Source organism: Carex rostrata, chromosome 13 (assembly GCF_964058835.1).
Source record: "Carex rostrata chromosome 13, lpCarRost1.2, whole genome shotgun sequence".
Taxonomy (NCBI): Eukaryota; Viridiplantae; Streptophyta; class Magnoliopsida; order Poales; family Cyperaceae; genus Carex; species Carex rostrata.
The window spans coordinates 7,295,592-7,365,595 of record NC_135930.1 but is presented as its reverse complement, the minus strand read 5'-3'; the positions used below and the strand labels follow the sequence as shown (position 1 = coordinate 7,365,595).

The 70,004-nt window shown below is 35.1% G+C and overlaps 8 protein-coding genes and 3 long non-coding RNA genes across 14 annotated transcripts in view; 6 read left to right on the top strand and 5 right to left on the bottom strand.

The window, feature by feature from the left end:
* The window catches only part of LOC144564814 (large ribosomal subunit protein bL19c-like), a 4,147-nt gene extending 1,830 nt beyond the window's left edge, over nt 1–2,317 (top strand). For both annotated transcript variants that reach the window (XM_078314415.1, XM_078314416.1), the window contains exons 5-6: nt 164–297; nt 1,881–2,317. In XM_078314415.1, the coding sequence (XP_078170541.1) occupies nt 164–297; nt 1,881–1,983 (237 nt within the window). In that variant the 3' untranslated portion in view covers nt 1,984–2,317. The remainder of the gene's footprint in view (nt 1–163; nt 298–1,880) is intronic.
* A 19,044-nt stretch (nt 2,318–21,361) lies between these two features.
* On the bottom strand, nt 21,362–29,940 carry LOC144564805 (coatomer gamma-2 subunit, putative / gamma-2 coat protein, putative / gamma-2 COP). Its single transcript, XM_078314402.1, has 18 exons — nt 29,771–29,940; nt 29,061–29,158; nt 28,666–28,716; nt 28,443–28,556; nt 28,032–28,232; nt 27,344–27,445; nt 26,715–26,822; nt 26,079–26,309; nt 25,683–25,933; nt 24,894–25,065; nt 24,600–24,755; nt 24,470–24,520; nt 24,215–24,355; nt 23,673–23,873; nt 23,153–23,284; nt 22,632–22,805; nt 22,285–22,524; nt 21,362–21,827 (listed from the first exon to the last, which is right to left on the bottom strand). The coding sequence occupies exons 1-18, from the start codon at nt 29,814–29,816 to the stop codon at nt 21,633–21,635; spliced, it is 2,664 nt and encodes an 887-aa protein (XP_078170528.1). The 5' UTR covers nt 29,817–29,940; the 3' UTR covers nt 21,362–21,632.
* A 2,252-nt stretch (nt 29,941–32,192) lies between these two features.
* Nucleotides 32,193–35,379, top strand: LOC144563896 (uncharacterized). The gene is made up of 3 exons (XM_078313362.1): nt 32,193–33,429; nt 33,767–34,450; nt 34,660–35,379. The coding sequence occupies exons 1-3, from the start codon at nt 33,280–33,282 to the stop codon at nt 35,377–35,379; spliced, it is 1,554 nt and encodes a 517-aa protein (XP_078169488.1). The 5' UTR covers nt 32,193–33,279.
* An 828-nt stretch (nt 35,380–36,207) lies between these two features.
* On the bottom strand, nt 36,208–37,595 carry LOC144564222 (uncharacterized). Its single transcript, XM_078313796.1, has 2 exons — nt 37,166–37,595; nt 36,208–36,396 (listed from the first exon to the last, which is right to left on the bottom strand). The coding sequence occupies exons 1-2, from the start codon at nt 37,485–37,487 to the stop codon at nt 36,353–36,355; spliced, it is 366 nt and encodes a 121-aa protein (XP_078169922.1). The 5' UTR covers nt 37,488–37,595; the 3' UTR covers nt 36,208–36,352.
* Nucleotides 37,596–39,487: 1,892 nt separating this feature from the next.
* On the top strand, nt 39,488–41,247 carry LOC144564868 (uncharacterized). The gene is made up of 2 exons (XR_013514765.1): nt 39,488–39,659; nt 40,923–41,247. It is a non-coding gene; the product is annotated as an uncharacterized LOC144564868 (long non-coding RNA).
* Nucleotides 39,578–40,914, bottom strand: LOC144564869 (uncharacterized). Its single transcript, XR_013514766.1, has 2 exons — nt 39,715–40,914; nt 39,578–39,684 (listed from the first exon to the last, which is right to left on the bottom strand). It is a non-coding gene; the product is annotated as an uncharacterized LOC144564869 (long non-coding RNA).
* Nucleotides 41,248–48,494: 7,247 nt separating the features above from the next.
* On the top strand, nt 48,495–51,910 carry LOC144564240 (acyl-CoA synthetase family protein). The gene is made up of 6 exons (XM_078313821.1): nt 48,495–48,725; nt 49,050–49,245; nt 49,413–49,596; nt 49,829–50,032; nt 50,335–50,601; nt 51,044–51,910. The coding sequence occupies exons 1-6, from the start codon at nt 48,552–48,554 to the stop codon at nt 51,882–51,884; spliced, it is 1,866 nt and encodes a 621-aa protein (XP_078169947.1). The 5' UTR covers nt 48,495–48,551; the 3' UTR covers nt 51,885–51,910.
* A 1,018-nt stretch (nt 51,911–52,928) lies between these two features.
* On the top strand, nt 52,929–54,089 carry LOC144564647 (uncharacterized). Its single transcript, XM_078314249.1, has 2 exons — nt 52,929–53,066; nt 53,216–54,089. The coding sequence occupies exon 2, from the start codon at nt 53,230–53,232 to the stop codon at nt 53,926–53,928; it is 699 nt and encodes a 232-aa protein (XP_078170375.1). The 5' UTR covers nt 52,929–53,066; nt 53,216–53,229; the 3' UTR covers nt 53,929–54,089.
* A 3,428-nt stretch (nt 54,090–57,517) lies between these two features.
* On the bottom strand, nt 57,518–59,785 carry LOC144564709 (uncharacterized). The gene is made up of 3 exons (XM_078314306.1): nt 59,126–59,785; nt 58,515–58,700; nt 57,518–58,330 (listed from the first exon to the last, which is right to left on the bottom strand). Exons 1-2 carry the CDS (start codon nt 59,728–59,730, stop codon nt 58,523–58,525), a joined length of 783 nt encoding a protein of 260 aa, XP_078170432.1. The 5' UTR covers nt 59,731–59,785; the 3' UTR covers nt 57,518–58,330; nt 58,515–58,522.
* A 3,116-nt stretch (nt 59,786–62,901) lies between these two features.
* Nucleotides 62,902–65,080, top strand: LOC144564534 (uncharacterized). Its single transcript, XR_013514641.1, has 2 exons — nt 62,902–63,086; nt 63,567–65,080. It is a non-coding gene; the product is annotated as an uncharacterized LOC144564534 (long non-coding RNA).
* Nucleotides 65,081–65,704: 624 nt separating this feature from the next.
* On the bottom strand, nt 65,705–69,164 carry LOC144564547 (mitotic spindle checkpoint protein MAD2-like). Of its 3 annotated transcripts, none has more exons than XM_078314143.1 (7): nt 68,976–69,162; nt 68,043–68,058; nt 67,797–67,927; nt 67,070–67,190; nt 66,863–66,966; nt 66,279–66,400; nt 65,705–66,066 (listed from the first exon to the last, which is right to left on the bottom strand). In XM_078314143.1, the coding sequence occupies exons 1-7, from the start codon at nt 69,046–69,048 to the stop codon at nt 66,007–66,009; spliced, it is 627 nt and encodes a 208-aa protein (XP_078170269.1). In that variant the 5' UTR covers nt 69,049–69,162; the 3' UTR covers nt 65,705–66,006. The 3 variants fall into 3 exon arrangements, with proteins under 3 accessions (XP_078170269.1, XP_078170271.1, XP_078170270.1); XM_078314145.1 differs by having other exon boundaries at nt 68,988–69,162; XM_078314144.1 differs by lacking the exon at nt 68,043–68,058 and having other exon boundaries at nt 67,797–67,943; nt 68,976–69,164.
* Between the last annotated feature and the right edge of the window lie 840 nt (nt 69,165–70,004).

Sequence of the window (70,004 nt, the reverse complement as noted above, 5' to 3'; positions counted from 1 at the left end):
ATTACTAGTACTGGATCCGTAGTAATTTTGTTCACCTAGAATGACTGCTAAGGTGTCAATACCTTACTAGATAAATACTGCACACTGGCACAACCAGTGCACTTCTTTAGTAACCCAATTTGCTATTTCCTCTGATGCCTTGTTTCTCTAATTTTTCAAACAGGAAGTGCCCGAGAACAAGAGGCGTGTTTCAACCCTTAAAGGAATCGTGATAGCTCGGAGAAATGCTGGGTTGAATACGACTTTCAGGTTGCGTAGGCTGGTTGCTGGTGTTGGTGTTGAGTCTGTGTTTCCTCTGTAAGTTTCACCTTTTGCATGTATACCCTGCAAAAATATCAATATTATTGTGCATCTTTGCAAAACAACAAATATCTCATGTCTTCTCTGAAATATGAAGAAAATTATGGACTTTGTTCCACTAATAAACTCTTTGGTAATAAGAAAATTGCCAAACTCTTTGTTTCCTTGCTTGCGTAGAGATGGATAGTAATTAACGAGTGGTTTGCACATTTTTGGAAGAAAAATGGGAAAGGGAACGGCTGGGAAAGATATTCTTATCATATTTCTGGGTGTATTTTTCTCTCTCTCTGTTTTTTTTTTCCTGGGAAAAGCAGTTTCTTTTGTCAGAGACCTAAGGAAAGCCCTAACGAACAGCCCACCCCCCACCCACACACCACCACCATACCTAACCCTACTACAATTGTAAACCACATCACAAGCAATCAGTACAGTAAGAAAAGAGTGTACAGACCATAGCCACATTTATTTTTATAAATTTAAAATTCAATCAGGCAACACTAGCCACAATTGCTCTTTGTTCCAGCTTCCCTCTCTGGTATCTTGCTGGTACCAGTCCCGCTGCCACCTGATGTTTGTCCAGCTAATATTTTAATTAGTGAAGATATCATGGCTGATAAGGATCTCCCATATTTTGGACTTGTTTGATTGTAATACATTTTATTATATTTCAACCAAATATAGCCGAGCAAAACTTCCTGTGTTTTCCTCTCATGTGCATAATGACATGCCAAATATTGTACTGATGTGTGAAAAACAAACAAATGGTCAACTGTTTCCTCCTTGTCAGATTCCCCACCTCCTGTACAAGTCAATCTCTCTCACACAGGGACTTGACTGTAAATTTACCTTTAGAGTTCCATCTCCAAATTGCAATATCCAGATCAGTGGAAAGTGTATGGAAGCTTTAGGTCTTTATTTCTTTATCAGTGAAAGCTAGAAGATGAACTGTTTGATATAAAGGGACCTTATATTACACTGGAAACTTCAGGGACCCAATGTATTTTAAGGATGGATCTAAATACCAAATGCCAGTTCACAACAGGTACTTACTATGGTCTGTGCGAAATTGAGATATTTTCTAGGTGAAGGGGGGATAGTATACATCACTAGCAACTGAGGACCTTGTGTTGTTTTTTGGTTGCCTCTATTTATTAAAGGACCAGCTCCATACACCATTCAAAATAAGATCTTATATTCTCCAGTAAAACATTGACATACCTCATATTTCCTCCATCTATATTTTTCAGATAAATTTCCAAATTACCCTCTGGTATCACTTGGTGGTATGGTAAGAAATTATGGAATATTTGTTCTTCCAAAGAAAATGGTTAGTGAAAACTAGAAGTGCTGGATCTGTATTAACTTTGATGCTTGAAGGATAAAATGCAATTTTTTAATAATGGTTCTAGTATTCTTTGTTGGGGAACAAATCTTCTAAACTGACCTTTTTTTTATTTTATTTTCTGTCACGTGTATGGAAAATGTTTTCCATCTTTTATAGAGACCCATATGATTTTTCAAACATTCTGGTGGCATAAAGAATATTTTGACCTTGTACTGTCTAATTTGAAACATGTCAGGTATTCACCAAACATTAAGGAAATGAAGATACTTGACAGAAAGAAGGTCAGGAGAGCTAAGCTTTATTACCTCAGAGACAGGATGAATGCTCTCAAGAAATAAGAATAATCCAAAAACATTTCATATCCTTTTGTTTTGTTTCCGGGTTTTGGTCACTTGGATATTTGGCGCCTATATTTTTAGGAGTTGGCCTTCATTTTGAAATGAGCATCTTATGTATTTTTTTTTTACCTTCTAGGTAACAGAATAATTGAGGTAGATCTTCTATATAAAATTGGAGCAAAAAATTAAGAGAAAGACTAACTTTTACTATTTTGTAAGATGTAGCCAAATAGTTTTTTTATATGCTTGTTTATAACAGCCCATTTTATGTGTTATAACTTGTGAAGATGATCATTGCAGCTGAGTTCCATATAATGATTTGTTTAAATTTACACTCATGACTCATGACTCATGACTATATATATAGCCTATTCATTGACACTTTAAGCCTATGATCGAAATCATATTCAAAGTTAGATGTAGGTGACATTGTAATCACGCAAAAAGTCACAGTCCGATTAATGAATTACTAAATCACAACTACTGAACTGAACGACCTAAACCGATTCTCTGTGAATCTAATGGCAAACTAGTACACTATTTGAATAAATGCCCCGAGGCGATTTGAAGTTGATGGCGCATGATGTATCCCTATCTACACTCTACAGAGATCGTTGTACCAGAGTTGGTATATGAGATTACGAGAGTAAATAGACTGTTGCCAAATTCCCCATTGATTGCATTTGTACCCGATTAAAATCGAACCGTCTTAATCATTACAACAGAATACTTTTACAAATCAAAACTTTAAGTCGGATCAAAATTTAAATGAAGTGGACACAATAGAGCAAGACCAGTTGGTGATGTTAGTTACCTTTTGCCTTTGCCTATTCTTGATATGATAGTAAAACAAAGTTCTATTTGGAATAAGAAGGGTGCATATGAGTAGCAACTAGCTCTATTGCTCACATTTTAGATTAATTAACATGTCACGGATTAATAATATAAGAACAAAATATAAATGTGATGAATCTGCCTATCATTAAGGTCACGCTTGAAAATTATGAAGGCCACGATGAAAAAAAACAATTTAAAATGTTTTCTACGAAATTACAGAGTTAATTATACTGACATTACTCATTCATCGAAACCGTTGTAATCAACGAGAAATAATAATAATAACAAAAATAAAACTAACTTCTCTTTACTTTTGTGCAATTGGTACATTATTGTGAGAAACAAAATACTTAAAAAAAAATAAAATAAACAAAATAAACAAACAAAAAAAAGAAAAAAAAAGAAGGCACTAAAAATTACCGAGCTTGTGTTTGCTCGTAAGAAATAGACAAAACATTCTTAAAGAATATTAATCCAATCAAAATTAAATGTATTTTGATAGATAAATTATTATCAAATTAAAAAAAAAAAAATTTCGGCCCACAAGGCCTTATAAACAATTTTTACTCAACTTTAATTAACTCTTCTCTAAATTAAACTTATCGGCATAAAGGCTTAGTCCTATACTCCAACTAAGTTCCTGAATAAGCTCTCTTTAAAAGAAAATGATCAATATTTACAGAAGCAACAATTTTTTTTTTTATAAATATAATTCTAAGGTAACTTTTCTTTAATAATTATGTAATTGAATTTTTTTAATGTCTCCCTAACATTATCTGAAAAGTAGATACAAAAACTTAGAGCCATTCTTTAACGCGGAAAAAGTTTATCTTTAGTCAAGTTTTTTTTTTAATATAATAAGAAGTTTTTTTTTTTTTTTTTCGAAAAAGTGGTTACCCACCACCGATTTCATTAGAAACCATAAAATGTCAGCTGCTTACTCCAAATGACTGGAGTAAAAATCAATTACATACTTTGAATTTGTAGAAACCAGAAAATACTGGACAATACCAGTATGACAAAACAACGAAAACCACAAGGTTCCTACTACACATGGCACACATAACTAATATAAAAGCAAACCAACAGAAAGGCATAAAAAACAGCTAGAAACAAAATAGGATCTAGAATGAGACAGTATCATGGGATTCTGACCCAAGCGTAAGGGTTGAACCTCCTTGATCTAGGATTACTGGAATTTCCCCTTCCCCTTCCTCTAAACCAATTGCGGGACTGCTCATTGGGGTACCTATTAAAGTAATTACCTGACAAGGCATATCATTAGTGTCCATAGGCATAATTAAAGACAAATTAAGTAGAGAGCCAAAATGTAAAGTTTTACACCAGAAGGTTGCTAACGCAATGATCCTAGAGCCCAAAGCCTGCAATGTAGGAACAGTAGTATTTTGAAAGCAAATTTTATTCCTTTCGAGCCAAATACACCACAAAATTGCCCCTCGTACAAGTTCAACTAGAGGCTTATCTTTAAGAGGGATGGCTGCATTTATAATCCAAATATCATTCATTGTAAGACTCTCAAAAATAAAGTTATTATGAGTGGCTATCTAAATCCATATTTGTCGGGTAAATGGGCACTATACAAATAGATGGTCAGTAGACTCAAAATCACCACAGAAAGGACATGAAGTGTCCCCTACCCATCCTTTACCAAGGAGATTTTCTTTGGTAATGATTCTATTCCGTTTCAACAAATATAAAAATATTTTAATTTTGAGTGGAATTTTGGATGACCAAATAGATGTAAATTCGTGATTTGGCACCCCACCATACTCAAGCCAAACATAATAAGAATGAACTGAAAATTTACCCACAGTGGACCATCTCCACAAAAGTGTGTCATGAATATTAGGGTTTGGCTTATAATCAAGTAAATGAATTTGCAAATTATGCCATTCATTCCTTAATACCCCAGTTAATTGCCTTGTAAAAGGTATATGCAAGTAATATGTCTATAAGCCTCAATAACTAAGATATCAGGATCAACTGATATTGCAAAGAGAGTGGGATATAAAAATGATAAAGTGTGTTCTGAACACCACCTGTCATTCCAAAATTGAATTGTGAAACCATTTCCTAATTTTTTTAGTGAAACCAACATCAACAACAGAATGGCCATATTTGGCCAACACAATTGATTTCCATCGACTAGTAACATTGGGATCTTGAAACCTAACCCACCATTTAGCTAATAAAGATTGATTTAATCGTTTGAGATTAATTAAACCCAAACCTCCTTGAGATTTGCTTTTGCAGATAGTTGGCCAAGATACTAAACAATATTTTTTCCTAACAGAGTTTCCACCAAACCACAAAAATCTTCTTCTAAGTTGGTCAATTCTTTTTCTGATTTGAGCTGGCATTACAAAAACAGATAACCAGTAAATAGGGATGGCAGATATGATTGAATTGAGAAGGGTAACCCTTCCTCCATAAGAAATAAGTTTGCCCTTCCAACCTTGAATCCTTAATTCAATCTTACTAATTATAGATTGCCAATCAGTCATACTTAGTTTTTTAAAATGCAAAGGTAAACCAAGATAAGTTATTGGTAAACTCTCAATTTTACATCCAAATAAGTTAGAAAAAAGCAAACCCTCTTCATCAGACATATTGAAAGGAACCATTGCTGATTTGGAATAATTAATTTTCATACCAGAAAGATTTTCAAAAGCGATTAAATGTAATTTGAGGGATGCAACCATCTTAATATCAGCTTTAACAAACAAAAGTGTGTCATCTGCAAATTGAAGATTTAAAACAAGAGGGATATTTGAAAAATGTCCTATTCCAGAAATTATACCTGCAGATTGAATTTGCTGTAAAGATTTATTCAGAACATTAGCCACCAAATTAAATAGTAAAGGTGACAAGGGGTCTCCTTGTCTCAAGCCCCTTTTACATTTGAAATATGGGCCAAGTTCGCCATTAAAGTTAATACATGTTTGGCCACTTTGAAGGATAGATTTTATCCAACTTATGAATAAATTTCCAAAACCCCTTGCTTTAAGAATTTCAATCAGAAAATCCCAGTTAACCCTGTCAAAAGCTTTTTCAAAATCAAGTTTAAAAATATCTCTTTGATTTTCTTTTGATGAATATGACGTAATATCTCATGTGCACACGCAATATGATCTGTCACAAGCCTTCCTTTAATAAAAGCTGTTTGGGAGTCATCAATCAAAGAATATAGTACTCGACCAAGTCTATCAGTTAGGACCTTTGTTATCAAATGGAAGCCAAATTCAATTTGGACAGTTCAAGGGTATTGGAAAAAAAAGACTGAAAAAGGAGAAACAAATCCCCCTTTACAGTGTCCCAAAATGTTTGGTAAAATAAAAAAGAAAGGCCATCAGGCCCCGGTGCTTTATGGGGATTGCATGAAAATAATGCATGCCTAATCTCATCCAATGAAAAAGGAGATTCTAAACTAATGCAATGGGAAACAGTGAGCTTCTCATTAGAAGACCATAGATCAGGATTTAATGAGACATCCCGTACAGTGGTAGTTCCCAACAGCTCCTTATAAAAGGAAGTAACATGTGACTTCAAAAATAGCATAATCAAAACACATTTGGCCATTTATTTCTAAAGAAAAAATTATATTTTTTCTCTTGTTGGAAGAGGCTGACACATGAAAAAACTTAGTATTAGAGTCTCCCTCTAACAACCAATTAATTCTGGCCCGTTGTTGCCAATCATAAGTTTTTTTTTATAAACAAAAAATCTCAAGGCATGTCTTAGCAATAAAATAGTAAATTAAAATGTACTATAATGTTTTTTAACCTCACCTCGAGACATGTTTAGTGTTTACAGTGTGTCAATTTGCATTTAGCAGTTTGAACTGACTGTTAAAACTTTGAAAACAAAGTTAAGAATATAAAATTTGATTGAAACACAAAAAATAGAATATTTTAACCCTATTCTCGTTAAAATTGCATTAAAAAAAAAAACCATCTTTCTTTCAGTACCTCTCTTTTCGTGAGAACAAGGCAAATGCCCACCTTTATATATCCATATTAACCTTAGACTTTAGGAGATGAGTGTAGGGCCGATGGACTTTGAATGTACTATTGGATCGGATGGGTACCGCATCTATCCGATGTGCTTTAAAGTTCGTGCAGGTTTCATCTATGAAATTTATGAGCACATCCGACGGCTTCGATGTTCATCGGACTCAAAAGTAAGTTCCACGTCCATCGAACCTACTCTGTGCACATACTTTAGACTGTATATTTAATCTTGCAGCAAATCAAACAAAATTAATTATCAAGATTTAAAATTGAAAGATCATGTGACATTCTAATTAGACATATTTTTGGTTTTTCTTTAAAAAAAAAAAAAACGACGGAGTAGCTTCCTACTTTTGTGACCTGTGATCGATATTTCATTTGTAAAAGTACAAATAGAAGTTAATTCTCACAAAAAGAAAAAAAAGAAAAAGAAGTTAATTCTCGCAAGAAGAAAAAAGAAAAGAAAAAGAAAAATAGAAGTTAAAAGAACCCACGATTTAACCAATCTACCCTGGACCCGGTCTAGCGCGTGGAGGCCCCTCATTCCTCAATTTCATTTCCCTCCAAGTCCTCTTTCTCTCATAGAACCACGAACCCTAGGTACTCCCCTCTTTCTCTATCTTTATTCCTCAATCAATCAAAGCCTTCCGACCGATTGCAGCTCTTCTCCAATCCCCGCTCCTACTCGATCGATCGGCCAAGAAGAGTGGTACTGGCGAGAGTACAGCGCGAATAGGCAAATTCGCATTTCACCCCTTCTTCGTCTCTTATTTCGACGGTACTGCCATTCTTTGATATTTGCTCCGTTGTCTTATTTGGTTTTTGTTAAATATTTACTAGATTGTTGTATTGGCATCTACACACTACAGGATTAGTTTAGTCAAGAATTGTTTCGTAATTACGACTGATTAGGGTTTCAGACTTAGGTCTGGGGGAATTTACGTCTTTAATCGTGTTTATTTTTCTTGAATTTGCTTAGTTTACATTAAGTTGCCCACGTTGACCGGTTTGGATATCCTCCAGGGCTTTGAGTATTGAGTTACTCAATTGTCTTGTACTGAATGGAGACAGAGCCAATTTCTTCAATAGAAGTATAGAATAGTGTACTCCACGGTCTGTCGATTCCTGTAACGATTTCATTTGCAAAAGATAGGATTATCTGTAGATTCTTTCTCGTACTTTGATAATATTATTATTTGTTAAGTCGGCTGTGATATGTTGTTAGGTATCATATTTTTATAGCACCTAATTAGTATCCATATGTTGGATATATGATTTTGCATTATTTTTGTCTTGGGTTCATTCTTCTTCTTTTTTTTTTTTCTTTTGTCATAGCATGTATACACAGGATAAAGGCACCATCAACTTTATAAACAAAATTCATCCTTTATTTTCTGTGTAATTTCAATGGCATGCACCAGCTGCCAGTCCTTGTTTTTTACAAATAGGTCATTTTGATTGAACTTGTACTAAAGAAAACATATCTAAATATATACTAGAGATTGCTGTGAAATGTGTTTACATTTTCTTACAACATGAACCATCCAATTTGATTTTACATAACCCTTTTGCATATCCAGTTGCAGTTTTTTTTTTTTTTTTAAGTTTTGAACAAGAAGGTTGTCCATTAGTGTCTTTCTTTCGAACACAGTAGGACATTAATTTCCCAAATGCATTTTTTTATGAATAAGAAAAATAATGGCAGTATTACAGGCTTCTTTCAAAACACAGGCCTAGTATGTGTATACATGCCCAATCTTGCATCAGGCTTGGTAGGGGAGGGTTGCAAACCGTGTACTGTGTGGTACAGAATTTCCATAAATAGGAAACATTAACCGCAAAATTCAATGAAATAGTTTTTTTTTTTCTTGTTAAGGAAATAAGATAGTAATTAAATTGGAATTACAAAGCTCGAAGTTAATTGGGTCCTAAATAGAGCATTTTTGAGTGGTTGGATCACATCAAAGTTTTAGAACTTAGCAGAATGAAGTGATCCCCTCTCTATGCACATAATCGGCAAAACAATTCCCTGATGTGGAATACCAACCAGATAAAACTTAGGCGGCTCATTATTTGTGTGTACTACTCTGTGAACAGCTAGGTTGTTTAATTTGCCTTTTGGGGACGAACATGGGAAGCCACAATCCTAATTTCGGAGCAGCCAGGCTGTTCTTTCATTCACTTGCAAATGCAGAGAGTTCTAGAATCGGTGCCGGCACATTATCTAGTACCTTAAGGGGGGGATTAGAGTACTATGAACGTCATAGTCATACTTACCATGGCGGAACAAAATTCCATGAAGGTCAGGTTCACTGCCATGCCCTACGAATTAAACCTTTTGTTTTAAATAATTTAACTCAGGAAGTAGCTAGGTCTTATTGGTAATCTTCAATTCAAATCGGTTTGCTGGGATAAAATAAAACCCCACCCCACTCCACTCCACTCCACTTCATATCATATCATAACCAACCCTAGTATTAGTATTCTATCTATCTCTCCGATTGAATTGGGAAACCAACCCCAAGCTCCAAACTCCAGGAGAGAAATCATCCAACTCTAACTTAGCTCGGTCCAATCTTACAGCTTGGACCAAAAATAAAATATGAGCCTGAACCAAAACCCAAACCCAAATCCTTAATTAGCCTAGCTAGCGTCTATTTAAATGTAGAGTCGTGCCACGGACCAAACCCACAGAGAGCAGCTTGGGAATGGGAGACTGACCCCACAATCAACCATCTGACGAACCACCGTATTATTGGGCAATCAAGCCAATGTCACACCAGCGTAGTTGTTCGAGATCTGGTGCCGACCGTCCCTATCAAATTCCATGCGCTGGATGGTGCAGACATTGGACCAGACCCAATGGAGGTGGACCCCGCTACGTTGTCCGTACTACATACGACGTCTTTGAGCCGTTCTAATGAAGGTGGACTACCATTCTGGGATTATAAAAGGAGAAGAGGGACAGACAAATCGAGCACTGAAGTAGTGGGTGGAGATCAAACTAAGAAGAAGAGAAGGTTGATTAGGCCATCTCTTGAGCTTGACGACCAAGTGCCAGTGCTTTTCAAGGGTTCTATTCCTATTGGCAAATCCATAAGAGCTCGTGACCACCGAGTATCAGATTCAGTTGTAAAGGAGATGAAGGGGGAAGTACCGAGGGTGAACGCAATCTTTTCTGATTGCCAGATAGATCAGGTTAAGAAGAAGAGAAGGTTGATTAGGCCTTCTCTTGAGCTTGAGGACCAAGCATCAATGGTTTTAAAGGGGTCTATTCCTAATGGCAAATCCATTAGAGATCATGACAACCAAGTCTCAGACTTGGGAATCTTTTCTGATTATCAGACTGATCAGTTAGCTGAAGACGAGAGACCTGGACCTGTACTAAACCCGGATGAAATCATTGATCAAATAATCGCTGAAATGATAGATGAGTTCACTGATGAAAAAATGGATGAGATCTTCAATAACAGTACGTTCGAGGCAGAGAAGGGCCCGCTTCTTATGAGCCAAAATCCAATCTGTCGGTACCACCCATCCTATCCTCTCGATTCTGTCTTCCCTAGGCGCACTATGGAGCTATGGCACGATATTAAGTTTTAGTAATATATGATGCGCCTCTATTTATAGTTTTGTGATTTTACGAATCTGGTCCAGAATTTTCTTGTTGACGACTTAGCATTATTATTATTATTATTTTTTTTAAAAATCACATGCATTCGTTGGTTTACTTGTTGTTGTGCTATTTTCTGTAATTTCTTTGGTTAAATTGTAAATTTGGTTATTAGTACACCATATGTTCTTTTGGTGAAAGTGTGGGATCTGTATTAACTTTGATGGCTTGAAGGCATAAAATGTGATGTTTTTATAATGGTTTTGGATCTGTGCACAATATTCTTTGTCGGGGAAGACATATTATTTGAAGACATGCAGGGGCATGTGTCGAACTGTATCAGCAAGAAAATATATCCATCCTTGTCTTCCAAACTGACCTCTTTATTTATTTCTTAATCAAGAGTATGAGATCTGTTTCTAATCTTTTATAGAGGCCCGTATGATTTTCAAATATTCTGGTGGCATAAAGAATATTCTGACCTTATGCTGTCTAATTTGAAACATGTCAGGTATTTCACCGAACATCAAGGAAATGAAGATACCTGACAGGAAGAAAGTCCGGAGAGCTGAGCTTTACTACCTTAGAGACAGGATGAATGCTCTCAAGAAATAAGAATAATCCAAAAACATTTCATATCTTTTTGTTTTGTTTCCGGGTTTTGGTCACTTGGATATTTGGCGCCTATATTTGGAGGAGTTGGCCTTCATTTTGAAATGAGTATCGTATGTAATTTTTTATTTTTGTTTTCCTTCTAGGTAACAGAATAATTGAGGTAGATCTTCTATATAAAATTGGCGCAAAAAATTAAGAGAGACTAACTTTTACTATTTTGTAAGATGTAGCCAGAGTTTTTTATATGCTTGTTTATAACAGCCCATTTTATGTGTTATGACTTTGTGAAGATGATCATTGCAGCTGAGTTCCATATAATGATTTGTTTAAATTTACACTCATGAGTCATGACTATATATATAGCCTATTCATTGACACTTTAAGCCAATGATCGAAATCATATTCAAAATTAAATGCTGGTGACATTGCAATCACGCAAAAAGTCATAGTCTGATTAATGGATTGCTAAATCACAACTACTGAATTGAACGACCTAAACCGATTCTCTGTGAATGTAATGGCAAACTAGTACACTATTTACATAAATGCCTTTGGTGATTTGAAGTTGATGGCGCATGAATGCTAACGGGTTACCCGTTAGGGGTAATGGGTAGGACGGGTAAAGGGGTAGGTCGGGTACGGGTAAAACCCGTAACGGGTAGACGGGTAATTTTCCCAAAACCTCTATGCGGTCCGTTTATTACCCGTACCCGTTGCGGGTTGACGGGTACGGATCCGGTCCGCCTGTTTTTTTTTTTTTTTTTCCTGTTTTTTTCTTTGTTTTTTTTCTGTTTTTTTCTGTTTTTTTCAAAAAATTCAAATTTTTTTGAACTGAAACGGGTCGGGTATGGGTAACGGGTACGGGTACGGGTATGCGGGTAAATGGGTACGGGTAGGCGGGTACGGGTTGGCGGGTAGACGGGTACGGGTACAACGGGTTTTTAAAAAAAATATGTTGTCCGGTCCGTTTGTTACCCGTACCCGTCTATCCGTCTACCCGTTTGTACCCGGGTACAGGTACCACGGGTAACGGGTACGGGCCGGGCAAAACGGGTTCAACCCCTAACGGGTTTAGCAAACCTCTACGCATGATGTACCAGAATTCGTATATAAATAGACTGTTGCCAAATTCCCTATTGATTGCATTTGTACCCGATTAAAATCGAACCCTCTTAATCATTACAACAGAATACTTTTACAAATCAAAACATTATGTCGGATCAAAATTTAAATGAAGTGAACCCAATAGAGCAAGACCAGTTGGTGATGTTTGTTACCTTTTGCCTTTGCCTATTCTTGATATGATAGTAAAATAAAGTTCTATTTAGAATAAGAAGGGTGCATATGAGTAGCAACTAGCTCTATTGCTCACATTTTAGATTAACTAACATGTCATGGATTAATATTTAATAATATAAGAACAAAATATAAATGTGATGAATCTGCCTATCATCAAGGTCACGCCTGAAAAGTATGAAGGCCACGATGAAAAAAAACAATTTAAAATGTTTTCTATGAAATTACAGAGTTAATTATACTGACATTACTCATTTATCGAAACAGTTGTAATCAACGAGAAATAATAATAATAACAAAAATAAAACTAACTTCTCTTTGCTTTTGTGCAATTGGTACATTATTGTGAGAAACAGAATACTTAAAAAAAAAATAAACAAAATAAACAAACAAAAAAAATGAAAAAAAGAAGGCACTAAAAATTACCGAGCTTGTGTTTGCTCGTAAGAAATAGACAAAACATTCTTAAAGAATATTAATCAAATCAAAATTAAATGTATTTTGATAGATAAATTATTATCAAATAAAAAAATAATTTTTTTTTCAGCCCACAGCCTTATAAACAATTTTTACTCAACTTTAATTAACTCTTCTCTAAATTAAACTTATCGGCATAAAGGCTTAGTCCTAGACTCTAACTAAGTTCCTGAATAAGCCCTCTTTAAAAGAAAATGATCAATATTTACAGAAGCAACAATTTTTTTTTTTATAAATATAATTCTAAGGTAACTTTTCTTTAATAATTATGTAATTGAATTTTTTTAATGTCTCCCTAACATTATCTGAAAAGTAGATACAAAAACTTAGAGCCATTCTTTAATGCGGAAAAAATTTATATTTAGTCAAGTTTCTTTTTTTAATATAATAAGAAGTTTTTTTTTATAAAAAAAAAATATCAAGGCATGTCTTAGTAATAAAATAGTAAATTAAAATGTACTATAATGTTTTTTAACCTCACCTCGAGACATGTTTAGTGTTTACAGTGTGTCAATTTGCATTTAGCAGTTTGAACTGACTGTTAGAACTTTGAAAACAAAGTTAAGAATATAAAATTTGATTGAAACACAAAAAAAATAGAATATTTTAACCCTATTCTCGTTAAAAATGCACTAAAAAAAAAAAAACATCTTTCTTTCGGTACCTCTCTTTTCGTGAGAATAAGGCAAATGCCCACCTTTATATATCCATATTAACCTTAGACTTTAGGAGATGAGTGTAGGGCCGATGGACTTTGAATGTACTATTGGATCGGATGGGTACCGGAGCTATCCGATGTGCTTTAAAGTTCGTGCAGTTTTCCTCTATGAAATTTATGCGCACATCCGACGACTTCGGTGTCCATCGGACTCAAAAGTAAGTTCCACGTCCATCGAACCTACTCTGTGCACATACTTTAGACTGTATATTTAATCTTGCAGCAAATCAAACAAAATTAATTATCAAGATTTAAAATTGACAGAGCATGTGACATTCTAATTAGACATATTTTTGGTTTTTCTTTAAAAAAAGAAAAGAAAAAGAACGGAGTAGCTTCTACTTTTGTGACCTGTGATATTTCATTTGTAAAAGTACAAATAGAAGTTAATTCTCGCAAGAAGAAAAAAGAAAAGAAAAAGAAAAATAGAAGTTAAAAGAACCCACGATTTAACCAATCTACCCTGGACCCGGTCTAGCGCGTGGAGGCCCCTCATTCCTCAATTTCATTTCCCTCCAAGTCCTCTTTCTCTCATAGAACCACGAACCCTAGGTACTCCCCTCTTTCTCTATCTTTATTCCTCAATCAATCAAAGCCTTCCGACCGATTGCAGCTCTTCTCCAATCCCCGCTCCTACTCGATCGATCGGCCAAGAAGAGTGGTACTGGCGAGAGTACAGCGCGAATAGGCAAATTCGCATTTCACCCCTTCTTCGTCTCTTATTTCGACGGTACTGCCATTCTTTGATATTTGCTCCGTTGTCTTATTTGGTTTTTGTTAAATATTTACTAGATTGTTGTATTGGCATCTACACACTACAGGATTAGTTTAGTCAAGAATTGTTTCGTAATTACGACTGATTAGGGTTTCAGACTTAGGTCTGGGGGAATTTACGTCTTTAATCGTGTTTATTTTTCTTGAATTTGCTTAGTTTACATTAAGTTGCCCACGTTGACCGGTTTGGATATCCTCCAGTGCTTTGAGTATTGAGTTACTCAATTGTCTTGTACTGAATGGAGATAGAGCCAATTTCTTCAATAGAAGTATAGAATAGTGTACTCCACGGTCTGTCGATTCCTGTAACGATTTCATTTGCAAAAGATAGGATTATCTGTAGATTCTTTCTCGTACTTTGATAATATTATTATTTGTTAAGTCGGCTTTGATATGTTGTTAGGTATCATATTTTTATAGCACCTAATTAGTATCCATATGTTGGATATATGATTTTGCATTATTTTTGTCTTGGGTTCATTCTTCTTTCTTTCTTTTTTTTCTTTTGTCATAGCATGTATACACAGGATAAAGGCACCATCAACTTTATAAACAAGATTCATCCTTTATTTTCTGTGTAATTTCAATGGCATGCACCAGATGCCAGTCCTTGTTTTTTACAAATAGGTCATTTTGATTGAACTTGTACTAAAGAAAACATATCTAAATATATACTAGAGATTGCTGTGAAATGTGTTTACATTTTCTTACAACATGAACCATCCAATTTGATTTTACATAACCCTTTTGCATATCCAGTTGCAGTTTTTTTTTTTTTTTTTTAAAGTTTTGAACAATAAGGTTGTCCATTAGTGTCTTTCTTTCGAACACAGTAGGTCATTAATTTCCCAAATGCATTTTTTTATGAATAATAAAAATAATGGCAGTATTATAGGTTTCTTTCAAAACATAGGCCTAGTATGTGTATACATGCCCAATCTTGCATCAGGCTTGGTAGGGGAGGGTTGCAAACCGTGTACTGTGTGGTACAGAATTTCCATAAATAGGAAACATTAACCGCAAAATTCAATGAAATAGTTTTTTTTTTCTTGTTAAGGAAATAAGATAGTAATTAAATTGGAATTACAAAGCTAGAAGTTAATTGGGTCCTAAATAGAGCATTTTTGAGTGGTTGGATCACATCAAAGTGTTAGAACTTAGCAGAATGAAGTGATCCCCTCTCTATGCACATAATCGGCAAAACAATTCCCTGATGTGGAATACCAACCAGATAAAACTTAGGCGGCTCATTATTTGTGTGTGCTACTCTGTGAACAGCTAGGTTGTTTAATTTTCCTTTTGGGGAGGAACATGGGAAGCCACAATCCTAATTTCGGAGCAGCCAGGCTGTTCTTGCATTCACTTGCAAATGCAGAGAGTTCTAGAATCGGTGCCGGCACATTATCTAGTACCTTAAGGGGGGGATTAGAGTACTATGAACGTCATAGTCATACTTACCATGGCGGAACAAAATTCCATGAAGGTCAGGTTCACTGCCATGCCCTACGAATTAAACCTTTTGTTTTAAATAATTTAACTCAGGAAGTAGCTAGGTCTTATTGGTAATCTTCAATTCAAATCGGTTTGCTGGGATAAAATAAAACCCCACCGCACCCCACTCCACTCCACATCATATCATATCATATCATAACCAACCCTAGTATTAGTATTCTATCTATCTCTCCGATTGAATTGGGAAACCAACCCCAAGCTCCAAACTCCAGGAGAGAAATCATCCAACTCTAATAACCTAGCTCGGTCCAATCTTACAGCTTGGACCAAAAATAAAATATGAGCCTGAACCAAAACCCAAACCCAAATCCTTAATTAGCCTAGCTAGCGTCTATTTAAATGTAGAGTCGTGCCGCGGACCAAACCCACAGAGAGCAGCTTGGGAATGGGAGACTGACCCCACAATCAACCATCTGACGAACCACCGTATTATTGGGCAATCAAGCCAATGTCACACCAGCGTAGTTGTTCGAGATCTGGTGCCGACCGTCCCTATCAAATTCCATGCGCTGGATGGTGCAGACATTGGACCAGACCCAATGGAGGTGGACCCCGCTACGTTGTCGGTACTACATACGACGACAGTGAGCCGTTCTAATGAAGGTGGACTACCATTCTGGGATTATAAAAGGAGAAGAGGGACAGACAAATCGAGCACTGAAGTAGTGGGTGGAGATCAGACTAAGAAGAAGAGAAGGTTGATTAGGCCTTCTCTTGAGCTTGAGGACCAAGTGGCAGTGGTTTTCAAGGGGTCTATTCCTATTGGCAAATCCATAAGAGCTCGTGACCACCGAGTATCAGATTCAGTTGTAAAGGAGATGAAGGGGGAAGTACCGAGGGTGAACACAATCTTTTCTGATTGCCAGATAGATCAGGTTAAGAAGAAGAGAAGGTTGATTAGGCCTTCTCTTGAGCTTGAGGACCAAGCATCAATGGTTTTAAAGGGGTCTATTCCTAATGGCAAATCCATTAGAGATCATGACAACCAAGTCTCAGACTCGGGAATCTTTTCTGATTATGAGACAGATCAGTTAGCTGAAGACGAGAGACCTGGACCTGTACTAAACCCAGATGAAATCATTGATCAAATAATCGCTGAAATGATAGATGAGTTCACCGATGAAAAAATGGATGAGATATTCAATAACAGTACGTTCGAAGCAGAGAAGGGCCCGCTTCTTATGAGCCAAAATCCGATCTGTCGGTACCACCCATCCTATCCTCTCGATTCTGTCTTTCCTAGGCGCACTATGGAGCTATGGCACGATATTAAGTTTTAGTAATATATGATGCGCCTCTATTTATAGTTTTGTGATTTTACGAATCTGGTCCAGAATTTTCTTGTTAAGGACTTGGCATTATTATTATTATTTTTTTTAAAAATCATATGCATTCATTGGTTTACTTGTTGTTGTGCTATTTTCTGTAATTTCTTTGGTTAAATTGTAAATTTGGTTATTAGTACACCATATGTTCTTTTGGTGAAAGTGTGGGATCTGTATTAACTTTGATGGCTTGAAGGCATAAAATGTGATGTTTTTATAATGGTTTTGGATCTGTGCACAATATTCTTTGTCGGGGAAGACATATTATTTGAAGACATGCAGGGGCATGTGTCGAACTGTATCAGCAAGAAAATATATCCATCCTTGTCTTCCAAACTGACCTCTTTATTTATTTCTTAATCAAGAGTATGAGATCTGTTTCTAATCTTTTATAGAGGCCCGTATGATTTTCAAATATTCTGGTGGCATAAAGAATATTCTGACCTTATGCTGTCTAATTTGAAACATGTCAGGTATTTCACCGAACATCAAGGAAATGAAGATACCTGACAGGAAGAAAGTCGGGAGAGCTAAGCTTTACTACCTTAGAGACAGGATGAATGCTCTCAAGAAATAAGAATAATCCAAAAACATTTCATATCTTTTTGTTTTGTTTCCGGATTTTGGTCACTTGGATATTTGGCGCCTATATTTGGAGGAGTTGGCCTTCATTTTGAAATGAGTATCGTATGTAATTTTTTATTTTTGTTTTCCTTCTCGGTAACAGAATAATTGAGGTAGATCTTCTATATAAAGTTGGAGCAAAAAATTAAGAGAAAGACTAACTTTTACTATTTTGTAAGATGTAGCCAAATAGTTTTTTTATTGCTTGTTTATAACAGCCCATTTTATGTGTTATGACTTTGTGAAGATGATCATTGCAGCTGAGTTCCATATAATGATTTGTTTAAATTTGCACTCATGACTCATGACTATATATATAGCCTATTCATTGACACTTTAATCCTATGATCGAAATCATATTCAAAGTTAAATGTAGGTGACATTGCAATCACGCAAAAAGTCATAGTCTGATTAATGGATTGCTAAATCACAACTACTGAATTGAACGACCTAAACTGATTCTCTGTGAATATAATGGAAAACTAGTACACTATTTACATAAAAGCCCCGAGGCGATTTGAAGTTGATGGCGCATGATGTGCCAGAGAATGTTGTACCAGAGTTCGTATATAAATAGACTGTTGCCAAATTCCCCATTGATTGCATTTTTACCCGATTCAAAATCGAACCCTCTTAATCATTACAACAGAATACTTTTACAAATCAAAACATTATGTCGGATCAAAATTTAAATGAAGTGAACACAATTGAGCAAGACCAGTTGGTGATGTTTGTTACATTTTGCCTTTGCCTATTCTTGATATGATAGTAAAAGAAAGTTCTATTTGGAATAAGAAGGGTGCATATGAGTAGCAACTAGCTCTATTGTTCACATTTTAGGTTAATTAACATGTCACGGATTAATAATATAAGAACAAAATATAAATGTGATGAATCTGCTTATCATCAAGGTCACGCCTGAAAGTATGAAGGTCACGATGAAAAAAAAACAATTTAAAATGTTATCTACGAAATTACAGAGTTAATTATACTGACATTACTCATTTATCAAAACCGTTGTAATCAGTGAGAAATAATAATAATAACAAAAAAAAAACTAACTTCTTTTACTTTTGTGCAATTGGTACATATTTGTGAGAAATAGAATACTTGTGCACAGATCGTAATGCTCATCAATTATAAAATAATTTCCTAATTTTGTGATCCAAAATAAACAAAAAGAAAAGAAAAAAAGAAAGCACTAAAAATTACCGAGCTTGTGTTTGCTCGTAAGAAATAGACAAACATTCTTAAAAAATATTAATCAAATCAAAATTATATGTATTTTGATATTTAAATTATTATCAAATAAAAAAATAAACAATTGTTATTTGCCCACCTCTATAAACAACTTCTACTCAACTTTAATTAACTCCTCTATAAATCATACTTCTCGGCATAAAGGCTTAGTCCTAGACTCCTCTTAGTTTGAAAATTTGATGAGTAGTACACCATATGACGACCTCTTTGGTAAGATAAAATGAGTTTGCCCTTACATGGACTAACAATAGCCTGTATTTTATATATTATTTTGCTTATCTCTTAATTTTATTTTGGACATATCCGAGATTAAATGTCTAATATGACAATTTAACATAATGCATTCACTGCAAAAAGTCATATTTGTTAAAGAACTCGGCTAAAAAAAAATGAATAAGGCTCGGCTAAAATTATTGGAAACCAAATGGGTTTAATCGATCAAACAGCGTAGTGTTGGTAGCCACAAGATCGTTGTTTAATTTATAACCAATTGAGGAAGTTTTTTACTCTTCCCTAAACAGCTTTTCTTTTGTTTTGCCTGGGAGCAATGGGAACTTGGGAAATCGTAATCATAATATTAGAGCGGTCAGGTTTTTCATGCATTTACTGGCAAATGTAGAGACTCCTAAAAATATGAACCCGTCTCCACCAGCTAATAAGGGTCAGACCCAAATTTTTAATTCCCTCAATGCTGGTTTACGAGATACCGGTATCCTGTTGCACACAACCATTCAAAAGCATAATTGGCATATGTATCATTCTAACCCTGAAAATCAGCGAATTGCTCCGACTACTTGTAATTCTCTGAGATTTTATTTCCATTCTCCAAACCCTCATTATCCCATAAATGAAAATAATGAGAGAATTTTATTCATGATTATCCTCCAATATCATAAAATGATATTATTAATTAATCTAAACATTTTTAGTTGTTTCGATTAAATCTCACAAACTATAAAAAAATAGAAACTCCACATCTAATTTTAATTTAACAATGGTTGTTGTGTATACTTTATTTGTTTTTTTTTAGTAAAAGTTGGAGGTCAAGCCACCCAACTATTTAATACCTTTGTTATTATAACAAAGGATTTTCCCCATGTGTATACTTTATTTGTATGATATTAGTCATGAACTCTTAGCTCTGAGCATAAAAAAGAGTATGAGCAGCTGCCTAATTTGTGTGAAATTTTGGCACTTAATATCCTTTTAGTTTTAGATTTTTGTTAGTTTTCACCCATGAGAATTGGCCCTGTATGAATTCCATATTATTTTTTTCTTCGATCAAGTAAAGATGATTTAACGCATCACATATGCATGACGAATCTGGTAAGTGCATATATAATTTTTAACGAAAAAAAAAGTGCAATGAGCATCATGAGCTGTTTAGCAAGTGCATGCTATTTATAATTGCGAAATCATGAAATTGAAAAGACATATCGAATAGATAATCAATCATTTTTAATTTGAGGTCTTTTGCACATTAACCTGGCACAAAGAATTCGCATGTGTTTCAAACGCACTCAAATTATTTGAAGACTGTAAGATTAATAAATTACTAAATTTTGGGTGTACGTCGAACTGACAAGAGCTTTATATATGACTTGGACAACTCTTTAACTCACTGAGTTCTGGGTTGAAAAAAACGAAGGCATTTGAATTATCTTCTGCGAATTTTCATTATTTTTGTCTTCATTATGTTTTCATTATGTTGTATTTTTAATTTTTTTAACAAAAATTTAAAATTTTATATATCAAAACAAAACGGTTAGATATGATAATATATCATTTTCTAGATTCACATAAAACATTATTAATTTTTAGTTTTGTTTTCATACAAATCAATAAGTTGAAAATTTGATATGTAGAATATCTAAATCAGTTTACTTTTGCAAATTCTTGACAACACTTAATAAAGTTAAAATGTCATATTTTTTATATGTTCATATAAAAAATGATATAATTATATCTAACGAATTTATTTTGCTATTTAAATTTTAAATTATTAAATTTTTAAAAATAAAAACATAATGAAAGTAAAAAATAATAATAATAATAATAATAATAATAATAAAGGGATTTTCACCCACCTATTTCCATTGCACTCAAGGCACAATACATATTTTCTTCTGGAAGAGTTCTATTGAATTTGAAGCGAAACGAGTCTCTATCGTGGTTTCCCTTTTCAGCAAGAAAAATATACAAATTAAGGTCGAACAAGGACTTTAATCTTGTAAAATTTATTTATCGGGCTCGGGCATAATGAGCAAGACCACGAATCAATTACTGAAGATAATACTTTCAAAAGTAATAATGTAAAAATAGTCTGTTAATAGTAAATGACACTAAAGACATCACAAAATGCCCAAGACAAAGAACAGTCTATAATCCAGGAAACCTAAAACTTAACAGCACAAAAGCACCTCATCTATATCACTTAAAAGTGAAAAAGAAAAAAAAAATGGCACAAAGAAAACAAAATATATGGATTATTCTTTCATTAATACAATTTCTCATTATATCTACTACTCCAATTCTCAATTTAATATAGGCGGCCAATGTGTTTGAGACTAACCACTAGCGACAATTACGTGGATGTTATCACTCACATCAGGATCATCGGATCTGACAGCTAGTTTCATGGCAACCTCCTTGGGCCCGCTAATACCGAAAGAGAGCCTTACAAGTACCTTTACATTTCCTATAAATACGCCTGAGAGGAGACATGTATGAGATCTAGAATTGTTGGGGACAACCTCAGTTCCCTGCATACATGGAAGTCATGCAGTTGATTATATACAAGTTCAGATAAAGATCCAGAAGTAACATCAAATCAGAGAAATTTTCTAATGAAAATGATATCCAAATCCTGATAGAAACCCTTGGTACAGCTCCCTGTGAAAGTCACTGAAGTTCCTCTATTGGCAGATACCAGTGAACCCTTGGTATGAAATTTAAACCCAAAATGTTGATACGCAAAACACAACTGTAATATATTGAGTTGTCTTTCTATTGAACACCTCACCTCCATGTGTTGGTCCCGCCAGCATTTAATGCAGACCCCCAAAACAATATAATCGCATGTATGACTAACTTAAAACTCGGCATAGACCCAAATATTCATGCACGCGTGCACAGAGAGAGAGAGAGAGAGAGAGAGAGAGAGAGAGAGAGAGAGAGCACGCGTGCATACACAGAGAGAGAGAGTGAGAGAGAGAGAACCTCGCAGGGGTGCATGCCAAGGATGGCAATGACAGCATTAACAGCCTCAGCCAGGCTCTCCCTAGCACCAAGCCCATACTCATCAACACGTTCACTTTCTGGGTCCATGCTTTCCCATGCGTTCCTGAAGTTGGACACAGGAACCTTCAGCATGTAATCTGCATAAGTAAATTCAAGGTCCTCCAGCTGGTACTCATCCTCCACTCCATCATCCTCCACATCACCAGTGGTCGGGTCCACCTGATTAGTCAGTGTAATATGGTTGTTACAAGAACGCAATCACACTTTTAAATATTTAAACAGTAGAAAAGGCATCAACATGAAAGCTTGAAAGCATTTTTATTTACCTCCTTCACGATGAATTTTAAAACGTTGGAGAATTTGCCGACTGCAGGTACACCCTCAGGCTTCTCGAAGGCCACAAAGGTCTGCCCAGGTGTGTCGTAGGGCAAGCTTCTTAGAGGCTTGGTGTATACTTCTGTAAAATCGTCAGCCTCAGAAGCATCAATGAGTACAGTCACCTGAAAATTTAACAGAGGTTTAACCCCATTATGAATGCAATGGAAGCCACAACAGCAAAGAAATCATAACAGGTAAGAAACAAGCACATGAGTTGATCATCTCTTGATCCCATGTATATTATGTTTTTAAAGGTTTTGCTATGCTTGTTTGTTTATGACCAAATGGTATCAACATTTTATTGGTTCCGCAAAACGGGTTGATGATTGTGTACAAATACACCCACACTAATTCAAGTGATATTGGTAACATGACCACCATAGAGAGGTGAGTGTTCTTGTTCATTTCTTTTAAGATGTATAAGTGTGTGTGTGTTGGGAGGTGGGAGGAAGGGAGGGGGGATGTTTACATTCTCAAGCAACTGCTCCGGGATGGTGTTAGAGCAGTTGAACTGGAGAACCACGTGCCCATCAAATATGTGCTTCACAACACTGACAGCATACTCAGTCTCTGCCTCTGTCAACTCAACTGGCGCAGATGACTGTACAATATTATTGAAAAAAAATCTCAAAACAATTATAATAAGATTATGAAGAAAACTAGATGCTAGTATATCTGAATTAAACATATACAGTAAACACAACAACTAAAGTTACATTTGGTATGTAAACAGAATTTTTTTTTTTTTCCAAAAAACAAAAATTAAAGTCTGTCCATACTGCTCCGGAAAATTCTCTCTAAAACAGGAAAACAATAAAGACGTATCCTCCTAATTTCATCAAAGATACCATCACTACTTATTCTCCCTAATAGTGTTGGCATCAGTTTAGGAAAAAAGTGGAATGAGAGATACAACCACCATCTTGATTTATATACGCATCAACGGGACCTTTTTTTTCATTTGAAGTTTAAAGAACTAGTATATATACCTTGAAAAGCTTGCCAAAGGCAGCAAACTCAGGTATAGAAGAAAGCAACTTCTCATATGCATCAATAGCTGACACAACTGGTCCACTTGTGGGGCCCACAGGTCCAGTTGGCTTCTTCCCTGTTGCCTTCTTGTCTGCAAGAGGTTGAGACCTCACCTCTCTTGGCACTGATGAAATGTCAAATGGTGCTTCAGATGGCTCCTGTTGTGTACATCAAAATTAAGTTGCCAATGTAAGTATTAAGACTTATGTGGAAACGATTAGGTAGTAAATGACGTACACAAACTTAGGACCAAATTAAGGCCAAAGAAGCTATGTATTTCAATCAAATTCAGTATAAAGGATGACCAGCTAGAATTTTTTATCACCAAGCCTTCAACAATACGATGCAAACATATACATCCAACATGGATCGGCTTGTACAGTAGGTTGGTAACAGCTAGGCCAGACAAACTACTCTCCAACCAATTTTTTTTTTTTTTAATTAAGATCTTGAATTACTTTAAGACACCAACAACAAAATTTAAGGTCAAGTAATGTACATAGTTCTTCAAGCTTGCTTCCAAATTAACAAGAGGGATGTCAAAGGAACCAAAGAGAAATTCAATATTTTCTTTCTCGGTCTCGGCAACTGCTGCTTCACCACCCAAAACCTTCAGATAGAGTGTTGCACGGTCACGGACCTAGGCAAAAACAAAGAGTAAGCCAATGTGCCAACTAGAAAAAGTAAGATATGCAAAGAAATATGACACCTATAACAAGGATAATCAAGTAAGCCCTATTTGTAATAAGATTACCTCATCATCACTGTCAAACAGGCAGCGGCGCAAAAGAACAAATATGCGGGGCTGCAGGAGAAATAGAGAATAGGTGTCAGCAAAGGCCAGATTATAGGGCATGCCTTGTAAATCCTTTGGAAATGAATACCTTTAGTGAATCAACCAAGGCCCCGAATTTAGCCAAGGTACTAACGGCAGCAGCACGTACAGTAGCATTTTCAAGTATCACACGATTGTAGATATAACGGATATATTTGCTAGGATCAGATGTCCTGGGGCCTTCATTTCCCAAGAAGTGAAGAATCTGGAAGTGAGAGAAACAAATGCAAATACCAAATTTAATCAACCAGTACAAGGATGTACAAGACCAAAATATAACCAAACTGTTCTAAAAATCAAAGTTGTATAAATGAATAAACTGATTTTAACCTGCAACTAGTACCTGGGTTGAGAGATAAGTGAACTCGCAATCTTCGATAAACTCACATAGGTGGAACAGGCCATTTTCCTTGGCATCAGGTATGTCTCTTATAAGAGTGACTATGGAATCTACAATTGCCTTCTTATACTCAAAACCGCCCTCTTCTCTTAGTATGTTGCTCAAGAAATTCATCCTACAAGGGCAAAAGAGCAGAAAGGTTTCAGCAATGGGATACAATGCCTTTGTTATATGTTATATAATCATTTCCTTCCAGGAAGAAGCATGGACAGAGATACCAAACATAGGGCTCCAGTATTGACCAGAACAGTTCATGTGGAAAAAAACTGGATCCACATGAACAGATACCAGACAGGACAATGCTTAGCACTCAAAAAAGGTATCCCGGTTTACCCCAATGTATTATAATACAGAGATAAATAAAAGATAGAAAGCACAAAAGCCTGTGAAAGAACCTTGTATTTGACAACTGGTCATTTTAACCCTTATTGAACCATAACTGGTGTAAGACTGACTTCTTCACCTCTTAGCGGGATAGATCTGGTCAAGTTATTTTCAAAAGTTGTAATTTCATGTGTGATTCTGAAACCTTAAAATGTCACACATGCCCTACAGAAACAGATAACCACAAGAAGCATAAGAAATACCATGCATGCCCCCAAGAGCATACGATATGGCACTTATAAGATTTCACCCCTCTTTATTTAAAAGTAATTCCCAAACCACCCCAGTTAGGAGGTTTTGGTACTTTTCAAAGTAAAAAAAGGAAGGATGTTGGTAATATATACATACAAGGAGCGATATTTGAGAGGGAACTTGAGGCAAAGGGAGCGGATGGCATCAACGACGACAATCTTGAACTCATCGGCAATGTCAGCCATGAAATTTGTTATCTGCTTCATAAGCCGGTCCACGCTGGACTCATTGCCCGTCTTCAACAGAGTAGTTATAGCCAGTGTGGCAATGCTCCTGTTGCTGTCAGATATCAGGCTCTCCATGTCTATGTTGCAGTTTGTCACTGCTAGAGGGTGCGTCATCGCCACCTTTTAACCACACCGGATATATTATGTTTAGTTTAATCCGCAATTAAATAGATCAAGCGAAAAAAGTTGAACATCTCTTTATGTTTCCTTTTCCCAGATCAAAAAGAACACAGACAAGAGAGAGAAGTGAGGGAGAGAGAAATACCTTGTTGAGGGTTCGAACAGCGGCAAAGCGAAGGACAGGCTTGGAGGAACTGAGGAAGAGCTGGAGGACGGTAATGGCAGGAGTGAGCTCACGGCTAGTGACCCCACTGAGCTCAGTAATGGCCCTAGCTGCCTCCAGTATCACCATCTCAGCCTTGTGCCTTAGACATGATTCAAGGTACTCAAAGTGTGGCCTCTCCCCTGCCTGGTTAGCACCTGACTCTCTAATCACCTGCCAGTAAAGTGATCAGTTAGCTTTCCTCTCATCAAGTATAATAGACTTACTAGGCAGGCCAAATTTAAGTATTGTGCATATTTCTTTTTTCAATCGGTAACTAGCTAGAGCTTTGTAAACTTACAATCCATTTTTCTAAAATGTACAAGTTCTAAGTAACATATATTGCTGACAATAACAGTACTCGGCCAGTCATTGGGGGTATTGTTGATAGAAATGTACCTAGACCCTGAACTAGAAAATGCCAAAAGAGTACAGAGCAACTATGAGAAAAAAAAAATATATTAAGAATTTACTACAGCATTCATGACCAGTTATTTGCTAATTTCATTACAGTTTTTATATACCAGGGACAAATTAGAAGAAACAGTACATTTCAAGAGATTGAAAATAGCATTTTACCTGGCTAGCATATCGGATGAGGAGGCATTGGGCCAGAGGTGAGCGCACTGATCCTTTTGTCAAACTGGTGACTAACTTGGTAACTGCCAGACGATCATGTTGCCTTATCTGGAATATTAAAGAAGCAAAAGTTCATAAGGGGGGGGGGGGGAATTTATACCTTGTTCTATTAGTCAATCTTATTCGATGAAGTCCTTGGCATGTTTTAATGGAAGAATGAGAACAAAACATCTCATAGGACTAAGCAAAAAGACCAATGCTGAGGAATTTCATACGTACCACCAAAACCTCAAAATATCTTCATACCATCAATAAAAACATATCCAAGTAAAAGTTTCTGACAATATCAACATTGCTGATTTTTACATTCTTTGTATGATATATTCCAGACTACCCACTTTTCAAATCCGCTTTCATAAAAACAGGGACTGTCATAATACAGTAAAATAAAATAGAGAAGGGAAGTAGTATGGAAATAATTTTTTTGCTTTGAACCTTTCTAAAACAATCCTTCCAATTTGGGAGACATTTTAAAGCTTTTTTATAGTTAAATAGTTAATTTGAATAGTATGTATGTAGGAACGTGTTCCTAAAGATTTCAAGCACTTACTAAAGGACAAACAATATACCTGGTACAGAAGGGCCAGAGCATGAAATTGCACAAGAGGGGCTCTTGACTGAACAGCTTCTTGAACTTCATTACTCCATCTCTTCACAACTTCTGGGCTTGTCTGTTTGAAAGCCAAATCATAAACATCACATTATCCCATATTTCCTTTACATACAGAAAAGTATCGTACTTTCATCATTGAGTTCAAAAGCTTGGAATAAGTTGATAATACCTACCAATAAGTTAAAAAAATATGACCAAAAGGAACAGCTTCAGGCATGCTCTACAAAGCATTAATATTTCACGTATAAACAGGAAAATGAGAAATGTATCATGTGCCCCACTGATACTGGTAAAGTCCTATTTTCTTCAAATACCCTACTAACTCTTTACATCTTATATATTAAAATGAGATAAGTTCAATAACAAAGATAGGGTAATTCGGACATCTTCTGGAATATAGAAAAGAAAGAATTACAGAGGATACTTTCAGGTTGCATAATACATGTGTGTTTTAAACAGGAAACCCAAGAAATTCCATGTTGAGTATGGTATATGGATGATACTCCTTTTTTTTTCAAATCACACACAAGTTTACCAATTAACAACATGCACATACAGAGAACAAACTGGCCTGCATTTCAATATTTTAGAAGGATAATAATTTTTTTTACAACAAGTTTGCAAGAAAAATTAGGATCAATTACCTGAAGGAGGTGGACGCCACTGACAAGTGCAGCACTGGCAACAACTGGATTTTTATCAACAATGGCTTGTTTCAAGTACCTCTCTATCTGAGCAAGGATGGTGCCATCTATGATGCGAGACAGCACCCTAATTGCATTTGCCCTGTACATATCTGTCTTGCTATTCATATCCTTCATCAATGAGCTCGTCACCATTATAACCTAGCCTCACCAAAAACAACATATTGTCAGTCCAAGTGAATATGCAAATTCTATATTAAAGAAAACAAAAATTATGACATGTAAATCAGTAGAAGTACATCTTTTCTATTTTATAACAACCATCTGGTAATGGAAAATTAGAAGTAAAAAAAGTCATGTCAGAAAATCTTCAACTCAAATGGTAAAAGATAATAGGTATTATGATCAAACCTCTCCAGCCGAGGGGGAGAGCTCCTTGATCATGAGATACATCATCCTTCTAAGGCCGGGATCCTTCGACTGGAATAGCTTTGTTACAGAAAAGAAAACCTCTGTCCCCTCAACCTACAAGTACCAATTGAATGAAAAGCAATATAAGGTCAGCAAAAGAAGCAAACCATTAAGGTATCCATCAATAAATAAGCACATCAAACAATAATTCTGAAAATATTACCGGTGTGAAGGTGTCTCCTTGGTTAAGTAAATAGAGAAGCTTAGTGATGACCTGAAAGAAATAAGATTAAACCAATATTATAGGCGAGTACATCTATAAAAATACATAAATACATACACAAGAATGTTCTTTGGAATAAGATGAGTAGTGCAAAAATTCTACCGAATTTGTAGGTGATATGTTAATATAAACTTTCTCATAGGTCAATTTCACACTTAAGCCTAAAATAAGAATTTATTAGAGCGTAGAAAAGATTTCAGGTGCTAAATCTCAAGTAACACTTTTAATCATTCAGAGCATTTTGTAGGCTAAATTTCAACCAACATGAAGAGAAGAAAGATGCAACAAAGTAATAAAATTAGGGAAAACTAAAAAGAAAGGAATAGAAAAATAACCTGAGAACACCTCCTTGCATCAATTTGAGAGTCATTGAAGACCCTAGCTTCTTGAAGCACAGCACCTTTCTCAATCCCAAAAAATGGATGATAGTCCACTGAAAAGTTCAGAAAAAGAAATTTAATTCAGCAATTGGATTACTTTGAAGTGTGTTGTGGTAGAGTAATTCTGAATGTGTCTTCTGAGTATTTTATCAGAATAAGCAAAATGTAACAAAACTAACATATGCTGGGAGGCCATTATCCCAGTTATTCTAAATTGCAGTCAATTAAAAATTAAAAATTTAAAACTAGGTTCAACGTATTCACCAAACGTCATTAAAAATTAGATCCAGCTTAAAATAAAGTACCATTCGCTGTGATACATAAGGGAGCGTATTCACGCAAAATGGTATTTCTGGGACAAGAGACGACCAAAAGATCTAGACACTGACAATAAAATCAGATCCAGTTATTTCGGAGAAACAAGAAGTACAAAGCAAAGACCAATCAAACATCCCGACCTACTACAATAACAAGCTCCTTAATTGGAAGCAAGCACGATCGCACTACCCCAATCAGACCTTACCATTGACCTATTATAATTGGCGATTTCACATCCATGCATCTGGGATCTGAACGAGAAACTGAACGAGAAAGAGTAATGAATTGAGGAAAAAAGAATCGGATCTGGCCAGTTACGTGGTTTGAATGGAGCAGATTTGCATTACCTTCGTCGTCCCTGTCGTCGTCCTTCTTTAGCATCGGCTGCGCCATGGCTAGATCTGATTAGTTGTCTGGATCCGTTTAGAGAAAGAGAGAAACAGAGAGATAGAGAGAGGAGAGTGAGGGAGGGATTAAAGAGACGAGAATACGGGTATTGGTATTATTTTCCTTGCTATTGGGTTTCATTAGAGAAAGCGGGCTCTTTACAAAGGAATTTTACTGGGCCTTTCAGGTTGTGTTTTCTTTTTTTCCTTTCGTTTGGCCCAAGCCCACTTCCTGATGGCTCGAAATGGTTTTTTGTGGGATATGTATGCTATATTGATCTGAATTATGAACTAATATCTTTATTTCAAAAAATTTATATGAAATTGTACTTGTAGATTAAATTTTTTATTTTTAGAATTATTTTTTATTTTTAAATGGTTAGAAAATCATTTTCTTTAATGATTTTAGACTATTCAAAAGTAGTGATTTTTATCTATCTAAAAAAATACTCATTTTTTTTAAATATAAATTTAGTCTATGTCTACATTTTCATATGAAGATTATGTCGAACAGTTTAAATTGACTATTTGGATTTTAAAAATAGAGATATTAATCGATAATACGGAGCAAATATGTGTTATAGATGATAGTACTATACCCTCACTTAAATTGTATCCAATCTTAAGTATTAGATAAGGTTATGATAAAATGTTGACGTTAGTTTCCTTGGACATCAACAAAAAATTGTTCATTTAATCGGATCAATACTTTAGAGCTCAGGATTTGTCGGAAAGCAATGAATATTTTGCTCAATTTATTAAAAAAAAAACGCAAAGTTTAGTGACTTAATTATCCATAGATTATTGTGCATGGCATTCCCTCGTGAAAGATATTCTAAAGTAAATGAAGAAAATGCAAACCCTCATGCTGTAAATTTTCATATTTCTCTTTTTTTCTTCTTCAAAGATTCATTGAGCAAGTTTAGCTGAAGTGATATATTTAACCATAATATAACATTTCGGGCCTGTTCGGCCGACAAATGGGAATGGGCACGGGCACGGGCACGGGAATTGAACTGAAAACACTGTTCCCGTGGGAAAAAAAAAATTCAGTTGAACTGAATTTTTTTTTCCCACGTGAACAGTGATTCGGCCGAACACGCCCTTCAAGTATTTTTCCCATTGAAGCCCGAAATTCTTGTGTCTTGACTCACCGACAATTAACAAAATATTAAACTGTGTTTGATACCCCGAATCAATCAATGACCAAAATTAATAAATAATTGATCAGCAATGTTAATGCCAGTGCTAGGTAATGAGTTAATTATGTACCCAAAAAAAGTGTAACGCAATTTTAGTTAGCTCTTGTCTTTATTTTTACAATTTCGCCCCTCTTACAGCTATTTTAACACCTAAAAAGGTTGCTTATTACCCTTTATCTATATTAGTATTTAGTAGCATCCTGAATCAATATACCACCTATATATTTACTCAAAAATTGATTACGATGAAACCCTGAAACCAATCAAAGCCAAACAAGTTAACTAAAATCTTATTATACCAAAATAAAAAAAAGTTTATAATGTTTAGGGAAGAGACTTTATTTCTCTTATGAATTGATCAAGTAAATACACGGTATCCACATAACATGTCAACCATAGCAAATAATGATCATTAGTCATTGACACAGTGTCTAATCATACATAGATCGATTGACATTTTATTTCCAAAGGAAGCAATATACCCTGCCTGTTTCTGTTACTTGAAATATCGATTGATACAGTATCTAATCATACTATGCAAAATGTACACACCTGTAACAAAAAAGAAAAAAAAAAAAAGGCAAACTGATAACAGCACTTATAAAGCAAAACTTCTTGAGGAATTAAGTTCCCCGTAAGTGCATTAGCTTCAATGACTCCTCATACCAGTAACATACCGTACCGGCATACACTGAAACAATTAGCAAAAACCCAACCAAATAAAGTCTGGTTCAGACTAGTATTTAATTTGCATAGTCCTAGTCTTCCACTACATGTTATATTTTAGCCCTTAGGAAGTGTGTAATTACAAAAAAAAAAACCCACAGATGTCAGTCGGCCACTCTAATTGAGAGCTGCCCCCAAGTTGAGCCATAAAGGTCCACATATTATCTAAAGAGGTCTAGTTGACCAAAATGTCCCTATGGTTTAATCACCAGTTCCATTTAGGCCTGGCTGTAGACTGTAGTGACTTGCACAAATAAATGATCTACACTCTCTAACTGATCACAAAATTGGCAAGTAGGAACACCCTGCCAACCCTTTTGTATTAGGCATTGTTGGTTAAATTAGTTTTTTTTTTATGAGGATACCACAAATTAAGAGGCAATGGTGATTGTCAAATCTGAAAATTATCTTGTACAGTGACAACTCCAAAGGCTAGTCATTCATACAAAATATATTTTGTAGTAAAAATGCCAGTACGATCCCTCTGTCGCCTAATTTTACCTTCTTCAGGAGTGAGCTGCACTTCACTAAGTTTTTGTTCATGGTTCATTCATTGCAGGGGCGGAACTAGAAAATTTAGATTAGGGGCCTGAAAATTAAAATGTGTAATGCATGGCTAGAATTTGAACTCAAAGTCTCCACAGCCATAAATTGGAGTTTTAACCTTCAACCACTAAGCTGCAACACACTTGACATTTTATGAGGAGGTCTGAACTATATAACTAAAAAAATTTAAATAAATTTTTAAGATATATGATTGTAAATTTAAAATCATAAGAGTGACTAAGCACTCCTTGGCTTGACTTTAGATCCGCTCCTGATTCATTGTGCAAGTAATTGAATTGATAGCTTTTAAGAGACATGAGTTTTGACTACCCAAGCTTCTATGAAATGTTTTTATTTTTTTCTTTTTCTGATGCAATTACAACAGAACCTCCCGCAATAATATGTATGATAGTTTCTATGAGCTAGCGATGCATCTACAAAACTAATATAAAACATGATCTGAATACCCCTTGTATACAATATCAGTAGCTGCCTAGTTTTAGTATGTAATTAAACATGTTCTTAAATCTCAACACCCCTTATAGAAATGGTGATGGTGATATCTACTTTCCAAATACAGAAGTGTTGGTTACGATGTATAGTTATTCGGTATCAACTACCAACTAATTTGCGGAGTGTTATGTTTTGCATCTGACACCGTTTAGCTTTTATCTACAAAACAACATTATCTTCTCTAAATTTAGAAAGGACAACAGTTGACAGTTTTTTTACTCAATATAGAGGTTCATACCAAGGGGAAAAGCTAAGCTATTTCGATGTTTATTCAGCTGGCAACCTAGAGCAGACTTTAATAAAGACAATATCTTATATAAACCAAATTGAAGATACACAAAACTCAACTTCTCTCTCTCTCTCTCTTCATAATTTGAGTTTGTTACTCTTTTCCAAGAAAAAAGAGTAGCAAGAAACAGCATTTCCTCAAGTTCTTGCAGATTTGGCATAAGCTTTACTAAGATCAGAGATAACTTTGTAGAGATGGAGTTTCTAACAAAAGGGCGAGAAGTGAAACCGCTTATTTTGAAGCTTAGTATTGTAATTGCATTTTCTTTTCCTGTTTTCCTCCTATCTCAGTTCAGGTCATGGCGAATTCGTCCAGCCGTCAAGGAAGAATCACACGACAAAAATGTAATTCTACATTCTTTTATTCTAGTTTTTTTTTTCAACAGTAGCCTATTCTATTGGCAATAACGATGCCATCATTTCAAAATATGTTAATAAATGATTTGCAGGAATCTATCTTACTTAAAAGAGATCAATTGATCAACCAAATCAATACCACAACAATGTTAATCGAGCCGAATTATGAAAAGGTTAAAAAGGAATTATCAAGTCATTATCACTAATAACCTCAAATTAACCATAGAACGAAAGAAGATAATATATAGAAGCTGTGTTATGTGAAAATCAATTTCGAATCATTTTTAACTTGCTATTTATTGTATTTTAATTTTTTTGTCTTTAGAAGGACACGGATTTGGAAAAGATCAACAAGGGTATAACCAGGTCCACCTCAGCATCTCCCTCTGCCACAAGTTCATCCATCACTAGCATAAACAACACTGCCACAGAACCAAGCACAAAAAATAAATGCCGATTAAACGAAGAAGCAATGTTCGATTTGCCAGATAGAAATCACAAGTCAGCGTCAAAGATCCTGAACACCACAAAAGACAAGGAGGTTACCTCGGTAGATGAACAGATACTACAATTAACTAACATGATTGTCTCTCTGCAAGAGAGGGAAAGGAGCCTGGAGCAGCAACTCTCCAAGTATCAAGGCATGCGGGAGCAAGAGAATATGATTAGAGAGCTTGAGAGCAAAATAAAGATATGCAAAGTCGAGGCAAAGATATACAATATGAAAATCGAAACTTTGAAGATCGACAACCAACGTTTGCAAGCGAATGAAGAGGATTCGAAGACGAAAATTAAAACCTTGAAGAAGAAATTAAAGGAAGTGGAGGATGAAAATGGAATACTTGTTGGTCTTCATAGGAAGGTTAGCATCTTGCATGAAGATAAATTGCGGAAGTTGATTGACCAAGAGAATAAAGTCGCAACTCTTCAGAAGAAGAATTCAGAGCTTTTGAGTGAGAATTCAGAGCTTTTGAAGAAACTGGAACTAGCACTAGAAAAGAGTTCAGAGGTAATTATAATGCAATTGAGATACTAAAATTTCATTTAATGTCGTAATATTCTTGAAATTTCAAACTGAGCAGTATGAACATGCATGAGTAGAATTGAACGGAATTAAAAGAGGTCAAATTCTTTGAATCTTTTAAAGGAATTACATTACATCATTCGGACTACACCAAACAGTTTTGTATCTTTTAATGGTATATATGTCAAATGTAGGCCGAAGAAGCGTTGAAAGAGGTTGAATGCTTGAAACTAGCTAATGAAGAATTGAGCACGGATATAGAAACTCACAAGTTGAATAGTTCAAAGGACAATGAGGAGTTGGTTTACCTCAGATGGGTCAATGCATGCCTCCGTTATGAACTCAGAAACTTCAACCCTTCCTCAGGCAAATCGGCAAAAGATCTCGATAATAACCTTTCACAGGAGTCCAAAGACAAGGCCAAAAATCTCATACTAGATTATGCAATTTCAATTTCTGAAAATGACCAGGAGTACCCTTGTAATTTGCTAGATGAGGCTTGGGCAAATAGTAAGCCAACAACACCCTCATCAACAACTGGTAGACAGAAAAACCAAAGCAAAGGCCCTGAATTTTTCAACAAGCTGGCAAAGTTCATGTTAAAGAAAAAATCACACAATCATGAAGAAATAGATGGAAGCGAAGAAATGCTAAGGTCTTCAAGTGGTTCCTTGGAGGAGATTTTATCTTCAAGAGGATCTTACAAGCAATCATCTTCTTCGGGGTCTAATACAACACCAGTTCAAGAAGTGGATGTCATCGATTCTATTAAGAGGAAAAGGTTAGAGGAGTTGGCAGCACAGAGGAGAGCATTAGAATGTGAGAAGGCCGATTTGAGGAGTTTTGCAAATCAATTGAACCGGTCGAAAGCACTTCAGTTGTACTGCAAGAAAACTACTTCCTTTTCCAACTAGTGGTTATATAGAGTGCATCTTTTTGATAGGTAACATATAGCTTTTAGTATCAATTGTAGAAAATGAAACCAGACTTTTTTGAAATCCAATACCTGACCTTTAAGAGCCTCCATTGTTTGTATAGGAGTGACTTTTGCCCTTTCAATGTTGTGTATATGTTTGCGGGGCATTTTAATTTTATGTGTACACTTGCTCAAGTGACTGTAAACAATTGGAATATGGCAAGTGGATGATGCCATTTCAACTTTCAAGATTGATATAATTCAAGCAATATTGTACCTCTGGATGCTTCCAGTTTTGTTAGATAGATTGTTAGCAGTTCTATATTTGTAATAACATACGGATGTACTTGTGATTGTACTTGAGATCTTGTACCAGTTGTTTGGTACCAGATCTTTTATTCTGATTCAATAAAATAGGTGGGGTATCACCGAATTCTATCAAAAAAAAATAAAAGAAATTCAAGCATTACTTTTTAGCATTTTTCTTGAGTATGGATTGGTGCATTGTTTATTTTACAAGACCCTGCTAGAATAAGAACGATATACCAAATTTATTCACCTATATAATCACTTCCTATTTGCAATTTTTAAAATAAAACATGTAACTAAAAAAAATATAATATAATGGCGAAAAGAAATTACTGAGTGTGCTTGGGGTAACACAAATATTTCTGTGTTTTGGGGTAATACCAAAATATTTGTGTGCTTGTGGTTGTGTTTACACTAGAAATTTCATCATGTTAAATGATGTAATTCACAATAAAACAAAAAAATGGACTGTAAATTGCGGAGTGAAAATTCTTCAGGAAAATTTAAACAACAAGCATTCAGTCACCAATCAAAGATAAAAAAAGGCTTTATTGAATTATTAAAAAATGGGGAATTGCAGTTTACATTGTCACCCTCTGACACAGTGACTAAACTTTGTCGAGCCAAAAAAGGTACTAAAAAAAAAAAATGAAACTGAGACATTATGAGACTAGAACTGGGTCAGTAGTGACGTTGCCTGAAGTACCTACATGTACAAAAATAAACTGGTCATCCCATATGTGATATATAAGAAAAAAATTCGGAATGGCATAAGTTGACAAATTGTACTTTGATTTGTTCTCTTCTCTATTTTTTATATTGAAAAACAAAATATAGGAGTTTACATAATAAGTTCTCATTAACCAAAGGCACCTGATTTGACCTGAGAGTTGACAAGTTAGGTTAGGTAACACCTACAACCAGCAGAAGTGGTACCGTGCACTAATTAATCTGATAAACTTTACAATTACATATCTAATTCTATCAGAACAATTGCAATGCCTGTAACAATTCAAGATGAAAATGTAAATTGTGTTAGACCCCTCAAATACTACTTTTTGATGAAGAGTGAAAAATAAAGGACCAGAAATGTATCCACTGAAATACAAGACTCAATAGAACCAGCTCAACTGGTCACCCTCAACTATGGGTGATTACGGTACTGGATCCCAATACAAATGTGGTCCCTGGAAAGGTCAACGAGCTGTGGCCATTGGTACAGAATACAGTGCTGGAAGCACACTGGTATAAGCATTACAATCCTATGCTAACTTGGGGCACTAATGCATGGTAACAGCATTTATTATACTGGTCGCATGGTGATCGGCACAAAAAGCAGATCCAAGACTACACCTACACATCACTTCTGATTCCAATTGCATAGTTGGGACACCGAAAACTGAACCTATCTCTAACTACAATATATAACAAGGAAAAAGCGAAACAGAGATGGATAAAGAAATAACCAGACTAACCTGTAGCATCAATGGATGGAGAAGATGTGGCTGGAGTGGGTTCCTCCTCGCCGTAAATGGCACGGATGCGGGAGGCAGAGATAATCCGACTGTCAGACTCGGCGAGGCGAAAGAGCTCCTCTCGCCACGACCACATGGCGGTGGAAGCGGCGGTGTTGGAGGCGCGCAGCGCCGCCTTCTCCGCCTCCAGCGACTCGATCTCCTTCTGTTGTTCGTCTGACCGAAACCCTATTGCCACCATGGAGCCAAGAAGAAGGACATGGACTACTTTCTCTCCGTGAGTAGTAGCAAGCTTTGTGAAAAGCGACCTTAGAGCCTCCATGGATTGAGAAAAGGTGAGGAAGAAACGATGGATGCTACTAGGTGTTTGACGAAATGTTACAGTGAGAAACGAGAAGAGAAGCTGGTAAATCTCAAAACCCTTGGAGAGGAGTCCGATTTTCTGTAGCAATTCTTGGAGAGTCTGTGTAAGGAAGCACAGAAAGTGGGACCCGACCTAAGATGCACCGAGTCCGCACATTCTGCATTAACTCAAATTAACTTTTTGAGTTAATGCATCACGGACGGCTAGGGCCCGATTAAGATGCGGCTCAAATTATGCTTGGCTCTGAAGTAGGATGATTCGGCTCTAATTTGGTTCAATTTTGAAATAAAAAGCTTGATTCAGTTTAGTTCATATAAACACTTGGTTTGACTAGTCAGTTCGGGAGCCGGCTCATATTTTTACTTATTTTACTAGGTTTATATTCAGACTGTTGTTTTTTATTATTTTTCTAGATCAATCAAAACACACATTCCTTCAAATTTCGTAACTGAATTATAGAAAAAATGACATTCACAAAAGCTGCATCAATTCCACCATATGCAAAAAACAATCAGTGAAAAAAAATTGAAATTTGAAAACATTTGAAATTTGAAACCAGTGAAAAAAAATGTGAAAGTGGTGGAAAAATCAGCTCTTTGCTAGTGACATATGCAAAAAACAATCTTTAAAAGACTGAGTCTATATTATATACTAATGTGGATACAAAAATTTAAGAGAAACCACTCTTATAAGTTAATTGACAATTAATATGTGACAGAGTGGAATCGATGCAGTTTTTGTGAATGCCATTCTTTCTGAAATTCAGTTACAAAATTTGAAGACAAGTGTGTTTTAATTGATCTAGAAAAATAACAAAAAACAACAGCTTCAAAATAAACTTAGAAAAATAAGTAAATATATGAACCGGCTCGCGAGCCGAGCCGAGTCAAGCTTTTTCTTTCAAAATCAAGCTAAGTCGAGTTTGAGCTTTTTTTCAATTTTGAATCTGTAAAATATTGAACCGCTCAACTCATTGATTCGCGAGCCAGCTCGACTCATTAGCATCCCTACAGACGACCGTATCATCATAATTCAGACTAATTCGATCCAAAATTAAATGCACGAGCATCTTTCATGTTCGTGTCAAACACAAATCAGACGCTCCGGATTAATTCTGCATTACGAATTCCAGTGTACCCGCATCTATTAGTTTCATCAAAGCATTTTTGCACAGCTGACTAAATTTTTTAACGTTTTTATCCCTCACAAACTTATTTCTTCCTCTCTTCAAGGGTAGAGGCACAATATTTTTTTATTGGGGGTTGACATTACAACCTATAATGATTATAGTATGAATCTCCTATTTGTAAATTATGGAGGTCATGATAAATATTTTTATTAAAATTATGGGGTCAATTTTCAATTTTCTTTACAGTTTGTGTTGAGACAACAAGGAACAAATACTACCCAAGTAAATGTTATTTTGAATAAAAAAAAATGATGGTCAATTTCACCATCATTTGTAAACTATAGATCCGTCCGTCTCTCTTGATAACACATCGTACTACTTATTTAATATTATTTATCTATATTATTCTTAAATAAATATTAACCCAACTAGATAAAATATTAACTATAGGGTAAAGTAATTTATTTAATTTTTTATAATATTTTTGGTTAAAATTAAAAAACGATAGCCCAACTAAAAAGAAGAAGTAAAAGCTGGTCCAACCTATTCTAAATCAACGGCCCAAAAAAGTTGTTCCCATCCTCGGCAGCCTGTTCATAACCCTGGTCCAGATCCCCTAAAGTAACCCAATTTTTGGGTTTTGGATTGACACCGTCCGATTCGAATTCTTCGCTTGAGATCACATCGGGATTCAAATTCATTGCTCAAGATGTGTGCGCTCCACTTCGGATGGATTATGACGGATTCGAATCGGACGGTCCAGATCCAAAATCCAACTTTTGGGTTACTTCACTGGATTCGAACTCCATAACCCTGTGGGATGTTCGGATTCCACCCGTTAGACCCATCTTCTTCCTCCTCCACGCTACCCCAAACCCAAATTTCTCTTCCGATCAACCGCTTTCCCTTTTGAAGAGTTGGTAAAATTCAAATCCGAAGAAGCAGTCAGTCGCAAACAGATTGAAAGAAGGAAAGACAAATCGCCGTAACTCGGATATAAGGTGAGTCTCTTCCGACTCAAGCGTTCTTTCACTTAAAATTAAAACCGAAACCCACCATTTAGTAAATTTGGAAAATCGCTCAATAATTGGATCCTGCGGTGCCCATAGATAGATTCTCGAACAATGGACTCTGGCTTCGTCTATTGGAACAAGGGTTATTTGTTGGTTTTTTAGTCTGGGGAGAAAACATGAATCAAGGATGTTATGATCATGGTGAATTGATAGACATAATAGCAGCTCAAAAGCTGAAAAGGACGAAATAGAACCGAACTAACAGAACTCAGGTTGAAAGTAATCGTGGCAGAAATTTATGGGCATTTTTTATTTTACATACGAAGTCTTGAAACTAAGTTTCTCCTTGTATAAATGCCCTTATAAGTTGAAATATGTCATGTATCGGGTGTTTACTGAGGTTGTTGTACTTGAACATCCCTAATTTGGCCTGATTTATCCTTATATGTGCAATCAAGTATGAAAATTATTCGATTTCATTAAAGAAGGGAAAGAAGACCTTCAAGTGTAGAATTATTTCACATATAAATTGAGTTCTCTATATAAAGAAAAAACAATGATAAATGGAAAAACATAAATTATTTGTTAGAGCTGTAATGATAAGTACCACTAGCAGATTGTATGTAAATATACTGAAAACTGGTTCTGTGAATCATGTGGAGTGCCATCTTTCAAGAGGCATAGTATCAATTTTTATTTTTATTTTTTTTGGTAAAACTTCTGCAAATTATGTTATACTTTCAAGAAGCCCTGACCTTGACCAGATTTTGCAAAAGTGTTCCAGCTTTTTTCAATATTGCAAAAAAAAAAACTATGATATTGTGGGAAAATTCAACAATGGTATGTGCATGGCTTAGGTTTTAGTCTTTCATCCTCATTTTGTAATAAAGGAGTTGAGAATGATAAATTCACAAAATCTCACCATAATAAAACAATGCTGTCTGTATTTAAATCTAATGAAAAAATTTTGTGCTGGGAGGCATTAAATCAATCAAACTTCAAATTTCTGAGAAGTATTCAAATTTTCTTTTAAGGTTTGATCTTGTCAGTATTCCAGCTATACTAGCAGTGTTATAAGTGGACTATGATAGAAACCTCATTTCAAATATCTCCAAAAATCTAGGGGCTACTTTTACAAACACTACAAACTACAAGGGGTTCTTTGCATATTCGGCGATGCTTTGAGGGGGACTTTTGTGAGTCCTCCCATTTAACAAAACTGATCATCCTTTGTTGTATCAACTGGTGCAGAAACAATGGAGGTAAATCCTATGGTTGCCATGCGGGCCATACTTGTCGGAGGCATAGCTGTTTTTGCTAAGGTTGCTGGTGCAATGAAGGCTGCCGGTGGGGTCAAGTTGGGGACTGCTGCTGCTGCTGCAGCTGCCGCCACCGCCGCGATGTCAGGATCGAAAGGAAGTGGCAATAAGGAAGTCCCTTCCAAGTAAGGACCAAAGTGAAAAAGTAATTCTCATTCAGGGTAGTTTGGTAGTTTTTTTTATGCCTTTCTTTTGTTATGTAGCCCAACTTTGCTCAAATCGGATAAATAATCGATCAGAAAACTTATTGGTTTGAATTTTGAAAGATAAATTTGGATACTGTTATTGGCCGTTTGATGCGGCTTAGCGATTTTTTTTTTTATTAATCTTTGTTTAGAAATGCATGCTGGCTTACGGATTGTTGATTGTTCGTAGAATATGATTTGAACAATATCTATTATCATATAAACGGTTTAGTTCATGGGAAGTTGTCGCAGGTTTCTCAAAACCTTCTTTTCATCTTTTGTCTTTTTTTTCTTTGTGGACATAGCTTCCTTTTTAAGCTTTAGTTTCTTCCTGCGGTGACGGCTGAACGATTCATGATGTAACAGAGCTAATTTCAACTTTGAAAAAATAGTAAACTCAACTTTTAATTGAATTAGTACAACATTGAGCTAATTCATACAAGACAAATAAAAAAAATAGTGAATTAGTGTTATTTTTATTCCATTTAAATATCCAATAGCTTAAAAAAATAGTGTTATTCTCAAATTAGTGCTATTTTTGCTCAATTCAAACGGATTAGAGATCAATTTATTTCTCAAAGCCTTGCCAAGATTAAAAAAAAAAAATGTTTCAAAAGGAAATTCTCCAGTTCGTCTGGACTGGAGACGTTCAAAGTTGAAAATTGCTCGAACTGACGAGTAAAACTACAGCAGAATCTTTTGATGTTTGGAAATTTAATAAAAAGATTATCGGAAACAAGAAAGAGTGTTTTATTTATCAAAGTATTCTTGGGCTACAGAAAATCCAAAATGATCTATCAAAGAACTAGGAGTGTAAACAGAAAAAAGGAGTGAATAATATCAAATTCGTATCCACTTTTTAATGAATGGATGTGGATACGAATATAAATATAGATAATAAATGAATATTAAAATTTAAATACAATTTGTTTTAAATAGATATAGACACGGAACAGATAATCTATGAATATGAATACAAAATGAATAATTATTGAATAATTAACTCATATGAGCTTAAAAAATACAAACAACAATTAAGAAAATTCAAAAAGAAAAATCAGAAAATTAAAAAATTTATTCAGCCATCTTTATGTACATTAATGAGTACCTGAAGCAATTCTCACTAAACAAATCATTTCTTATAGGTCATGTTTGGTTGTGGAGTAGAGTTAATTCGAATTAAATTTCTTACTCTAAGCTAAGATAGATTAAAATAATTATGTTTAGTTGGAGGTTGATTGAAGTTTGGTGGAGTAAGCTCGTGAAGAGAGAAAAAATTATAATATTGTATTAATCTAATTATGGAATCCACAAGTAAAATAATTTAATCTCAATTAATTCAAATGTTACTCCACCTTACTTCTTTAAATTTACACCTTATTTGACATTTTAAAAATAGAGTACACCACTTACTCCAACTAAATATGACCATAACGAGACATAAAAACTACGAGAAGAAGAAAAGTTATTGGTGACATGGCAGCTAATGGATGGATGGTTTCTGAAATATAAAGCTATGGTCACGTGGATTGCGCAAATTCCAACATTTTCCTCATGAAGTACAGTGTTTAAAAATAAATAAATAAATAAATAAAAATGAAATATCGGGCCAGCATCAATATTTTAGTCCACTAAGTAAGACTAAAATGAAGTTGGAATGGATATATATGTCAATTTCGCTCTGGAAACAGAAAAAAGCGGATTGAAGCAGCAAAATAGACTAAAATATTTCGATTTCAGATATCCGCTCCATTTACGCATTCGCGGAATTATTAGAATCTAATTAATCACTTTATATTATTTTCCTTGATATGCTCAATGAAGTATAAGGAAGAGCTTTGGAAAAACAATAGAAAGTAATTGAAATCAAACTGGTACAAGCACCATAATATCAGAAATGATCATTGTTTTATTCAGCGAGAGACTAACAATTGCGGTGTAGTTCACGCAGCAGTAGAGCAGGTTTCATACGAAGGCGAGAGGGACGCAGAGCGGGAGATGGCGGAGCGGTCGATCATCTCTGGCCATGGTCGTAGATCTGAGGTCAAGTGACAAAGAGTGTCAATGAGGCTTCTAGTTCATATAACATTCGGTATAGCAAAGATCGTTCAGTCAACTTAAATTTATACAAACTTATTCCAGTTTAAGACTGAACGAACAAATAATCCAAAATCAAACTGACTATGCCTCAATTAATCCAAAATCATAGAAGAATTGCAACGAAAAAGTGACCCAGACTTGATTCTCAAGTAGTAATCTACCTCAAGTAGTGATCTTCTCATTCTCGCTGATAAACAATAAAGTGAAATAAAAAGATAAATTAACAATAAATCTGATCCTCATTTTCAAATAAAAAAAAAAAAACTAGAAATCAAAAGTAATCGAATAAAGGGAAAAAGGAAATAGCGAGGATTTGAGATTTTAGAGAATTAGGTTTTGGTAGAGTTGTAGTGCATCACCACATAATTCATCTCTATTATAATCATAAGAGGAACGAAGCTGTAGTGCGTCACCACTGCTACCTTCTTTATTGTTCAAATGATTCAGTACTTCACTGTCCTCGTTGCTGTTGATAGACAACTCTCTTTTTCTCACATGCTGCTTAGCGGAGGACTGAGTGGATTTCACAATGCCATCGCCCGATCGGAGAAAAGAGGGAATTTAGTTTGATTCTTTTTTTTTAATTATGAACCTGAAACCTATAGCATGTAGGCATCATCATATATTACGTCTAAAATAAACAAACAATCAAATATATCTGTGAGCTTTTGAGCAGGAGCCTTACAATAAAAATAATTTAGATATGAGTTATTGATCACTATTTAAAAATCACTTCCGAGTAGATAAAAATTTATTGTGATCGTTCTAATAAATTCATATTCTTGCAGAAAAAGAAGTTAGTTGAGAAGGGAGGAAAATGAGAAGAAGAGAACGGGTGAGAAATTGGGATAAATAAGACAGTTTGCGGACAGTTAAAATCAGTTTAGAAAGCAGACTCGAACCAGTGCAGAGATAATCTAGGAATTTCAATCCAGAGGATAATATTTTTCTCTTAATTTAATAATTATCCGAATATGGATCCACAAGATAATTTCAACTCGGAGCATATTCAGACATATATTATTAATTGGCAAATGCTTCTGTGCATACAAGGACCTATTTGTAAAATCAATATATTTTTATTTTCAAAGTTGAAACAGTCGATCCGAACCGTTCAACTTGTTCTCCATATTAATATGTGCTTGGAGACCAAATTTTACATTTTTCTGAATTTTTTTACTATTTATTAAGATGGGTACAAAAAATATCAAATTCAGACCATTGAATTTTGTACCCATCTTAATAAATAGTAAACAAATTCAGAAAAATGTAAAATTTGGTCTCCAAGCACATATTAATATGGAGAACAAGATGAACGGTTCGGATCGACTGTTTGAACATTGAAAATAAAAATATATTCATTTTACAAATAGGTCCTTGTATGCACAGAAGCATCACTCTTATTAATTTTTCTTTAAATCCTAGAATCAATGCTTCAGTCATTCTATGGAATTGAAAACCAAAACACACTTTCTTGTTCTGAATATATTTTTAGTAAGTTTCTAAATTTTTTTTTTTCTGAAACTAGAGTGTCGTCAATGTAATGATTGGATACGGATAGAACAAATATTTCACAGATAATGGACAACAATTTGTTAGAATATATTTACATCACGTTATGCGCTTTATTTATAAATTTTAATTAATAAGATCATATATTTTTGTCGTGTAGTTCACAAAATTGATAAATTATCAGTATATGCATCCGCGTGCTTTTGAATTTGTTTGTGCTAAATGAGAAAGATCCATTGAATATTTTGCAATATAAACTGCTGAAATTCATGAAGGCCTTAATTCCATGTTATATAAACACAAAAATCCAGAAAAATCTTCAAAATATAACAATCGGCATGCTAATAATTTTTTGAGTTAGAAGATAAATAACATATTACGCACAAGTCTTTGTAATATATTTATAGCCCGTGTGTTTCTCTCCATGTTTTTAATCGATGACACCACATTTGCAGTCATATAATCACCAAAACCGATAAATTATCTCTACGTATTATCATCTCATGCTCTTGAATTTGCTTCTGCTAAATGACAAAATTACATCAAATATTTAAAAAAGAAAAACAACTCCAATGCATTTAAGCATATTGCTTTCTTTAAATCGCGTTTTTAATCCATAAAGATCGCATTTCATGCCATATAAATACAAAACCTTACTTATATCTACTAAGTAAAATAATCAACGTGCTCGTAAATTGTTTTTATTCTAAATGAAAAGATAAATAATATATTACACACAAAAATCAGCTGGAATGCATTTAAAGCACATTTTGTGCTCTTTTATTAATATTTTTAATCAATGAAGGCGAAACAACATTTTCAGTCATATAATCACCAAAATCAAACATATTATTATCTCATATTATCATCGACTTGCTCATGAATTCGTTTGTGCTAAATGGAAACAAAATGTATCAAAAAAAAAAAAGTTTCACAAAAATCTTCTGGAAAGCTTTCGAAGCACAATTTGCATTTGTTCGTTTTTTTCAAATAAACAGAAGTAAAATCATCATCAAAACCTACGAATATGTCTAAGTTTATCATTAGTTATCTTTTTAAAAAAATAATTTAAAAAAAATATTAATATTAAATTTGTCAATTGGTTTCTCCACCCGGCCGTGATACTGATGTATCCTAATTTTGCTCCCAGACACTGGTGAATCCGTATCCTCCCAGGTACCTAAAAGAAAATTATATTTTATAATTTAGTAGATCCGAACCGTTCGTTTAACTTTGCATGAATCTCAAAGCACAAATAATAATGGCTCTCTTTGCTATTACAAACCGTTTTTGAGATAATATGAAACAGTAAAGTTCTAATAATTGAGGCTAGAGGGGAAAAACCATACCCCGTCGTGCTGTAATTTTGATTTCGTATTGTGGCGTGCTGTGATCAAGTTATTTTTTCATGTATAGCGTCATGTCGTACTAAACGTCATGCGAGACACATTGTACTAAACGTGTCGTGACCAAACGTGACTCGCATGACTATTTGGTTATAATTTAGATCAGTTTATTCAAAATTAGAGCTGCTCATGAGCTGAGTTATGTCCAAGTTGAAAGCAATTTGGATTTGAACTCATGAGTTGAATTGAGTTTGAGTTGCTAATCCAGTTTCAAGTCAGAAATCTTAAATTGGATTCAACTCGCGAATAACTCAAGTCAAATTAGGTCGACCCGTGACTTGTAGATATTACATAGTTTATCAAATTAAAAATAATTAAAACAAAATATGACAAAATAAACAGTACATAGTTTATCCAAATAGTACACAATTTAAAACTTTACATAATGAAACATTGACAAAAACAAAATTAAATAGTACAAAGTTTGTCAAATTACTAAATAGTACAAAGTCTAACAAAACATTACATAGTTTATCAAGTCAATGAGTCAACCGAGCTGATTCCGAGCTGAGTTGGAGGCAACTTGGATTCAACTCGTGAGACACTCGAGCCAATGAACTCAAGTCAGTTTTGACTCGAGTCAGTTTCAACTCGAGTTGTTGGCAAGTTGAATCCGAATTGATTTCGAATGAGTTATGAGTCATGAGTTTTTTTTTTTGTGCACCCCTATTCAAGATAACACCATTTTGTCAATATATAACAGTTCTAATTACACGTGACTCACGTGACCACGTGTCATGACTAAATATTTCGCATGACGTGTCAAATTTTCTAAAAATGATCACAGCTATCACGGCAAGAGACACACGAGTAATGTCACGTAACCAAGACACATACCGTGCCGTTCCATGCCATAACTGTCACTGACAGATCCAATTCACTACAAGGTAGGGCAACTCTAACCTGAAAATCCAAAATTAATTTTATAGAAACTAGATTGTGAGTCTTTGCCCTACCCTTAGCTTGTAATAAGTTTTCTCTTCTCATCTCTCTTCCAGAGGCTGCAAGGAATTAGCATCAGAATTCCCTTTTCTCTTCTCCCTCTCTCTACCGACGACTTTTTTTCTTTTACTGTTCGTACCCTAAATGAGTTTCTTTGCTGTTGAGGAAGCAAGGCTCATTTTTTTTATTTGGATTGGGTTCATGTAGACCATATAAGAGAATTTATGTATGAATTTTGTGAACCAAGTCTAAAATAAAAAGAAATAAGTAGATGTGATCATTTGTGAGATCTAATGAGACACATGAGAAGAGCAACCCATTTTCTTCTCCTCTCCATTTCATCTAATGGAGACATCCATTTCTATCCTTTTTCTTTCATTTTCCTTCACCATTTTGTGCATTAATAGACGCCTCTATTTCCAACTCATCTCTTCTTCTTCTTTCTTTTCTCTTTCTTTCTTCATGTTTTTTCTTTTTGCACTTTCTTTTGTTTTCTTCAACCATTTTTATAAGAAGTGTCATGAGAGATCAATTGATGAATGAAGGTTAATTACTTTAATTGGGGAGTTGTTTAAACACATCGATGATGAAATAATTATGCAAAAATTTCAAACTGTTAAGACCCGTAGAGGAAAACTCTCTTTATTGACTTAATTATCTAGTATCTAGTTCTTTGTTGTCTTTAATATGTAGAAAGATAATATTTTTGTTATTTTTGATATGTAAATGAATACTATTTTGTTGTTTTTTTTGTCATGTTTTAATTGGTAGTTTGATGAGTTGATTATCTAATGGGTTTTTTAATTATGTTTTTCATATTAACCCTTTTCGTTGTATGTTATATTTAAGTTTCAATTTAATACTATTTTTGTTGTTTATTTTATCATGTTTTATCTGATATCCGATTATCTAATGAGTTTAAATTCAATTAGATATTTAAATTTGATTCAATAATTATTTGCTCTACTATGATGAAAATTCTGCATCCGTCTCTGTCTCTGATATTCCGTGACATAATCGGCTCCGCTGTGTCATTTTTTCTCCTCTACACATTGGTCCCCACAGAAACCGAGAACTCCATGATCAGGGTAACAGAAGCTCGCTATATCTTTCGTTTCTTGTATCTCCCGCAAAAGATCCCAGTCATCCTTTGGCCTCAACACTTCGTATCCTCTGAGATATCTCAAACTTTGCGTGACATTATGGGAAATCCCAACCGTTTAAATACGTTCTACACGAATCTTAAAGCATACATAATACTGACCCCCTACATCACCTCCGAATAGGCACCGGACACGTCAGTCATGCAAAATTTGAGATATCTCAGAGGATAAGCACTCCAACACTCCAGCCCTAGCGACTTATTAGCGAGATTCTGTGTCCCGCCATTTTTAATTTTCTCATGTGAAATCTTCCATGGACAATTTGCCCGAAATAACTCGCCTATTTTCCAGACTAACCTCCGACCTCGATCCTCCATCCGACGGTTTCTCCTCTCTCGTCGCCTCTCTCAACGACGACGATGCCGCAAAGCCTGGGTCTAGGGTTTTGGACGCCGCTCTCTCTCTTATGTGCTTCAACTCCACTGAGGTACCTTTTCATTTTTACTACATTGCAGCCTTCAATCGTGGTTGTTAAATTTTGTGAACGACAATGCGGGAGTTTTGTTTTTCCCACTACCATTTGGGCTTAATCTGGAGAATGTATATATTCAAAATCTGTTATAGTAAAAGTGTTAATCGAAAGTTAAATGATCAGTACTAGAGTCTCAAATAGAGCTTATTTCTTTATTTCTAATAGCATCTAAATGTATTACCATTGACTATTAGCTTTATATTGATTTAGGTTCTATCATAATCGTGCTCAATGTAATTCCTTGTAAATTCTATTTGTACAATTGTACTTTTTTACCAGGTTTTTGGTAGCCGCATCAAATGTCTTGTCAGCACAATTATTTCAGCTCTTAACGCTTCAGTCTCCTGCCAGGGTTTATCTTCTGATTGGGCAGAACTAGGGTTAGTCAATGTTGGGAGCTCGGTCTCCTCCATGGACTGTTGTGAAATTATTCGATTATGTGCAGATGCTATTAAAAGATTGAAGGGGCATTGTGGTACTCATTTGTTTTAATTTTAAATTCTAATATCAACATACTCTTCAATGAGTTTCAAAATTGACTGTCAGTATTCTGTAACTATGTATTTGGTCCCCAGTTAACTCTGAATTGTTGAATAATGCCGTCTTATGTACTGATTATAATTTGAAATGTATATTGCACAGAGGAAGATATTTTGCATGCATTGTCACGTGCAATTCTAAAGCTGGCAGTTTCAACATCTCTATGTAAAAAAGGAAAGGGAGGAGAAGTTAAAAATAGTGATCCTGAAATGAAGTCAATGATTTCGGAATTGAAGCACAATTTAGTTGATGCGACATGTCAAACTGAAAATGAAATCCCATTGAAGTATGGTATTCTCTCATAAGCAAATAATTGTATTAGGAATATAAATATGAACTTAAAGGCTGAAAAGAACATACTTGAAATGCAAGAGAGCCTTAAAACAATCTTTTGACACCTTATCTGCCAATTAGGCTTTGCACTATTCTGATGCAGTTTTCCCAGGTTAAAAAGTTAGATATACTTCAGTCCTTCATTTATAAAAAAAAAACTCATTTCACAATTTTTGTGTTATCAGGGTTTACCTATGGTATCTTGATCCATCAATTCTGAAAAATGAAATTTCTGAAATTCTAAATGAAGCTATACATCGTCCGTTTATCTGTTTGGAAAATGAAATACATGATCGGCCAGCTTGGCGGGGTCTGATTTTATGCTTGATTTCTTCTCCATTTATTATCATGGAGATTAGGTCCTTGCTTCATTACTGGTTTCTTGAAACGTAAGTATTATCTTCACCTTTCTCTCTTTTGTTAATGTTTTTCATTTTGGTTGAATTGCTGAATTGGGATATGGCGACATGCAGCTAATTAAAAGTGAGGGTAAATTATGTTAACATTTGGCAGAAGAATCATTAAATTGGTTAATTTGCTTCTTTTTGCAAACATAAGAAGTTTGTGAATGTACCTCCTTTCACAAATATAATTCAGCATTATCTATGCAAAATATAGAGAACTTTTGTGTTTAGTTTGACAAGAACAGTGAATTTAGTTCATATATTGATTTTGTTATTATTCTGTACAGGGGTCTCGGCAAAATTTTGGAACTTCAAAATGCTATTGTATGTTCTATATTAGATGTCTTATTGAGGCCTATGAGGTGGGGTGTAATAACTGAAACGGGTTTGAATTACCCATCTACATATACCTATTTTCCTGACAAGAATAGAGAGCTTCTTTCTATACTGGTGGGACCCATTTCCTGTGCAACATTTCTTGATTTATTTTCTTGCATTAATTCTGAGACTGAGCAGGAAGCATCAGTCCAGACGGTAGATCATGACTCTTCCTGGTAAGAATATTTGTTACCTTTTTTTTACTGTGGTACCATTTGAGAATTACCATTACTAGTTTAGCAGATGCAATAATTAGTACAGATTAGTGTGGTAACAGTAACATTTGTTTTTACCGCTAAATTTTCTCTTGATTGTAAACTTCTGCTGAAGTGCCTGTTTCTCTATAAAATAATTTTGTTTTTGTGGATTTTTATGAACACATGATAATGGTAAAACTTTGAAAATATCAATATTATATGCTCATTGTAGATAAGAAATGTCATGCATAGCCCTCTAGATGAGGGACTATCCTTTATTCCTCTGTAAAACATGAAAAACATCTGTATCCTTCTTTCACTTATAATGTAGAGTGAAGGGTGTTGGTGTTTTTGAAGAAATAGGAGTCGTTAGGTATATTTTATCAGGAAATTCAATAATACTATCTTTTATGCTTTGCAGGGCTTTGGTAATTAATTTCCCGAATTGGTACTACTTTGCAACTGCCATACTTTTCCATAGAGATGAATGTGAAGAGTATATTTCTAAATTTATATGTGGTGAAATATTAACTGCATCAATAGATGAAACCAAGTTAATCTATGCAGCATGCCGATATATAGCTTGGACTTTAAACCCAATAGACAAATCCAAATTTACTTCTCTTGCAAAACAATTACCCCTTTTATCTACATCCTGGGTAAAAAATGCAAAGGTGACTAACAAAAGGCCTTTGTATATTACCCGCACTAAGAAGCTAAGTATAAGAAAAATCGATGAATATGAAAAACCCAACCTAACCACATGGCTAAAAGAATTTCAGAGACAATGTTTTGATGAGAATGTACTACATAATAAGATCCCTCTAGGTATTCTAATTTGTAGCCATGCTTCCTTGGATAAACATGAGTTTGAATTATTGCTACATTATGCGACTACTGGAGAAATACCCGATTCAAGGAATATCCATGCGGTGTTTTTGACAAACAATTCCTCTTCAAAAAAGCAGGCCATTGATGGAGCTAGGTTTGTTTTGAATCTTTTGGATAGTATCGAAGAACTTTCAATGTACTTATTTGAATGTGATGATGCTAAGCTTCTTTACTTGAGTCGGTTTAGGGGGAATTCAGGTGCTTATTTGTTTAGGTGTGTAAACTTTTTATTAGAGCTTCAGGATTTTGATCGAGAAAACATGGCAGATCTTTATGTTAGGTTGATACGGTGGAAGGATAGTGGTGCCTTACATGGGTTTAATGAATTTGAAACTGTTTTAAATTCTATTAGATTGAAATATTGCTTGTAAATGTTACTCTTGGCTTATTATTATTATTATTATTATGATTATGATTATTATTTTTAGGAAAGGAAATGGAAATTACATATCCAAGTGCTAATAAATGAGGCCAGGGTACTTTGCAAAGCACGGGTCGGTCCGTGCTTTGAATTCATATCTTCGGTTTTAAAGTCCAAACAGTTGATATGAATTGCATAACATGATCTCCATATGAAAATGTATTTTCCAGACCAAACTTTATATTTTTTTAAAGAGGGTTCAAATGCACCCAAATTTTTGTGCACCCAAATGCACCCTATTATTTTTCTTCGTTTTCAAAGTCTGAATAGTTAATCCGAACCGTTAGATGTGATTTATATATTAAGATGTGCTTGGAGATCAAATTTTACATTTTTTGGAATTTTTTTACTATTTATTAAGCCACTTTGAAAATCGCTAATCCAATGGTCCAGAAAATATAAAATCAGCAATTTTCAAAGTGGCTTAATAAATAGTAAAAAAATTCCAAAAAATGTAAAATTTGATCTCCAAGCACATCTTAATATATAGATTGCATCTAACGGTTCGGATTGACTATTCGGACTTTGAAAACGGAGAAAAAAGATTTGAAAGATAGGATGCATTTGGGCGCACAAAAATTTGGGTGCATTTGAACCCTCTTTTTTAAATTACTATAAAATTACTTGATCAAAAATTGATTTTCTACCTACTAAAAAATAGTAGAAAAATTCTACTTTTTTTTCTTTTTATAAATTTGGTCTCTTAGTACATTTTCATATGAATATTATGTTAAATGGTTTAGATTGACTGTTGAAATTAAAAAAAATGAAGATATGAATGCATAGTATCCCTGTGCTTTGCAAAGTATCACAGTATCACTATGCTAATAATATATTTAAGAAGTAAAATAATCTCAAGGTTAGTCCGGATGAACGCTTGACTGGTTTGAAGCCTAGATATTAACAATATGCAATCTGTTGGTATAAATTTTGGTTATTTCATGATATGACTGTTTGTTTTGAAACTTAAGAGTCATCGTTGAAATCTGGTATTGGCTGGGAACCGAATTTTATTTTACTTGCATCCTACTATGATAACCTAATTATTAGCTAATAAAAATCCTATGTTTAGCATGTTACAGGTAAGAACAACCACCAACTCTCATTACACCTCACAATCAATCAGTGTCAGGTTCACACACTCCCCTCTCGCTCTTCCTGCCATTGTCATCTAACACAGAAAAAGATCATAACAAAAAAAGAACAAAGAAAGCAAAAAACCGAACCAATTTACTCTTTTCTTCCAATTTCAACATTTTTTGTGTTGGATTTTGTGCATAGCTTACAAAGAAAAAATGGCAAGATGGCTTGCGCCAGTTTTGCCACATTATGGGGCCCACCGGTACATACACAATGCTCTCACCATTTCCTTCACGGTTGCCTGCATCGCAGCGATGATCACGATCATCTCTGCACTCTGCTCGTCATGTCATAAAAAACCAAAACAAAAAAACTCCACAAAAGCACCGTGTTCAAACAATTCATCTCCCGAGAACCCAACACGTAATACTGAATTTGAGGCCGCTACTGCTCAAATACTAGAACTCCAACACAATGTAAACAAAATCAACCCGAGTGCACCACAAAAAGAGGAAGCAGCTAAAGTGGTTGAGCTAACGCCTGATGTGGCAACACACGGTCCGATCCCGCCTGCTGTGTTACCATCTCCCTCAACAAGATCAATGTCAAAGGGACGATTATCAATTAGTCTCAGCAAAAAACTGCCTGATTTAATGCGAGCTAGTAGGAAGGAGAAGAAGCAGGATCATGCCGAGCCCGGGGAGGATATGATTTGGAAAAAGACTATTATATTAGGAGAGAAATGTAGAGTGCCGAGCGACAACGAGGAAGAAGGCGGTGTTAAGAACTACTACCCGAGAACACCGAGGTCACGAACCACGTCACGAGCTAATTCATTTGCCAACCATGACGGGGCTGCTCGAACGAGCTCCGTTGCTCAGAGCGATTTGAGTCTTGAAAGGAGGGAGGAGTGAAGCGACCTCACAAAAAAAAGAAGGAAAAATTAGAAAAGGGAAAAAAAAATCAACTTTGGTGAATTATTTGTATATATGTAAATATCTGTGCCATTGTACAGATTATTTTTTTCTATTTTTTTTCTTACAAGATGTTTTTTCTTCCAAGCAAATTTGGACGATGCTTGATTCCGGACATCAGTTTTGCCCTGTTTCTTTTCCCCTTTTATTAATGAAGTGAGCTGTTAAGACTTGAGATGTTGTCAGGATTGAAGTCGCATCTTAGTGGAACGTACACTTTAAACTTCATTCAGTACAACTAATAAATATCAGAGTAAGAAAACATGTTCAATCATTGGTAATATGATCAACCGATACCATGGATCCATATCTTTAGTTTTAAAATTCAAATAGTTAATCCGAACTATTAAACATGTTCTTCGTATGACTATGTATTGAAGACCAAATTTTATATTTTCACTACATCATAATGGATTTTCTGTGACCGGTATTAGTGGTCGGTGCTGACGCTGCTCGCAGAAAATCTATTTTTTCCAAAAAAAACTATAACAAAAATCAGATGCCACTATAATTTTCTGCGACCGTATCAGCGACTGGCGCCAACATTGGTCGCTGAATTTTTTATTTTTTTGTAATGTTGCTGAAAAAAAAACGCGGCTTCTCAAAAATAAAATGTGCGCCAGTACCCCTCTGCCAAAATCAAAACAGCCCGATCAAAACCCTTTCCCAAAATCAAAACCCGCGCCACCCCTCCTCCCGCGCTCTCTTCTCGCGCAACCCCTCTCTTCGATCGCCTGCCACTTGTGCGCGAAGGAGAAAAGGAACCAGACCACCGTCGCCACCTGCTGTTCGCCTCGCCTCTCTTGTGCATCTGTGCTTGCAGAGGAGAAAACGCCTAGCCGCCTACTGCCTACATGCAATTCTTAAACCTAATTTTAGTACCGAATTTCTTTAAGTTCATTAATTGCTATTGTTAGGTTGTTTTGGTAATTAATTGTTGTTCTTGTGCATTAATTGTTGTGTCTGAGATTGAAATGATAAAGCATATTAAGCTCTATATCATAGGAAACCAGAATGCAGAAATTTGCTACATGACACGGCCCATTATGCATATTCCAATAGAAAGAGGGAGGGAAGGAGGGATACAACTTACCGAGATAGTAAATCCAAAAATAGAGTTTAGTGATGTATGGAAATGAAGTGTCATTAATAGACATGCTTTTCACAATTTTTTACTACTGCTATGTGAATACAAAGATAGAAGTACCAAGAGTACAAATTTTCTCAATGCTGTTAAGTATAGGATATGACATACATGTTAGAATTTCCATATGAAAGGGTGATTAATGGATGTATGAAAAAAATATTTAGTCTGGATGTGTGAATGGAATTGGTTCTGTGGAAAATAGTAGTAGGAACAAAAAGATTATTTTTTTAAAAGAAACAACTGAAAGATTTTGGGAATAGAGAGATTTTGAGATCCCATTTCTTTTCAATATCATTTGGACGATGAAAAATGACAAAAAGCAAATACTACTAAGCTCTTGACTTGAGCACCCAAGTGCTTCTTGCTCTTCTGACTACACTAGTTGGTATTGCTTCAACACCACTGGTTTGTTGAGCAGACAATATTCATTTAATTAACAAGTTTATAGATAGTTTGTATCTAAAAACTCAGTTTTTGAAACAAAAAAACAAATTTCTTTTATAAGGTTTTCACTTTTCAGATAGTCGCATTAACATTATCCCAACAAATTCCCCAATTAGGATTAGGAACTTGTGATTAGCTTGGCTTGCATTTCTTGACTTTTTTTGTATTCATTTGCAAACCTTTGGACTTTAGACCTCAAACTGTAATCACAAGATTGCATCTCGACAGGTCTGACCAACACATCCTTGCCTGACCTTCCTGCCATTATGTATTCTATTTTTTGTGTCAGCTTCTGATCTACTGCCGATCATCAGTATTGCCACAGCACATGTGGCCAGCCAAATAGAAAACTTTCACCTTGGACGTAGTGTACCTGCATGACAAGCCTGGACCTGACAACTGCCCCCAGCTGGTCTATGATGCCTTTGTAGATGCTGTTGAGCAAGTGTCAGAGTATGAGGGTTACATCCTTGAGAGTGGCCAGGGACTGACACGTGTCCTGTTTTGCTACATGTGTGTCCTGCTGGCACACCCAATTCGGCGGTGTGCACAAGATGATATTGATATGCCAAGGTCAATCGTCAAGCGGGTCCCATCTGGTGGTGCTGACGGAGAAAAAGTAGTAATATCTAATTTTTTTAAGCACTGAGGAATTTATATCTCCTTCTTTATAGTGGTTTTGCCTGTAAAGTGTCGAGTCTATGGTGCATGTCTCTGGCTCAAGTAAATCAAAAACTTGTTGCAACAACTTAAGCTTCTGCTTTTGTAATATAGAGCTGTTGAATTATTTTATCAATTTGACATTTTATATCAAACAGTGGGATTTTTTTTTGTTAGCCTGAAATACCATTTTAGCCACGTCGGAAATAAATCTGCTGTGATTCCAATGGAATAACAGGGTCCTGTTATTCCAATCTCAAACATTCAAAGTTTTCCATGCCTGAATCTCAATGAAGAAACTTTTTCATACATGAATCTCAAAGAAGTTGAATGGTTGGGATAGGAATAACAGGGTCCTGTTATTCCATTGGAATCACAGCAGATTTATTTCCAGCCACGCCATCCCATTATCAAGTGGGCCCTGCTTGGTACTGCTACAATGATTGTAACAAGGTCACCTACGGGTTCATCAAAAAAAAAAAAAAATTGTAGAAACTAGCAAGGCTTAGTATACTTGGCTTTGTGTTATGTCAGACAAAGAAAGGCTCTTTTTTGTGTTTTTATTTATTTTTGGAGATATTCAATCTCTTTGATATAATAGTTGTTTTTCCTTGCAATGTGCTATGCAAGGCACGACCATTGGTGCCCAGTATGTTGGAAAGCTCGTACACATTCAGTATTCCCCACGGTATTCATCTAATCCCTCTCTTGTATTTACCAAGATACCAGATTGTCACCAATTACAACAGGAAGTATTATAAAGCTCGATAAGATCTTTCACTTGATTTGCTATTTGTTATTTTATACTAAGAAAACTAGCAAGTAAATTTTTAAGAGTGAAAATTAAAACTTTTATCAGCTATATACAATATACAAATAGTATATTTTCTACCGTAAGATAAGAATTTGATCTGGTTTTTCTTCACGATGCAATTGAGTTATGAACAGAGAGATGTGTTATTAATTCTCTATCCGGATGTCTTTGTTGTTTTTCTTATAAGATTAGGAGCATAGCAGCTAACACAGAGGCTATATTTTAGAGGATTTTAATGCCTGATGACAAATTACCAATCAGGTGATACAAAATTATTGTACAAATTCCATTAAAACCAAGACAGTTATTGTAGGGAAAATGCATCACAAACAACAAAAAGGAAGACAAAGAAAAGTGTCATTATTTATCAAAACACAATTTGGAGAGCCAGAAACGAAAAAGTCTTCAATGGCAAGCCAAGACTCCTTCAGCATCATCAGATACATATGCGGTATAATTGCCAGTACAATCTTACCTCCAGGTCCCTTAGCAAATGCAAGTCCTGATAAGCAAACACGAACTGGTACAACCCTAACCATAATCATGCAGCACTTTTCCTAATTGAATTCAATCTATGCCTCCTGGGTTACAAGATATGACTGGTCGCAGGAGGCATATAATGTAATGGAGATCGTAGTACAGTGCTGGACTGGAGAACAAAACCTAGATTGGTTAGCTGTATCAGTGGCGGGTAAATTTGATGATGCCATCCTTCCATCACATTCCCTACCGTTACAGTAACAATGCTTATGCCTCGGCAAACAGTAGAACTTACGGGCTCATCTCTGTTGGTTACACCTACCTGTGCTTTTATCCCCCATGAAAATTCAGATTGGCTATTGCTTGGATAAATAAACTTTCTGATTTTTTGGGACCTTTCTCTGTTTTAGCACTTTACTGCTCTTTTTCACCTTATTTTGTTTCTCATTTATTCTTTCATCTTTTCTTTGTTTCTGGACAAAATGTGTTTTGTCTGAGAAAGCTTTCCACCAAAATAAAACAAATTCAAAATCCTAAAACATGAAAAAGATGATAGCTTGTATTGTATCCATTTCAAGAAACTTATGCAAGTGAATGTAGCTATATGCAAATGAATTTTCATAATTTAGAGCACTATTATACATCCTTCTAATTCTATAACAGGCCAAAACCTTCTTTTGTACAAAAACAGGAGCCTCTCATGATCTTCCATGGCAATCTAAGTGGCGTCCACCACACACTGCACAAAAGCCATGTATCAGAATGTACTAAGAACAGCCTCATTACCAACGAAATCACTGCATTAGCAAACCCAAACATGGATTAAAGATAATAAGACGAGAAGAAATCATAATTTACCATGAGGTCTAGTACATACTAACATGGTTGCAACAGGTGCAGTATTGATACATACCATGCTAGTACTGTGTACTGCAATACAATTAATAACATGTAGCCAAGTAGCAATGCTTGATAACTCACTTGAGGAATCAGCGGGTGAAAGAGCAACAATGAAAGCATGATTTCCAACTCGCATTTTGCTGTGGACCTGGCGTTCTGGATAATGGAGTTTCAGGAAGTGGCGTCTCTCGGAGTGATTTGTCTTTCATTATTAGCTGATGCATGAAATCATTGCGTACAGATTTGTTCTTCATATCCTTGGTTAGACTGAGATTTCAACAAATTGTAAGTTTCTAGGATAATAAACATTTTTTTAAAAGCTTCGCAGAAGCTATGAAGTCTAGAATAATAAACATTGCAGCAAGCAAACTTTGTTACTTTTATAGCTCTTTCTTTTCTCATTACTGGTTTCTATTGGTCTTCAGCAAAACATAAATGTAAAAAATTTGAGCTCCTGAAATTGTACACACATAATAGATACTGGTTATGGCTTTAAGGGCAAGCTATGGTATCAATGTTGTATGAAATTAACTTGCTTTTCCTCTAATTACTTCTTCCCTTTATATTGAACAGTTTCTTGAATCTCTACCAGTTTTGTATGCTATAAATTTTGCTATTTTGCATATGAAAATTTTGTCACACCGAAAAATAAATATGAAATCGAATATTAGAATGTAGAACAAAATTCTTACACAGGGAAGGCGAAGGAATTATGACTAAGGGTGCTAGTCTCAGAATTCAGACCTGACATTCCTGACTCTGGGCTCTCACATGGGGTAGTCAAAGCACTAAGATTTATATTAAAATTCGAATTGCTGCTCAATTTCACATTTAGCTGCAACTTCTCCTTGAAATCACCCTCCTGTTGCTTACTCTCTGCCTCCATCAATGGTCCACTAACCCCTTCTTTTAGACCCTCATTTGTCTTCTTCGGCAGCTCCGTTTGCAAAGATTCAGGATTTTCGATAACAGCACTGGGTAAGTCACTAGGTTTGGCCACATGGATGCTAAAAAGGGATTCATTTGAAGTAACACTCCATTCTTTATGGGCTGATTTTGAATTGTTGCGAGCAAAGATGGACTGTGGGATGCGGTTCGGGTCGGGTACTTCATAGCCCCGGTTTATGTGCAAACCCGATGGTAAATTGATTCGGTTAGTAGATTTGGGGAGGCTTAAAATGTGCACAGGGGAGTACGAGTCATTGGTGGAAACTGTGGAATACGAATTAAATTCAGTCGTTGAAGTTGAACTTGCTGGTAGGGAAGGTGGAGATACCCCTTTTCCTTGTGCATCCATTTTTGTGGTGTTGTGATGGATTTGAAGGGGGGTTTTGATTGGTTTTCACTTTATTATTTAAGCCTTTCTAACTCAAATTTGCAACCTAAAAAATGGGGAAAAAAAGAAATAGAAGGATTCTGTTAGTATCTTGGCTGATTTAATATTTGTACTACTTTTTGTCTCTCTAAATAAGAGGTGAATTTATTTAATATTTTACAAAACAAGACAAGCCTGCTATTAGATTAAACAAATAGGAGCAGAAATTGAAACAAGTATAAATCAATTGCAAGTAATCAAACTTCTATGATTTTGCAAAAGAAATTGAAACAAAATTAGCTTGGATGCTTCAATTTACTAGTTCCTACCTAATAAGTAATTTTTTTCACAACAGAAAACCAAATTAATAAATAAAAATCTCTGATGTGTACCTTACTCGAAGAGAAAAAAAGAACCAAAACTATAGAAAGAATCTCTCCTGTTTCACTTCTCTTTCGCTTTTCTCTTTGATTTACTCGCAACACTCAGCTCTCAGAGAAAACTCATAAGAAAGAATGATTTGCTCTTGAATTTGTTTAAATAAAGGGAACAATTGCTTAGCGTTTTCGTTCTAAAACTTTACCATAAATAGTTCGAGACCAAACCTCTCTAAAACCTTTCTCAGTTAGAGCTCGTTTAGTTTTTAGTTTAGCTAGACCAGTCGCACCATGCACCGAATTAATTAAGCTGGCTTTTTGCCTGTTAGTATAGAAAGGGCCCCACAAATCGGTGAATATGTATGTAGAGGTTCAGAGCATAATATGACTTCTAGTTTAGCGTTTGGTTGTAAAAACCAGCCGGTAACTTTGTTGGTTACAGAAGACACTCTCATGACCATATTTTGTCGTATTTGGTCTTTGGTTGAGCGAAACGATTTCAAGTTGTTAGTTCTGCTCATCGATGTCAAGAGCAACGCATGCAAAGCCTTATAACATTAACCGTATTATCAAGGGGTGCGGATATTAACAACAAATATTTTACTCATACATCGCATAGGTCAGAAAATAAAAATTAAATCTTGTTCTGACGTGGAAGTTCTGTTGTTCAAATAATTAATCAATTGCAAAATTAAATGAGAATCATTTAACCATGATTATTAATTCATGATTTTGAACGCTTTTATGTTTGTAGTAAGATGATTAAAACATGAGGTCCTGTGGTGATCCGATTTGATTTTCTTATTTTTAACTAATTACTAGGGTCAAAGTCTCGTGTTATTTCAGCTGTTATTGTTTTTCTTTTTATATATTACGTATTGCTGAATAATTTAAATATGTGGTGATTATATGATAATAAAAAATGTTATTTAATAAATATATTACTTTGGATATCTTAAGTAGGGTTTCATTTAAGAACTACAACTCAAACTTATGGGTTTCTCATTGTTTTATAACATTGTACGACCTTTTAAACAAAAATTGAAGTAATTTCTCTAAAATCAAGAATATGTATTTAGTTTAGTGGTAAAGACAATTGTTTTTTGTGTGGGAAGTCATAAATTAGAAATTCAGACGAATTAATTATTTGTGAATATTAAATAGTTGAATAAATTGACCTTGAATCTTTACTAAAAAAAAAAAAAAACTTCTCCAAAATTAATATGAAACAGAGAAGCTTTGTTCCTTTCTCCAAAAGATATCTTAAGCAAGGACCATTTTTTGTATATTCAATATGAAAGAGAGAAAAAAAAATGCAAGTTGACTTGACTTCAATACTTGAAATATAGTTTAAACATGTTAAATGAACACAATAATAAAGAAGAGTTATATTTTAATATATACATTTCTTAAAATATTTCCAGAGAGAGTCGTACAAAACGTGTTATGCAAAACTGAGAATTTTTTTTAAATTGACTTAATTTTAACAGCTTGTTATTTTTCCATATAGTTCAAACATAATACATTTCTACATGTTTTAATTGCAAAAGAAGAGACAACAAATAACAAAAGGAACAAAAATGTTATTATGAATTCAAAATAAATGGTGAAATATAATAAACTAATATGGTCTTATTAAATTCTAATTATGAATTGATTATATAATAACCTTGGGCAAATCTCCATTGTTGTTTTTCCTCGCCGGTTCCTATAAAGCTTCATTAACTATTCTGACTATATGAATGCTCTCCTCCTTCCTTCTGAAGTATCGTGATTTAATTTCCATTAAAAACAAGTACTGTGATTTGTAGCAAGGGCAATCTGTCATTAATTATCTAATTATATTCAAGTTCTATTTAAGTAAGTTGTTGTAATTTAAAAATATCAATAATTATGAAATTTTTATGAGAAAATAAATAATTTTAATATTTTATCAAAGAAATATCTAAATAGAATTATTTTGATGGGTATTTATCAATTTTGATGCCTAGGCAGTGTCCGTACAGCTTTCCTTTTCATCGGTCAGCTTTTCGTCAGCGAAAATACTTTCAGGATAAAAAATCCGTTTTAAAATTCGTGTCAGCTAGGGATGATTAATGAGCGAGCATGAGCGAGTTAGGGTATGCTCATGCTCGCTCATTAAGTAAATGAGCGAGTTTAAATGAGCGGATAAATGAGCGAGTTGTAAATGAGCGAGCTTTTAATGAGCGAGTTATGAGTGGCTCACGAGTTATGACTTATGACTCGTAACAAAATTATATAGTGTGCCCACGCATAACAAAATTTGTTAAAAGTCATCATAACAAAATCCAACAAATTATCATAATTCATTTAAATGAGAGAGTTGTTATGACTATTACTTGTTTTGGGATTTAGGCGGAGGTTTTGGTTCTACCGATTTACAAAAAAAAATGAATATGAAACTATGAATATTAATATATTACACACGATTAAATGTTACATTGTGCTCACTATATTACACATGATCAAATATGAAACTATGCTTAAATCTTAATGAGGCAAAGTTGATGTTACACAGAATTACATAGGATTAAATGTGGCAAGGATTAGATGTGGCAAATGCTTAATGAGCGAGTTGGATCATGCTCATGCTCGCTCATTAAGTAAATGAGCGAGTTTAAATGAGCGGATAAATGAGCGAGTTTAGACGAGCTTTTAATGAGCGAGTTATGAGCGGCTCACGAGTTATGAGCGATTTACTCATCCCTAGTGTTAGCTATTGCACTAGATCTGAATTCTTCTCATTCTAGTATTGCACTGGATCTGAATTCTTCTCTTCACCGCAAGCACTTTGAGCGTTATTTCTCCGTTATCCGCAGTTCATCCTTTCGTTACCGCAACCACCTCCTTTCCATCTCATCTCTTCTCCTCCTCAAATCCTAATCCGCCTGGACGGAAATGTGACGCCGCTCCTTCGGGGGATTGCTTCGAGCTTATGGGGTTCGTACCCATACTTCCAATGACTTTATTGTTTCAATGTCTGCATTCCGTTTGCTTTCTTTGCTTTTGGTTGCAGGATTTGGTGTAAGGTGAACTGATTTGGACAAAATTGAGTGCATTTTAGGTTGAGGGTGAACCGGGATTACAAATTAGTTACTTTAGTATTTGAGTCATGATTTTCCAAAGAATTTCTATGCCCTTGAGCCTCGATGGGAAAATGGGTAAAGATTTTAACAGAGCAATTTTAGCTTCATGCAGCGCATGAACCATTTTGATTGTATTGTTCGTGTGATGCGCGAAAGCCAAAACTGCTCTATTAAAATCTCTGCCCAAAAGAATTCATATAAATAAATGGTAGTTTAAGGTTTGACTGTCATTTTTCGAATTTGCTCTCTTCGCTTAGTATGGTAAAAGATAATACCTTTGATAATTTTTAATTCAGAGAATTTGATCACGGGCTTCCCCTCGTCTATAACTCAGGTCACAGGTCAAAATTGGTCAAAGCCCTTCAATCCATCCCCTACCACCGTACAAGCTCAGTGACCATATCTATGAATATGTTTCTGGGACAAACGGAGAAGAACGCTCATCCTACTCAGTGGTTCTAAAAAATCAGCCGGGAGTCCTTGAAAGTAGCTTCGAAAAAGTTATCATGCCCAATTTATCTTTTCTTGGAGATGTGGTTTATCGGTTTGTCAAATTGTCCAGCTGATGAAGGTGCATGCTAGATTGATCACATATCGGATTGAAGTGTTGAAGTTGAAAGCTAAGAAGGCTGATCAGTTATGCATTTTTCGTTCATCAGGAACTTTTGTTGATGCACTGATTATTGTCAGTTATCTGAGCCAGTGCACCATAGATGGAAGGTTGAATAACTTGAGAAGTCTCGGGCTTTCACAAGTGGAGGTAGCACTTATGATTTGTAAAACACCCTTTTTGTTGAAAATGCAGGTGGTTGTCAAAAGAATGAAGTTTCTAATACAGGAACATGTTATTCCGGGGCTCCACTGAGCATATGAAGATGCTTCTGCTGGAAAAATTGTGGAGATTGAATGGTTTTAGAGCATCTCAAGTTGACTTTTTTCCTTGAGTGAGGCTATGGTACTATATAGAGCATATTGGCCTGTGCTATGGACTTAAATTTTCGGTTTGAAAGTCCTAACATTCGATCCGAACCATTCAAAATGGTCTTCAGATGAATATGTACTAGTAAACTAAATTTTACATTTTTTATAATATTTTACTGCTTTTTTAGATGGGTAGAAAATCACTTGAGATGAAAATTCTGAACCATCCAAAAACAGTGATTTTCTACTCATCTAAAAATATAGTAAAAAAAAAATTCTAAAAACTATTAAATTTAGTTTACAAGTACATATTCATATGAAGACTATGTTGCACGGTTTGGACCAACCGATAGGATTATGATCTGTAGTACGGACCAATCCATGCTATGCATAGTACCATAGCCTCACTCTTCTTCCTTTATCAGAAACTTTATTCTTCTGTTATACCACCACCTCTGACATGCTCAACAAAAGGGAGGCTTTACTAATCATAAGTGCTACCTCCTCTTGTGAGACTTAAGTTATTCTTATTCAGCCTTGCATCTATGGTGCCTTGGCTCATAGCTGACAATAATCACAATTTTGTTCTATCTCAATCACCGTTACAAAAAAAAAATAACATTTGTGCAATCATGATATGTAATTCATCATTATAATGAGAATAAGCATGATTGTCGTTAATTATGAGGATTTTAATGATGAATAAAACTATTTTTCACTACTTGTGTTTGGAATTGGGAGCTCCTTTCTATATTATATCTGTTATGAACTTTGTGATATTCGAAATTGTTTTGAGCAATTCCTTTCTGTTTTTTTTTTTTTGGCATTGCGCAATTCAGCAGATGTTTTTTTATCCTCACATGTACTTAATTGGAATGGACATTGTATGATTGTCAGATTTTTATTTTGTACTTGAATACTGATCAATATTTTTACAAGAAAAGTGTATGTATGTCAATCGGATGGTCCAAATATCATCTGCTCGACTCGGGTCAGGTATCAGATTGGATATGGATTCCAATTTTCAATGGTGGACGCTTTAACAGAAGCCCTCCGTTATACTTCATCCAGCGCATGATCATGACGCGAATTTTGATACAGATTTGACGTCTCCAGTAATGAAGTGCACTAGAGGTCGTACTATGCATAGTACCGTAGCCTCACTGTTAGATTTGTTTATTTAGTTCTCTCGATCTTAATTTTCTGACTTCCCTCATGACTAATAGATGTCAATGTAAACCATTTGATTTTGGTTAGACAATCCATAGAAATTATAGCAGCAAATGTCATGGCTTGCTTATATGGTTTAGAAATTAATTAAACCCAACGTCCAAAATGCTGCTCGTATTAGCTAAAAGACATGCAAATCAGACTGGTTCTTACGTTTAGGTTTATTCATCTTCTGATCAAATCCAAAATTAATCTAGAACACGAGACATTCTGTTAATCTAGAACACGAGACATTCTGTTAAAACGCTATGCAGATTGCATCAGAATTTTGGTGTTGACAACCCTCTCATAATTTTCCTACGCAAAAGCACTCAGAAATCATAGAGTTAAAATTAACTGAAATGATAACAAAAGATAGACTCGTACTACGGGAAAGAAAACAAAGCAAGGAATCGCATCAAGACTAAATTTGTACACATTTCGAAACAGACTAAAAATGTTTGGCCGAGCGTACGCACAAAGTGGGGTTGTTCACTCGTGTCATCATATTGACAGAGAATTGGCGTGAATAAAACAATTTACAAATCACAAAGCATCAAGTATCTGATGATTGGTGGTCAAAGCTCCAATTAGAGAATAGTATAGCAATGTATTGAGAAAGCATGTCAAGTTTTATAAAACAGCTATTCTGCTTCTTCCCATTCGTCATTCTTGTAGGAGACAATTGGGTCAACTTTATGTATCTGCACCGATATATCCCGAAAAACAGTTACCGAGAGGGAAATTTACAAGGAAACTGCTGGTACTTAATGGCCTTTGAAGCAATTGAATAACTCATGATCTCTAGGATCTTTGAATCAATTGAAGAACTCAAAGTGGGCTTATTGTAATGTCCCAAGTACAAAGCAGAACTTTCCCTTATTTCCTTTGAATAAATAAAATTAATTAGTGGTACCTTAGTGTTAAAGGAGTGCAGTTTGACCATTTGAGGGTTGTTTATGAGCTTGGCATCGCTTTCAACCCAAGAAATTGGTACTGTGGTGTCTTTATCTGTGTATGCCAATACATCAAATACACCTAAAAGTAGAAAATATGAATCAGAGTTGCAGGTTTTACTCTTTTTTGGCAAGGATAGCTACAGCTTCAACAGAAAATGGCTTATTAGGTTGCCTTTTGATTGATTGTATTAGGTTCAGCAACAATAATAATGTACTAAAAGAGAGAGATCGATCTGCAATGACAACAGAGAAAATTAGAAAGCTGCTGTATTGTAAACCAAAAAATATTTAACCTAAATAAAAAATATAAAAGTTTCTGTTCCTTTCAAAATCAGTTCCCAAAAGACGAAAAAATCTCTCAGAATTGGCAGCTAATATTGTCACTTGCAAATCCATAGTAAGAGGGTCCTGTAAAAGTGTAAAGAATGCGTTGACCAACTTTTTGGCCAATATAATTGAAATGGCACATAATAACAAAAACTGGAAGTTTTGAATATATTCATTAGCCTCAATAAAGTTCACGGTGCCAGTGACTACTTACATGTTTCATCTAGGCAAGGCAGGTAAGTGATGCATGAAGCAATCTGACGCATTATTGCCTGTATTTCACGCATTATCTCCTTGTCACATTTCTCTTTCATAATCCTGAAAAATAACACAATTCAAAGTCAGGAAAAAGAAAACCAAACACAAAGAACATTATTGGAAAACAAAGTAGATACTAATATTGGCATACAAATTAACATACCCCTTTTCAACAACCTCAGCATCAGTCTCTATATTGAAATTCCATCTCTCCAGAACCTCACCTGTAGCCTTACTCATAATGACCAGAACAACCCTCTGTAGCTTCCCTGCTTCAAGCCATTCTTTTGGAAATTTCATCAAATTTAAAGTATTAATCAAACATGATTGGATAAAAATAAATAAATCTGTATATTTAAACATGCCAGCATTATAAATATCAAACCAGTCAGGTGAGGAGCTGAGCCATGTTGAAGTTTCGACAATACTTAACAGTACCAGTATTCTAAGATACATAGTCCCCTCAGCATTACTAAACTGCAACCATACTAAATCCAATCTACAATTAGTCTTCAATTACACTAGTTCATTTGAGATAATTGCAATTAAATGCTAATTTACACACAACAATTAATTTACTCATCAGTTGTATTGTTATGCATCTATCAGTAAGGCACTCATTACCCAAAATTAACAACTAATCTGCAAACAAACCACTAAAAGCGTGCCTAACAAGAAGAAAACAACCTAAGTTTGCATTTATCCTTCTACCAAACCAAGAGAATTTTCATTTGCAATTATTCAATTACTCAACATGATGCAGCTTTCAGTTAATCTCATTTCATTTGCACTAGTCTAACCTCATTAAAAAGTCTCAATTCTGCAAACAAATGCAATTCACTGTTTTTGCCACAATAAGATTAGAAAGATAAAAAAAAAAAAAGGTGTACCAGATAATTGTGAAGTTAGGCTGGAGATGAAGGACTTGACACTTTCGTCTTGTGTCAGCAGCATTGTGAGCCCATATTTCTTCACTTTAGAAAAGCTTTCCTCAGGATATACCCCACGGTTATACAAAATACTGCACATCTCAAGTTCTTCGAATTTAGCAAAGAAACACAAAACAACATATTCTTTTGAACTGTGTAAACCTTCTGAATAATCAGAAATAGGGATGTGTTGTTCTCAGTTCTCACCTGTTTGCTGCATAACCTGTCAAGAGGCATTGAAACAAATAGTTGCCAGGAAAAAAGATCAGGTAAGCATATTATAGTCATTGAAATAAACACCAATTAATTTGTCAGATTTTGATAAATAATAAGAGGGCAGAGAAAGAGGGGATTTATTTATCTTGTAAGATGCATTTCAACAAACAATAGTCGGACAAAGATTAAAACCGAAATAAATGATAATTTTCAGGATTTTTTGTGCATCAACCACATACACTTCTATATATACATATCTAAAGCTGAAATGTTCCACTCTTCTAACGTTCCCAACAATAAAATATTTGGGTTTGTGAGGTTCCAAGTTCTAACCTAACGGAAGGGGGGACCGAGCCATCAGTGAGATACCACTCTGGAAGAGCTATAAATTCTAACCTTGTGTTGGCCCGTAGTACTCAAGAGTATTTGCTGGACTGAATTTGAATAAAGGGATGTATGAACTTCGTTACAGGAAATAGAGAAGAGATGTGAATTGTATTTCATTCTTGATTAAGCAATCTTGTACATGTACTGTGTCATTTATATAGAGTTCTCTCTCTCTCTTATGCAACAGTAAGCTAATCTCTTAACAGAATTACACACTGTGATTAATACTCTAACATAATTACAACCACTTCTGTTTGTCTAACAATCCTAACCAACTTGTCTCTTGTCTGTTGAGTGCTTAATATGCGCAATACTAGAAGCTTCTGTTGTATTCATATTAGGATGAAATATTTGAAACCTAATAATTGTAAATAATATTATAGATCACACATTCAGCCTTTCAGAAATTGTGATTTAAACAAAGAACTTGCTAGCAAGACTAATTAACACCAGAATCTTTTACTTTATAAAAAGCCTCTACTAAACGGTATCTACAGATCTAAGAGTGTAAAAACAGAGGTGGATGCAATAACTCACCAAAGAACTCACTGACAATAGCCGCAGATCCACGAAGGGTGATGATGTCCTTTGAGATTGTTGTAGAAGCCATGAGAAATGAGAAATCAGTCTAATTTCGTCGCTTCACTCTCGCTTTTTCTCTTTCTTTCTATCGACTAAGGCGACAAAAGTGTTATATGAGCGAAAAGGTGCTAATGCAGATGGATATAAATTACACAACAGCTAGTTATATGAGCGAAAAGTGTTATATCTGTATCAGTGTGACAGTATCTCTCGCTAATTAACAAAATATTAAAGGGGGCTCCGTGCATTTGCACCTCGGACCGGATTTGGACTCCTCACGACTGACGACTCGACAGTCGGAAAAGATCCGACATGTCGTTGATGGACCAGGTGTACCTCGGTTGTAATTCTCATGTGGGCTTGGCTCATGGACCTTATATATATGATTCGAATTCGCATCCTCTGAGATATCTCTGTGTGTTTTTATTTTTTATTTTTGAAAACTTGGTAGTAGTTATCAAGGTTTGTGAGGGGGAATCGAACTCTCGATCTTTGGGTATAACAACTTTAGGACATTTTTCTAGCCAATTGTGCTACCTCCCCTTTCTCTATCTCTGCGTGTTTTTATTGGAAAATCTCAACTATTCAAATACGTTCTGCACGATTCTCAAAGGACGAATAATAGCCCTGCACTATCCCCGAACAGGCGGATTCGTATCGTACTGCAGAGGATTACCCTCACAGTTTAAATCTCAATCGATTATTGAGCTTTGAGATTCATGTCAAGTTAAAAAGAACGATTCAGATCTAATAATTGTAAAAGATTCCTTATCAGGTAATGGAGAGGATGTGAATTCTGAATAGGCACCGTTAGGGGTGAAAACGGGTCGGATATTATCCGACCGAATTCGGATTCGGATAGTCGGATACAAATAATTTGCGGATACGAATACGGATACGGTATGATTTATCCGGATACGGATACGAATTCGGTTTTAATTTCGGAAGCGAATCCGGATACGTTGATTTTTCGGATAATTTTTC

Coding starts and splice junctions, on each gene's coding strand:
- LOC144563896 (XM_078313362.1), top strand. CDS start 33,280: ATGGAGTTTCTAACAAAAGGGCGAGAAGTGAAACCGCTTATTTTGAAG. Junction 33,430..33,766: donor AAGAATCACACGACAAAAAT/GTAATTCTACAT, acceptor TTTTGTCTTTAG/AAGGACACGGATTTGGAAAA. Junction 34,451..34,659: donor CACTAGAAAAGAGTTCAGAG/GTAATTATAATG, acceptor TGTCAAATGTAG/GCCGAAGAAGCGTTGAAAGA.
- LOC144564709 (XM_078314306.1), bottom strand. CDS start 59,730: ATGGATGCACAAGGAAAAGGGGTATCTCCACCTTCCCTACCAGCAAGT. Junction 58,701..59,125: donor AATTCCTTCGCCTTCCCTGT/GTAAGAATTTTG, acceptor TTGAAATCTCAG/TCTAACCAAGGATATGAAGA.
- LOC144564222 (XM_078313796.1), bottom strand. CDS start 37,487: ATGGAGGCTCTAAGGTCGCTTTTCACAAAGCTTGCTACTACTCACGGA. Junction 36,397..37,165: donor TCCATCCATTGATGCTACAG/GTTAGTCTGGTT, acceptor TTGTACATGTAG/GTACTTCAGGCAACGTCACT.
- LOC144564547 (XM_078314144.1), bottom strand. CDS start 69,048: ATGGCTTCTACAACAATCTCAAAGGACATCATCACCCTTCGTGGATCT. Junction 66,401..66,862: donor GCCTTGCCTAGATGAAACAT/GTAAGTAGTCAC, acceptor TTCTACTTTTAG/GTGTATTTGATGTATTGGCA. Junction 66,067..66,278: donor TGCACTCCTTTAACACTAAG/GTACCACTAATT, acceptor ATATCGGTGCAG/ATACATAAAGTTGACCCAAT.
- LOC144564240 (XM_078313821.1), top strand. CDS start 48,552: ATGGACAATTTGCCCGAAATAACTCGCCTATTTTCCAGACTAACCTCC. Junction 48,726..49,049: donor TGTGCTTCAACTCCACTGAG/GTACCTTTTCAT, acceptor CTTTTTTACCAG/GTTTTTGGTAGCCGCATCAA. Junction 50,033..50,334: donor CATTACTGGTTTCTTGAAAC/GTAAGTATTATC, acceptor TATTCTGTACAG/GGGTCTCGGCAAAATTTTGG.
- LOC144564805 (XM_078314402.1), bottom strand. CDS start 29,816: ATGGCGCAGCCGATGCTAAAGAAGGACGACGACAGGGACGACGAAG. Junction 28,233..28,442: donor TCTCCCCCTCGGCTGGAGAG/GTTTGATCATAA, acceptor TGGTGAGGCTAG/GTTATAATGGTGACGAGCTC. Junction 21,828..22,284: donor TTGGCATGCACCCCTGCGAG/GTTCTCTCTCTC, acceptor CCATGTATGCAG/GGAACTGAGGTTGTCCCCAA.
- LOC144564647 (XM_078314249.1), top strand. CDS start 53,230: ATGGCAAGATGGCTTGCGCCAGTTTTGCCACATTATGGGGCCCACCGG.